This window comes from Octopus sinensis, linkage group LG1, assembly GCF_006345805.1.
Source record: "Octopus sinensis linkage group LG1, ASM634580v1, whole genome shotgun sequence".
In the NCBI taxonomy this organism is placed as follows: Eukaryota; Metazoa; Mollusca; class Cephalopoda; order Octopoda; family Octopodidae; genus Octopus; species Octopus sinensis.
The window spans coordinates 207,869,670-207,941,758 of NC_042997.1; the positions used below are offsets into that span (position 1 = coordinate 207,869,670).

Here is a 72,089-nt window from a genome sequence, read left to right on the forward strand (position 1 = left end):
GAGCAGACCCAAAGTGCTGATACTGCAACAATGATATAGAAATAGTGGACCACCTACTCTCTGGATGTAAGGTTTTAGCACCTGTATAGTATAAATCAAGGTATTGCAGATAATGTGTTGGCATTATAAAATGAAAAGTGCTGACAAATGGTACAAGCACCACCCTGAGGCTGTTAGAGAGGGGAAAATGTAACGATTCTTTGGGACTTCCCAGTATGTACAGATGTGACCATCAAGGCAAATAAACCAGAGTAATTGTTGTGAAAGACCAAAACAATAAAGTCTGTTTATTGATTGATGTGAGTGTATTTTGTGTCTATGATGTCTCGGCAAAACAATTTGATAAACTCAGAAAATATAAAGATCTGCTGATTGAAATCGAAAAGATGTGGCATCTCAAGATGGTTACAATACCAGTGACTGTAGGAGCACTTGGAATGATCAAAAAAGGAACTGAAAATTATTTATGAATGATCCCTGGATTACCATCCAGGCAGGAAGTGCTAAAGATTGTCTTAACTGGTAACTGGTCACACGTATTGAGAAGAGCATCGTTGCTGTGAATTTTCTTTCCTTTTTCCCTTTTATTTTCTTTGTTTACTTTTCGTATTTTTTTACTTTTTCTCTGTCATATGACTTTGTAAATGAATGAGTTAGCGTGTATATTTTAATTGCCTACCGATGTATACTGTGTGTTTCTCTGCCCTAGGTGTCAGGAAGGCACTCGGCAAGAAATGGAAACAGAACTGAAAGATGATGATGGAAATAACAACAACAACAATAAAATTGATAATAATCAGAGTGTTTAACACAGACATGACAAAGCACAATGATATTCATATTAATGAACAAATTGTTTACCTTTTGAATGAAATCCTTCATTTTTCTCTCTATTTAGATATTCAGTAAATAGCTGTGAAAAAAAAAATAACAATCAATCATTTTTATGTTTAATTTTTTTGTCATTTTATAAAGAGAAGAAAAGAGAAAAAGCAAAATCAAAGGAAGGTTAATGGGGAAGATAGTTTTTGTGTGTGGCAAATGCTCAGGGGCATTAAACACTGAAAAATGTACAGAAAACAGCTTCTGTCACATTTCGTTAACTAGGTGACCAAGTTAGTAGCAGTGGTGGATGCTCTGAGGGCATAGCTGCTAGAATAGGAATAACCTGGGCAAGTTCTTATCTCTACTGGTAACAAAGGGCCTCTCACTCAGAGTGAAAGGTAGATTGTATGATACATGTGGGTGAACAGCCATGCTACATGGCAGTGAAACATGAGCCATGACTGCTGAGGACATGCATAAGCTTGCAAGAAATGAAGCCAGTATGCTCCGATGGATGTGTAATGTCAGTGTGCATACACAACAGAGTGTAAGCGCCCTGAGAGAAAAGTTGGATTTAAGAAGCATAAGATGTGATGTGCAAGAGACGACAGCACTGGTATGGCCATGTGTTGCGAATTGTTGAGGAGAGCTGTGTGAAGAAGTGTCACACCCTAGCAGTTGAAGGAACCTGTTGAAGATGTAGACCCAGGAAGACCTGAGATGAGGTGGTGAAGCATAACCTTTGAACAATGGGCCCCACAGAGGCAATGATGAGCAACGGAGACCTTTGGAGATATGCTGTGCTTGAGAAAACTCAGTAAGCCAAGTGAGACCATAACCATGGCCTGTGCCAGTGTAGAATAACCAGCCCATTTAAGAGTACCCTTCAATCATTAGCCAATAAACTGCACTTGAGGAGACCTGCTGAGACAAGTGAAGTCGTTGTCATGGCCAATGATAGTACCACCTGATTGGCACCCGTGCTGGTGGATTGTAAAAAACTCCATTCAAGCTTGGTCAGTGTCAGTACTGTCTAACTGATCCCGTGCCGGTGATACATAAAAAGAAAACATTCGAGTAGAATCATTACTTGTGCCGCCTGACTTGTCCCATGCTGGTGGCATGTAAAAAGCACCATTCAAGCGTGGCTGATGCCAGTATCGCTCGACTTGCCCTCGTGCAGGTGGCACATAAAAAGCACCCACAACACTCTCAGAGTGGTTGGCATTAGCAAGAGCATCCGGCTGTATAAACATTACCAGATCAGATTGGAGCCTGGTGCAGCCATCTGGTTCGCCAGACCTCAGTCAAATCGTCCAACCCATGACAGCATGTAAAGTGGACGTTAAACGATGATGATAATAATTTTTTAAACAGAAAAGATTTAATTTAACAAAAGACAAACAAAATATTTAAAATATTTAATGATTTATTTCTAATCAGTAATAAGTAAATGAGGAAAATTACTTTTATCACTCAGATCAAAGATATTCCATCCATGGCCTTCCAGTCTACTGGGAGACATGGTATTATAGTGGATGTGGCAGAGAGACCTCTCACATGGCCACTGATGTGGTGTTAGTGAAGTTAAACATGTGGCCATGGTGTCTTCATGTAGCTGAAGTTGTATTGTTTCTTCTCTCCACTCACCATTCTGATTAAAACTGCTGAGTCTTGTGTTTGCTGTTGAAATGTCTATCAAGAATGTTGAAGTTGAGGTTCTTTGGTGCATCTTGTGTCCCCAAGAATATTTGCAGCACAAAAGCAGAGTACAAGGTTATTATTTTCATATTGTAAGCAAGAAGGAGGAGGTGGAGGAGGTCCAACAATTAGGGTCATGGTCATTCATAAGAGAGATGACAAAGGAAAAGAGAAAAGATTCAAAAAGAAAGAACTTCACAAACAGTTCTACAGTGGACAGGAATTTCCCCTATTTCTTCATTACAGCGTATGGACATAAAGAAAGCCAGTAGATAAGAATTGTGTAGGTTGTCCACATTTCCATATAGTCAGCTGCACAGACTACAAATTTGTAACTTGTACACTTGACTCAGGTAAGACAAATAGGCCAGGTCTCGGTTAGTGGAAGCTGACTGCGTCATTCACAGCACGCCAGGCTTACAGGGACTAGATTAGCACATTAGTTAAGAGGGCATCGATGGGTGCCATTATCAACAACAGATGGTAGTATGCTCTAAAGAAAGCAATTAAAAAGCTGAATCGGTTAGGTACAGTAAGGCCCTAGCATTAGACCAAAATAGAATAGAGGGAGACCTAGTTAAGAATTTAGAAGAGGCACTTAGAACTGGCATTGTGTCCAATGTACTGGGAGCGAGGTTGGCCCTCGACCAACACCTAAATGCCAAACACAAAGAACACATTGACCAGAGCTAGGATGCATGCTCTGAGGAAGGAGTTGGAGCCACCCGAAAGGCCTAAGTGGCAGAGGCGCAACGAGGCAACAGAGCCACCATTAGGTCACTTACAAATGAACAGGAGTGCGAATTACTCGAGCCTGAATGAATGTGTGAAGCCTTTCAACAACACTTTGCCTGACTGTTTGGGACAACTGGTGGGTCAGAATGCAGAGTGGACTTTAGTGCCTACCTGCTTGCCCTGCCACGAGTCTCAGCAAGAGAGGCAGAGTGTTGTGAAAGACCCATCACAGCCGTGGACATATGGGATGCGATGGCAGGCTGCACGAGAGACAAGTCACCAGGCGTGGATGGTCTGCCCTACGAACTTTATTGTCATATGCCAGACTTGTTTAAAGGCATCTTGGCAGCAGTCTACTGCAACTGGCAGCAAAACGGAAGTATCCCCATCTTTGTAAAGTGAGGAGCAGTGAAACTGCTAAAGAAAGATTCAAACAAGGGAGACGACATAGATTACTTCAGGCCCATCACTCTGCTCAACGCAGATTTGAAAATAGTCGACAAGATGCAATATGCACCATGCCAGGTCGGAGTATCCATGACAACCTCCATCTGATGCGCTACATCATAGACAGGGTAGTTAAGGATCCTGGCATGGGTGGGGCGCTGATCAATTTGGATCAATCAAAACCCTTCGATAGGGTAGATCATCACTACTTGGAGGCTGTCCTTAAAGCAGCTGGTTTTGGTCCCACCTTCTGTAATTGGATCACTGCCTTATACAGCGGCATCAGCCTGGTAGTTCGCGTAAATGGTCATCTATCCAAACCATTTAACATCATGCATTTGGTTCATCAAGGATGCCCCCTCTCGTAGCTCTTGAGTCACTACTGCGGAAGCTGGTGATGCTGAGGGGCATCCCATGAGAGCTGGGATGCAGGAGAAGTGTGTCTGCATATGCGGACAACATCACCATCATAGTGTCGAGCCACAAGCACATCGATCTGGTCGGCAAGACACTAAAACAATACAAAGTGGTAACGGGAGCAAAAATTTACTGGGAAAAGTCAGTGGGTTTGCAGCTTGGCACCTGGAGAAGCAAGCCCATGCCGTCCAACAGCGTCTCCATCATGGGACACTGGACCGATTAAATTGCTCATTGTCTGGTTCAGTCCGGACCTCCAAATGGAGAAGAACTGGGGTGAAAGAATGACTAGGGTGACCACTCTCACCCAGCAATGGGCTGAGAGGAAGCTATCCCTAAAAGATCAGGTGGAGGTGGCGAATGCATACATCACATCCATCATCGAGTACCGTCTGACCATTGTACCTTGTCTCGACCCTACCATCACCAAACTGGAATGCATATTCTTCCACTTCCTGTGAAAGGGAAGCGTTCTAATGGTTAGGCGATCCATTTGCTGTCAACACCTGCTAAATAAAGGGCAAAGCATGCTGTGGTTGATGATTTGTAGACATGCACTGAGACTGTGACATCTCTGGCACTTCATAGATGACCGTGAACAGGTGTGGTCGCCGTTTGTGCGGCACACTTTTCCACAGCTCATCTCCTTGGCCGAACTACAGTCGTGGATCAAACAGAGACCGAGGCTAGACGAATGGCACCACAAGTGTCGCTTTGCTCTAAAGCAACTCTGCTGTGCGACTTCATTACAAAAAAGGTGTTCTATAGAGGATTAGTGAAGGAGAGGTGCGACAACGTTTTTAGGCAGAATCTGGGCATCGACAAGGAACATCTGACCCACCTATTCAGGACAACTTTCAGGCTGGGACCTATGGACAATCACCAAAGATTGCTGACTGGCAGTGCTATTGAGAAGCATAACCTGTTCGGGATAAGCTCTACAGGCACGGTTCGAGATACACCAGGCCAACTTGCCCAGATGCGGTCAGAGCAATGAAAGCATTCTGCACACACTAGTGCAGTGTCCAACCGTTTTGGACCTGTGGGCTTATACTGAACGGCTGCTGTCACATGTGGGACGAGTTCACCTGTCAGCTAAGTCTATCGTGACAATTGCTCTTCCACCTTCCCTCAACTGGGGAGGCAAGGCAATCTTCATCGTACTGGTGGCCATGGTGAAAGAATGTGTGTGGTGGACTCAAGCAAAAGGATTAGAGACAAACACTTACCTCTCTGGCCAATCGCTCATCAACTTTTACAAGTGCCACTTGAAAAGGAAGGTGAGAATGGAAAGGCGGGTTTTGTCTCGTGAAACTTTCAAAAAAAGGTGGGAGAATGTTTCAGTCATTGTTACTTGTTTCAGTCATTAGACTACAGCCTTGCTGGAGCAATACCTTGAAGAATTTTTACATGAACTAATTGATCTTTTAAGACAGATGCTTGTTTTAACATGTCATTTGCCAGACATCTAAGTTATGGGGACTTAAACAAACCAACATGGGTTCTTGAGTGGTGTATTCTGGGACTGACACAGCCACAAAGACACACATACACACTTGTGTATATGTATGATGATGATTATCATGATCATGATGATCATCATGTTTAAACGTCCACTTTCCCTGCTGGCATGGTTTGACTGAGGGCTGGAGAGCCAGAAGGCTGCACCAGGCTCCAATCTGACCTGGCAATGTTTCTACAGCTGGATGCGCTTCCTAACGCCAACCACTCCGAGAGTGATATGTGGATGCATTTTACGTGCCACAGGCACAGAAGCTGGTCAAGCGGTCCTGGCATCCATCACGTTCAGATAGTGCTTTTTATGTGCTACTGGCACAGGAGCCAGTCAGAAGGTACTGGTATCAGTCACATTGGGGTGATGCATTTTATGTGCCACTGGAATGGAAACCAGTCATGGGGCACTGGCCACAGCTGTGATTTTTGGTTTTACCTGACTCAACAGGCCTTCTCTAGGACATCATATTGCGTGACGCATCAGGTGTACTCTCAACAGGGTCAGACATGCAACACTGGCATCGGCCATGGATACGATTTCACTTTAGTTGCCAGGTCTTCTCAGTTGCACAACATATCTCCAAAGGTCACTTGCCATTGCCTCAGTGAGGCCCAATGTTCAAAGTTCATGCTTCACCACCTCATCTCATGTCTTCCTGGGTCTACCTCTTCCATAGCTTCCGTCTACAAGTAGGGAGTGGCACTTCCTCACACAGCTGTCCTCATCCATACTTAACCCATGACCATACCAGCGCAGTCATCTCTCTTGCTCACCACATTTGATGCTTCTTCTGCACAACTTTTCTCTCAGGGTGCTTACACTCTGTTGTGTATGCACACTGACATTACACATCCAGTGGAGCATACTAGCTTCATTTCTTTCAAGCCTACGCATATCCTCAGCAGTCATGGCCCATGTTTTACTGCCGTGTAACATGGCAGTTTGCATCATACAGTCTACCTTTCATCCTGAGCGAGAGGCCTTTAGTTGCCAGGAGGGGTAGGATCTCCCTGAACTTTGCCCAGGCTATTCTTTTTCTAGTGGTAACACTCTCTGAGCATCCACCCCAACTACTACCTTGCCCACCTAGGTAGCAGAAGCTAACAACTACTTCTAGTTTTTTCCCTTGTCATGTGATAGAATATGTTTTCTGTATATCTTCAGTGCTTATTGCCCCTGTGCATTGGCCACACACAAAAACTATTTTCCTGGTTAACCTTCCTTTGATTTTGCTAAACCTTTTATGTGTCCATAGCTTACACTGGGTGCATTGTAAGGAGCTTCTACCCATGCCTTTTCTACTGCTCGGTTCACAAATGGCCTTTACAAACTCTTTACATGAACACCACCCTGTACATAACTTCATGTCCCCCTACATGGCCTTGCTTTTTGCTTTTTGAGCCAAAAAACTAACCAACTAACTAACTAACTACAGATCAAGCAGGATCATCTACCTGAAGGGGTTTGTGATTTGTCAACTTTCCTATTTACTAAGACTTTCGTTTTTGCTAGGTTAACCCTAATCCCCTTTGATTCTAGACCTTGCTTTCACACCTTAAATTTCGTCTCCTGTTCTGACAGTGACTCAGCTATTAGAGCAAGGTCATCAGCATAGAGGAGCTCCCAAGGGCAGCCTGTCTTGAATCTCTCTGTTATTGCCTGGAGGACTATAATGAACAAGACCGGCTGATGACTGATCCCTGGTGAACCACTTCTAACCAGAATTCTTCACTATACTCGTGGCCAACCCCCACCTTACTAACAGCATCCCTGTGCAGGGTTTGTACAGCTCTTAACAACCACTCTTACGAATCCCCAGTCTCCACGTTGACCACCAGAGAAGGGATCAGGGGACCTGTCAAAGGCTTTTTTCATGTCAATGAAAGCCAAGTATAGAAGTTTATCTTTGGCTAGATATTTCTCCTGCAGCTGTCTTACCAGAAATATAGCATCAGTGGTGCTTCTGCCTGGCACAAAACCAAACTGCATCTTATCTAGGCTAACTCTCTCCCTAATTAGTTGGACTATGACCCTCTCTGTAACTGTCATCACCTGATCCAATAATTTGATACCTCTGTAGTTATTTCTATCTAAAGCATCACCTTTCGCCCTTGTGACAGTTTGAATATGGTGCTGCAACACCAGTCATTGGGTATGACTCCTTCATGAACTACATGATGGTGGGTGACAAGACCCTAATCCACACCACCCGATATTTTAAGCATCCCTGCAGTGTCTTCATATCCTTAATTGCTTTATCTACAGGGTCCCTCAATTGGGTCAATCTTTGGAAGATTCTCCTCCTCCCAATTCATTCTCCACATTCAGCAGTCTTTCATAATGCCATCTCCAAGCCTCTTTCTTTGCAGAATCATTAAACACAAGGGCACCATCTTCCATGCAAACACATTTCTCTCCTATAGCATCACAGTTTTCTCTCACACACTGTGGAAACTAGGGATAGATGAATGGTTAGTGAAAGCTGTGCAAGCCATGTAAAAGGATGCTGTCAGTAAGGTGAGGGTTGACAATGAGTACAGTGATGAATTCTGGATAGGGGTAGGGATCCACCAAGGATCAGTGCTCAGCCCCCTCCTATTCACCACAGTCCCCAGGCAATAACAGAGGAATTCAGGAGAGGATATCCCAGGGGAGCTCCTCTATGCTGATGACCTTGCTCTAATTGCTGAGTCACTATCAGAACTAGAGGAGAAATTTCGGGTGTGGAAGCAAAGATTAGAATCGAGGGCCTTAGAGTCAACCTAGTTAAAACCAAAGTCCTAGTAAGTAGGAAGTCAGACAAATCGCAAATTCCTTCAGGTAGATAGCCCTACTCGATCTGTAGAAAAGGTGTAGGTAGAAACTCCGTAAGATGTACCCAGTGTAAGCTATGGATGCATAAGAGGTGCAGCAATATCAAAGGAAGGCTAACTGGAAAGATAGTTTTTGTATGTGGCAGATGCTCAGGAGCAATAAACACAGAAAATGTGCAGAGAACAGCTTCTGTCACATTCCTAGGGAGAAAAACTAGAAGTAGTTGATAGCTTCTCTTACCTAGGTGACCAAGTCAGTAGCAGGGGTTGATATTCTAAGAGTGTAGCTGCTAGAATAAGAATAGCCTGGGCAAAGTTCAGAGAGCTCTTACCTCTGCTGGTGACCAAAGGCCTCTCGTTCAGAGTAAAAAGTAGACTGTATGACATATGTGTGCAATAAGCAATGCTACATGGCAGTGAAACATGGGCCATGACTGCTGAGGACATGCGTAATCTTGCAAGGAATGAAACCAGTATGCTCCGCTGGATGTGCAATGTCAGTGTGCATGCACAACAGAGTGTAAGCACCCCGAGAGAAAAGTTGGACTTAAGAAGCATCAGATGTGATGTGCAAGAGAGATGACAGCACTTGTATGGCCATGTGTTGTGTATGGATGAGGACAGCTGTACAGCTGTGTGAAAAAGTGTCACACCCTAGCAGCAGAGAGAACCTAGCAGTAGAGGGAAGACCTGGGATGAGGTGATGAAGCACGACCTTCGAACATTGGGTTATACCGAGGCAATGATAAGTGACCGAGACCTTTGGCGATATGCTGTGCTTGAGAAGACTCAGCAAGCCAAGTGAGACTGTAACCATGACATATGCCAGTGTAGCTTAACCAGCCCGTTTAAGAGTACCCTTCAATCATTGGCCAATAAACTGCACTTGCAAAGACCTGTTGAGACAAGTGAAGTCATTGTCACGGCCAATAACAGTACTTCCTGATTGGCTCCTCTGCCAGTGGTACATTAAAAGCACCGTTCAAGCGTGATCTTTGCCAGTGCCACCTGACTGGTTCCTCTGCCAGTGGCATGTAAAAAGCATCATTTGAGCATGGTCGATGCCAGTGCCAGCTGACTGGTCCTGTCCTGATGGCATGTAAAAAAAACCAGTCGAGTGTGATCATTGCCAGTACCACCTGACTGGCCCTTGTGCTGGTGGCATTTGAAAAGCACCCACTACACTCTCAGAGTGTTTGGCGTTAGGAAGGGCATCCAGCTCTAGTAAGTTTGCCAGATTGGAATGAAGCCTGGTGCAGCCTTCTGGCTTGCCAGCCCTCAATCAAACCGTCCAACCCATGCCAGTTTGGAAAGCGGATGTTAAATGATGATGATGTTGAACATAAAACAACAAACAACAAATACATCAACCAACCTTTGCTATTTCTGTGTCTTGAGGATAAACCACAAAGTTTACAACTTTGATCTGGCTTGAATTTAGATCTGAGTAGTTTTTCACTGCTTCATACATTGTTCTGGGTAGGTTTTCAATGGGGTACTTCAATGTTCCAGCCCCTAATATAGGAAATGCAAGGCTTTTTGCTCCCAATCCCTCAGCCTTTTCCAGACAAGTGGTTATTATTTGAGTCAAGTTTGCCAGAATCTATAAAAAATAAGTGTTTAGCAATTGATAATGAACATTTTATTAAATATTTTCTTATAACAGAAGAAACCATTTAGTTGTAATAAATATATTCTCCTCTCACAATTCCTCTCACTCCTACCACTTCTAAACACAACTGTCATTCCTATCACTCTTTAGTCCTGCAAGGGACAAGGCAACCTCACTCATGTTGCTGCTACAATAAAACAGACCCAATCCACCGTATAAAATGATTGGTGAATGAAGAGAGACAATGCAGACTCAAGAGGAGTCTTTAGTGTTGTGAGGACATGACAACCTCTCTAGTGCTCGTGCCATGACAGAGAAAAACTCACCAATACAGACAGTAAAACAGAGAAATATGTTTTAATATAGTCTTATTTATCAGTCACATAACTGCTGTTAGGCCATGAGGCTTTTTCCCTTCTATTTATATATAAAAGTGTCCTGTTCATCGATATCTTCTGCTTCCTTCCAATGATAACTTGGAAGAACAAATATTAAACAGGATGCTGACATTTGCTTTATGATTCTCACACAACATGCATAAGGTTCTCTTCAAACATTAACTGTTTCAATAAATCAATATCATATTATTGATACTTACTGAATCAGGGGAATTTTCATCCCAGGGAGGTAATACCAGATGAAATACATTCTTACAGTTGAGGTTATATCCTTTAGTGACGGCTATTTTAGATGTAGAAATACCTTGAGGATATCTCTGGTTACATTCGTTTTGTATCTCAGGACCAGCAGCAAGGAGAATAAATTTGGAGATAGAACCATTGTTAAGCTCAAGGTTTTTATTGGTGCTGTTAACGATGACATCAAGCTGAAAAAGTAATTAATGGTAAACAACTAAGGAACATTCCATGGAGAGAAGAGAGATACATTGTTGCAGTTGATATTGTTGTTAAGAAAGGCTCTACAGAATGGCTGTAGTAAGTTTGAGGTTGTTAAAGTTAGCAAAAGATATACTCAAGATATCAGATGTGAAGGAAATAGAATGTTTGAGTTTGAGAAAATGTTTTAATTAACTTTAATGATTCCTCATTTGGAAATGAAATAACAATTAAATATAAATAAGTTACATGAATCTATTTACTCACAGATACATTAGAAATTGAATCAATCATTAGGTTTATTTCAATGCCATCATATTCTTTGGATGTCTCATTAGTTCTGGGTGTCATAGAGGATGGTTCCTGTTGTGAGCCAGGAAGGGATGCATTTGACGATGCAGTGTCTGGAAATAAACAAAATTCTTTATTTGCTTTGTTTTGTTTCTAATTTTTAATCAAACATTCTTCTCTGTATTTAAAGAACTACTTTATTCCATATCGGTTGGAAATTTTGGCACAGGGCCATCAATTTCAAGAGGCACCAAAAGTTGATTTTTTTGACTCCAGTTTTCAACTGGTTCTCATTTTATAGACCCTGAAACGATGCAACTCAGACTGATGAAATGCAGCTAAACATTTCACCCAATTTGCTGATGATCGTACCTTACAATAATAATAATAATGATAATAATAATAATAAAAATTTAGAATGGAATTTGGATTCAAGAGTATGATGTAATCTACCTAAAAAGATGCAAGGCACACTCCCTGACAGAAACAGAATTACTGAATATAGACTCGTTTGAGCAAATTGAAATGGAAGAACACAAATATCTTTGTGTACTAGAGTTCAATGAGATAATGGAAAAGGAAATGAAAGAGCAACTGAGGATGGAGTATTTCTGAAGACTGAGGTTGGTGCTGCACTCAAAATTGACTGGATGGAATAAAGTCCTGGCAGTTAATACGTTGGTGATAGCATTACTTCGGTATGGAGTGGGAATTATAAAATGGAAAAAAAAAGAGAGAGAAGTGAAGAAAAAGATACCAAGACCAGAAAAATGTTGACAGTACACAGAACCTTCCACCCTAAGAGTGACGCCAATAGGTTGTACTTGTCCAGAAGAAAGAGTTGGGGAGGTTTGATCAGTTGCCTGGATGATATCAAAGGAGAGAGAAACAGCTTAGGGTGATATATAAAAAATTCTGTGGAGCCAGTGTTGAAGGCTGGCATCATCAAAACTGAGAATTGAGTAACTAAAGAAAAATTTAAACAAGAAATGAACAAATAAAAAGGCAAAAAAACATGGAAGGAAAAAAATGTGTGGTGAGTTTGCAAGAGATGTGAATGCCAAGACAAATGCAAAAGACCAGTATCTGTGGATGAGGTGGAATGACCTGAAGATAGAGATAAAAGCACTCATATGTGCAGCTCAGGAACAAGCATTAAGGACCAATTATATGAAATGCAGAATTGACAACACTACCTATAGCGACAAATGCAGAATGTGTGGTGAGAGGGGTGAAACAGTATGGCACATCATTAGTGAATGCCCGAAATTGGCACAACATGAATACAAATGCCATCATGATAATGTAGAATGAATGATCCATTGGAAGCTCTGTGGAAATCATGGCCGACAAAGAGCAGAGACATGATATGAGCAAACCCCAGAAGAAGTCACCAAAAATGAAAACTGTATGTAATGATCCAGTGCAATCACCTAACCAGACATAGGAAACCAGACATTGTTGTGGTGAATAAAAAAGAAAGAACATGTGTGAGTATCAACATAGCATGCCCCGGTGACAAGCGGATCAATGGGAAAGAAGAGAAAATAGGCAACTATGATGATTTAAAGGAATATAAAGGCTGTGCTTAGTGAGGAGAGTAGATGTAAGACCAATAGTAATTGGTGCACTTGGAATTATCAGCACTCATCTACTAACATGGCTGAAAAAGATCGGTACAAGTGTGAAGGAAGAACACCTACAAAAATCAACATTGCTTGGATGTGCAAGAATTCTTTGTAGGGTTCTTGAAGCATGACCAGTAAACAAGTGTCACCTTAGTCTGCTGGCTGTGGACAGCTGACATTTTCCATCATACCCAGCAAAATAAACTGGGTTTTCATATAATAATAATGATAATAATAATAATAATAACAATAACAATAATAATAATAATAACAATAACAATAATAATAATAATAACAATAATAATAATAATAATAATAACAATAACAACAATAATAATAATAATAATACTCAATACCACAGATTTGCTATTCTGCTCAATACCACAGATTTGCTTTGTTTTGTCTTGGTATAAAAGATGGCTACAGCAAATATTCTGCTCAATACCACAGATTTGCTAAATGCCCTGATGCAGTACCAGGCAGCTGCTCTCATAGCTTCTGATCTTAACTGATTGGAAGTGTTATCATGTACATTGTTTTGTCTTGGTATAAAAGATGGGCTACAGCAATATTCTGCTCAATACCACAGATTTGCTAAATGCCCTGATGCAGTACCAGGCAGCTGCTCTCATAGCTTCTGATCTTAACTGATTGGAAGTGTTATCATGTACATTGTTTAGTCTTGGTATAAAAGATGGGCTACAGCAAATATTCTGCTCAATACTGCAGATTTGCTTGTCAGTTGTTTGACCATAACCAGTTGAGCATGTCCCTTAGTGGCTGACGATATGTGCATCTCTGATCACGAGCAGAAGTAGTGGGGGAGCATCATGGACATGTGTTCAGAGGGATTCTTTGGGGTTTGAATAATTCACCTCTGGAAACATGGGTGGTTCTTTCAACATCCTTAACAACCCTTATTCAGGGACCTTTTGAGCGGGATGGGCTGCTCAACTTGAAGGAAATTCTAACTGGGCCCCACCTACAAGGTCATGTGATGTTTATCTTGATATGAGATCACCATGTTGCGCACATATGGTTGTGATGCATGTGCCTGGTGTACCCTTATCAGACGGATAGTCATGTTGGGTATATTGGGCTTCGTATATTTTACCCCAGTGTCACTTTGATGGCATGCACTGCTCTCTCACACAATAATATAACAATAACAATAATAATAATAATAATAATAACAATAACAATATAATAATAATAACAATAATAATAATAATAATAATAATAACAATAACAACAATAATAATAATAATAATACTCAATACCACAGATTTGCTATTCTGCTCAATACCACAGATTTGCTTTGTTTTGTCTTGGTATAAAAGATGGCTACAGCAAATATTCTGCTCAATACCACAGATTTGCTAAATGCCCTGATGCAGTACCAGGCAGCTGCTCTCATAGCTTCTGATCTTAACTGATTGGAAGTGTTATCATGTACATTGTTTTGTCTTGGTATAAAAGATGGGCTACAGCAAATATTCTGCTCAATACCACAGATTTGCTAAATGCCCTGATGCAGTACCAGGCAGCTGCTCTCATAGCTTCTGATCTTAACTGATTGGAAGTGTTATCATGTACATTGTTTAGTCTTGGTATAAAAGATGGGCTACAGCAAATATTCTGCTCAATACTGCAGATTTGCTTGTCAGTTGTTTGACCATAACCAGTTGAGCATGTCCCTTAGTGGCTGACGATATGTGCATCTCTGATCACGAGCAGAAGTAGTGGGGGAGCATCATGGACATGTGTTCAGAGGGATTCTTTGGGGTTTGAATAATTCACCTCTGGAAACATGGGTGGTTCTTTCAACATCCTTAAACAACCCTTATTCAGGGACCTTTTGAGCGGGATGGGCTGCTCAACTTGAAGGAAATTCTAACTGGGCCCCACCTACAAGGTCATGTGATGTTTATCTTGATATGAGATCACCATGTTGCGCACATATGGTTGTGATGCATGTGCCTGGTGTACCCTTATCAGACGGATAGTCATGTTGGGTATATTGGGCTTCGTATATTTTACCCCAGTGTCACTTTGATGGCATGCACTGCTCTCTCACACAATAATAATAACAATAATAATATAATAATAATAATATAATAACAATAATAATAACAAAAACATAATAATAATAATAATAATAACAATAACAATAACAATAATAATAATAATAATAACAATAATAATAATAATAATAATAATAACAATAATAATAATAATAATAATAATAACAATAATAATAATAATAACAATAACAAAATAATAATAATAACAATAACAAAAAATAATAATAATAATAATAATAATAACAATAATAATAATAATAACAATAACAATAACAATAATAATAAATAATAACAATAACAACAATAATAATAATAAAATAATAATAATAACAATAATAATAATATAATAATAATAACAATAATAATAATAATAATAATAATAACAATAATAATAATAATAACAATAACAATAACAATAATAATAATAATAACAATAACAACAATAATAATAATAATAATAATAATAATAACAAAGCATTTACTGCAGTAATATTGCAAAGATTGAACAAGCACCTGGACAAAAACAACCTGTTCCCAGAAGAGCAGAAAGGATGCCGCAAGGGCTCATATGGCTGTAAAGATCAACTAATGATCAATAAAGCCATAACTGAAGACAAACACAGAAAGAAGAAAGGCCTCAGTATGGCCTGGATCGACTACAAAAAGGCGTTAGATAGCATTCTCCACACATGCATCCTCGAAACACTAGCCATTAACAAAGTTGCACCAACAATTATAAAACACATAGGACACACTGTGAATAAATGGCAAACAGTGCTACAGCTCCAAACAAAAGAGGGACTCGTGAAAACCAAAGCCATCCCCATTAGAAGAGGTATATTCCAGGGAGACACTCTCTCTCTCCACTCCTTTTCAACTTGGCACTGACACCTCTATCTGATATGCTACATAGAACTGGATGCGGATATAAATGTTACAGCAAAACAATCAGCCACCTTTTATATGTGGATGACCTAAAACTATACACTACAAATGACAAACAGCTGGAAACACTACTAAAGACAGTTCATGGATTCACCAAAGAAAGAGATATGAAATTTTGATTAGAGAAATGCACCAAAGTAACCCTGAAAAGAGGAAAACTAGGTAAGAGTAGCAACATCACACTAGATAAATCAAATGAAATAAAAGAATTAGACCAAAGCCAAACTTACAAATACTTAGGAATCAATGAGCTAGATACGATACAACATACACAATGAAAGAGAAAATAAAAAAAGAATATCATAGACGAGTTAGATCAATACTGAAAACAGAGCTCAATGCTAAAAACAAGATAACAGGTATTAACACTTTAGCCATCCTAGTTATAAGTTACAGCTACAATATCGTTAACTGGACACTAAATGAACTGACCAAAATAGATAGGAAAACAAGAAAAATAATGACGGGAACTAGGATGCATCACCCAAAATCTGACATAGAAAGGCTATATATACAATGTATAGGAGGTGGTAGAGGCTTATACAGCTGGAAAACTATTATAAAATAGCCACCATAGGACTGCAAAAATACCTACTTCAGAAGCAAGGAAAACTGATACAAATAGCGGAAAAAACACGAGCAAAACAAAAAACTGTTCTCAGTATTTAAGGAAGCTGACAAATACAAACAAGAAATCATACCATCTAACAAATATGAAGAAGAAGAAGAAACAACAAAAGCTATAAAGCAAATGAAATCAAAACTAAAACTAGAACAGCAACGGACCATGATAAAACGATGGCAAGAAAAGCCTCTTCATGGCAAATACTGGACTAAACTAAATGCAAAAGAAATAGACAAAGAAAAATCCCAACAATGGTTGAGAAGCTCAGGAATCAAAGCAGAGACAGAGGGATTTTTAATTGCAGCACAAGACCAAAGCCTCCCCACCAGAAATTACCAAAAACATGTAATGAAAAGAAATATAACAAGTAACTGCAGAATATGTGGAGACGGACAAGAAACAATAAATCATATTATCTCTGGCTGCCCAGTCCTGGCTGAGAAGAATATATTCACAGACATGACAGAGTTGGAACCTACATACACTGGAAGCTATGCCAACATTATGGAATAACAACAGAAAAAAGATGGTATAGGCACCTGTCAGAAAAGGTCACAGAAAACGAGAAAGCAACCATACTCTGGGATTTGCCAATACACACAGATAGAGAAATTAAGGCCAACAGACCAGATATAGTTGTCAGAGATCATGAAGAAAAAAAATGTTTTCTAATTGATGTATCAATACCAGCAGATGACAACGTGTCTCTAAAAGAAATGGAGAAACTTTCAAAATACAAAGATCTGGAAATAGAGGTAACCAGAATGTGGAATCTAAAAGCAGAAACAATTCCTATCATAGTAGGTGCATTAGGCATGATAAAAAAATATTCAGACAAATACATAACAAAAACACTAGGACTTACAAACACATATAACATACAGAAAATTGCACTACTAGGCACTGCACACATCCTATGCAAAACACTTTCAATACAATAACCATCAGAGTATCACAACAATTCACAGCACATACCCAAGGCACACAGAGCTGCGCTCGGTAGTGAAGTGAAAGCACGATATAAAAAATATACTACTGAATAATAATAATAATAATAATAATAATAATAATAATAATAATAATAATTATAATTATAATAATAGTAATAAACATGAAAGACCGAAAAAACTTCACTCTATTCTCAACGAGAACAAAAAATTTGCCACTGATCTCTTAGATACCCACCAGATTGACCAAGTTGCAGGAAATGTGCCAACTGCTGCTGCAAAGAAAATAAGATTAATTGCAAAGACAAAAGTACATGAAAAATTAGCTAGCAGGTGGGAACAGAAACCTCTCCATGGCAAGTATGTGGCCCATAGCAAACAAGCTGATGTCAACCAGAAACAGATGCAACAATGGCTATGAAATTCAGGGCTAAAAGAAGAGAGTGAAGGTTTCATATTAGCTGCTCAAGACCAAAGCTTATTAACCCGGAACTATCAAGCCAATGTGATAAAAAATGGAGCTGACCCAAAATGCCGATTCTGTAATGATGAGATTGAAACAATAGACCACCTAATCTCAGGGTGTAGAGTCTTGGCACCTGTAGAATATAAAGCAAGACATTACAGAGTCGGCCAGTATTTACATTGGACAATATGTCGGTATTATAAAATCAAAACCGCTGACAAATGGTATAAACATCATCCTGAAGCTGTGACTGAGGGAGAAAATATGTCGATTCTATGGGACTTCCCCGTACAGATTGACAAAACGATAAAAGCTAATAAACTGGATATTATTATAAAAGATCAGACAAAAAAGATGTGTTTATTAATTGACATGAGTATTCCTTGCGATCACAATATAGCGGCGAAAGAATTTGACAAGATTAGTAAATATAAAGACCTGCTAATAGAAATTGAAAAATGTGGCATCTCAAGGCGACTACAGTACCAGTGATTGTAGGATCTCTAGGAATGATAAAAAAAGGTACTGAAACCTATTTGAAAATGATACCAGGCTTACCATCCCTACAGGAAGTGCAAAAAATTGTATTAACTGGAACAGCTCATGTACTGAGAAGAGCATCATTGCTGTGAAAATAACATCCATCCATGAATTTATTTCATCATCATTCATTTAACGTCCGCTTTCCATGCTAGCATGGGTTATTTATTAATTTTTAAATACATATCTTATCTGTGAATTTGCATGTGCAATCTGGGCGTCTATGTTTAGTTAGTGTGTGTGTGGGGGGGGATGCCTGTAATATTTGTATCTTCTGTTTATATACGTTCATGTAATTTGGTTTTTTTTTTTTCATTTTTTTCATGTTTACATCCACTTATTATTATTATCATTATTATTATTATTATTACGTATGCTTGTATGTATGTATGTATAACAACAATACTAGTAATAACAATAATAATAATAATAATAAAACATTAAAAAAAAAATTTTTAATTAAAAAATTTTTTAAATCTTTTAAATTAAAAAAAAACCTATATAGCTATTTATTTCTATTTGTTCATTTATCTGTGTATTTTATTTATTATGTTTTCGGTTTTGTTTATACTGTAACCAGTTTATGGGGATCCTTTTCTGTCATATGTTGTGGTGTGTGCTAGTGTTCCATTCCAGTTTCCTATTCAGGCTAGGTTTATCTTCTGTTATGTGTGTAGCTTCTGTAATTTGTCTGATTGTTGCATCTGTTCTATTGTGGACAAGATTTTAACCTCTATTGTTGTTGATTGATCTCCTGTGTTTCTGCTCAGTGTGTTGGTAAATGTACATTTACCCACTCTCCTATGCTTCGTGCTGTTTCCCCTACGTATGTTGTTGTCTTGTTACTGCATCGTCCCTCTATACATCTTATACTATAGACTACATTTCTGGCTTTACAGTTTGTTTGTGGGCTAAATCTACACACAGTACAGTATCTATCCGTACAGGGGGTTCTACTAAAAGGGGATCAATCAACAACAATAGAGGTTAAAATCTTGTCCACAAATAGAACGGATGCAACAATCAGACAAATTACAGAAGCTACACACATAACAGAAGATAAACCTAGCCTGAATAGGAAACTGGAATGGAACACTAGCACACACCACAACATATGACAGAAAAGGATCCCCATAAACTGGTTACAGTATAAACAAAACCGAAAACATAATAAATAAAATACACAGATAAATGAACAAATAGAAATAAATAACTATATAGGTTTTTTTTAAATTTAAAAGATTTAAAAAATTTTTTAAATTTATTATTTTTTTTAAATGTTTTAATATTATTATTATTGTTATTACTAGTATTGTTGTTATACATACATACATACAAGCATACGTAATAATAATATAATAATGATAATAATAATAAGTGATGTAAACATGAACAAAATGAAAAAAAAAACAAATTACATGAACGTATATAAACAGAAGATACAAATATTACAGGCATCCCCCCCCACACACTAAATAAACATAAACGCACATAGAGATATAAGCATGCGCAAATGAAGACATACAATAGAAATACAAAATGGCTGATGGTTAGTAAGGAGAGACACAAATAAGAAAGAAGAAAGCAAAGGACCACTGATGCGGTCACAGGAGTGTGACGAAAGAACTCTGGCCGAAATAAGATTAAGATTAATGTAAAAAATAAATAACACTGAAGCAAAGTAACACCAAATATATAGTGTGTGTGTTTTTATAGGCTAAACTGGCAAAATGACCATTCCTAAATATAACAATAATATAATCAGTGATGTTTAATAGAGAAGACACCATAATATTCATATCAATAAACAAATTGTTTACCTTTTGAATGAAATTCTTCACTTTCCTGTTTACTTAGGAGATATTCATCAAATTTCTGTAAAAATCAAAACCATGATTATCATTTTTGTTTAAGTTTTTGATTTTTTTTAAAGAGAAGAGATTTAATTTAACAAAAGACAAACAAAATATTTAAAATATTTAATGATTTATTTCTAATCAGTAATAAGTAAATGAGGAAAATTACTTTTATCACTCAGATCAAAGATATTCCATCCATGGCCTTCCAGTCTACTGGGAGACATGGTATTATAGTGGATGTGGCAGAAAGACCTCTCACATGGCCACTGATGTGGTGTAGTGAAGTTAAACATGTGGCCATGGTGTATTCATGTAGCTGAAGTTGTATTGTTTCTTCTCTCCACTCACCATTCTGATTAAAACTGCTGAGTCTTGTGTTTGCTGTTGAAATGTCTATCAAGAATGTTGAAGTTGAGGTTCTTTGGTGCATCTTGTGTCCCAAGAATATTTGCGGCACAAAAGCAGAGTACAAGGTTATTATTTTCATATTGTAAGCAAGAAGGAGGAGGTGGAGGAGGTCCAACATCTCTCTTATGGTCATTCATAAGAGAGATGACAAAGGAAAAGAGAAAAGATTCAAAAAGAATGAACTTCACAAACAGTTCTACAGTGGACAGGAATTTCCCCTATTTCTTTATTACAGCATATGGACATAAAGAATGCCTTTTGGTATTAACACTGCTTCTGTTGCTATTAATTATCTTTAATAAGCCTTCAGGCTATTTGTGACATCAGTGTCTATATATCGTTGACACAGAGATTTGACTGTTATGTTGCTACAGGGCGTCTGTCACTGATGAACCTGAGCAGAGCGAAAATACGTGATCTGGCAGTTTTGGTGCCTGTAGCAGATGACTGACATCTACCAACAATATAAATATGAGTGCTTTTATGGACCGTGTGTCCATATGAGAGGGCCTCTCAAGGTAAATAAGGCAGTATTTGGTGTTCTAACACAACATCCACATTTAGTTGGACATAAGATTGCTTCTTGTTACTAATGCTGCTTCTGTTGCTATTACTTTTATTTCCTTGATTTAGGTTCAGTCCATCTGTCCGTCCATCAATCCATCGATCCATCCATCCATCAATCTGATTGGCTATTGTTTGCATCGTCTCACATAAGTTCATATATTTATGTATTTATGCATATATGTATATATTTTTGCCAGAAAGGTGCCTAACAACATCTGCTTGCTATGAGTGAAGCTTGCTTGAAAATTAGCCCATTAAGGGTGAATTTTCATATTGCAAAATCTTATCTCATAAACATTTTCATCTGTCTGGGAAACATACATGGACAGTGCAGCTAACACTATCAGCGTTCCTGTGTTCCAGTTAGAAGTGGAATTTCTACCATACCGACCACTTTGAAGAAAAAAGAAAACATTGATGCACTCACACACACACACACACACATATGAACAACAATACGCATAGTGACACAAGCTTTCCTTCCAAACAAATGGGAAGGGAAGGCAAAGAGATGAACGGTGCAACCACCTCTATTATCTCTCCTTTTACTACCACTGTTACAAAAACCACTACCACCAGCAACACTACAGTTGACAGACCGAATAACTTTGCAGCTATTTTAAGACAAAAAAAGACAGTGAATGTCCTTCTCACAGAAGAACTACTACAATGCAAAAAGTTATTAAACAAAGAAAATAGGAGTATAAACCTCAACACCCCAGAAAGCATTTTGCAGGACAAAATCTAAAATAAACAATAATATATAAAACCCTAAACATAAAGATTAAAAAACTAGAACAAGCCACTCAACAAACAGTAAAGAACTGTCTACGGCCCGTATGGGCTTATGAAACATATATCACAAGGGGCAAAAGATTTACCACCATCCAGGTAGGATTTGACATGGAGGAGCGCATGAAAGGTTTCTCAGGGAAATTCCTCAAATGAGAGGACTTGATAATGATTCCCACTTACCTTGGTTGTCGGGTGATGAAGGTGAGACACAAAGATGTCCCCTCTGAGATACAAATAAGATGGCTGGTGTCAGCTGTCAGTTATGATTTTGAAGAAAATTTAAACATATTTAAAATTGCTGTCCTGGAACAGCAAAACTGGGTTGGATGAGGGGTGGAGCTTGTAATCCAAACAAATAAGGAGACAATTGAAATTCTCCCAGATTTAATAAAGCTACCAGATGGCATGAACCTAAATGTCACCTTTGAGGGCAGAAGGCCACGTTGCTACCTTTGTGGTAGCAAACACCATTTAAAAATTGACTACAAATTGGCAAAACAACAACAACAACAAGACCAGAGTACCAAGAGCAAACCAGCACAATTACCCACATGACCATCAACACAAAAAATGAAACAGCTCTTTATTTATCTATACCTTTATCTATATGAAACAGCTCCACAAACAGATGAAAGAACTCCACAAAACAACCCACCGACTTAACCAACCTAAGCAGTCAATGCCGCCTCTCTACCCCAATGCAGAAGAGAGATTTCAAAAATATCTCCCGGAAAAACTATATAAAAACCTCCTGACAGAAACGTCTAAGGAGGAAAGCAACCAACTTTCAAACAGTAAGTGACTCTCTCTCTCTCTCCCTCCTTTTTCTTTTTGTCCCTGAGTGTAAAACACAAGTTTCGTTAATGTCATGTTCAAAATAGGTAGTGCAAATGTGCATAGCTTGGTATCCCTTTGGAAACAAGGTTACCTGTTAAATGAGATCAAATCACAAAATGTAGATATCATAGCTATTGGCGAGACCAGACTCCACAACCCATGGGCCCTCGACCCCATGTTTGCCAGACAATTTGACGTTTATTTTTCTCTGTGTCTGCCAAGAATGGGCAGCGGTGGTACTATGGTGCCTTTTCAAAAGAGTCTGAATCTGAAAGTAAGGGCAATATTCCCTGACCCAGAGGGTAGGCTGGTTGTCTTGGATGCCCATAGCAGTTATGGGTGTGCTTTTCGACTGGTGGCAGTATATGCACCGTCCTTATCAGGTTGGCCAGATTTCTTTCAATGTCTACAGGTTTTCCTGAGTATGTCTCAACTTTTACTTTTAGTGGGGGATTGGAACACTATCTTGGATATGTGTCAAAGACCTTCTCAGATGTTTCCAACTGTCTGACAGGTACCGACAGGTTGGCCCTCAACTAACACTTCAATGTCAAACACAAAGGGTGCGTTGGCAGGGCTAGGATGTGTGCTCTAAGAAACGAAGGTGTTGGAGCTGTGCAAGAGGCCCAGGTGGCAGAGGGCAACAGGGCAACAAAGCCACCATTCGGTCTCTGATGGATGAACATGGGTGCAAATTACTCGAGCCCAGTAAAATGTGTGATGCCTTTCAGCAGTACTTTACCTGACTGTTTGGGATATGTGGTGAGTCATAACACAGTATAGACTTTAGTGCCTATCTGCATGTCCTGCCACAACTCTCGGAAAGAGAAGCAGAGTGTTGTGAAGGTTTCATCACAGCTGCTGATGTACAGAATTTGATGGCAGGCTGCGTGAGAGACATGTTGGTGGGCTTGGGTGGTCTGCCCTACATGCTTGTAGCATGGCTCGGTGATATCCTCACTGTTTGAGAGAGATCATAGAAATGATGTCGTGTTAGATAGCAGCCAGCCTACGGCTACATGGAACTGGTTGTGTCCACTGCCCTGATTGGTTGGTTTTGATGCAGTCTTATTTCGTGCCAGTGTGTAAACCAACCAATCACGGCCTTTGGATAGGGTCCCATGACACAGTCTTTTGGGTTTTCACTCTTGCTTTAAAAGACGTCATCAATTCACTATATCTCGTCTTTGGTCTTCAACCACTGACCACAACCAGACCAGCCAGTTCCCACGACTCAACCAGTTCCAGCGACTTCAGCCACGTTCTTGTGATGACACCAACATGCAGTATCTCAGGAGGTTTTCCACCACCGTCGCCTTTAAGGTGACCGTGCATCATTTAAAAAGAGACATTTCTGTCACCATCTCCTTTACGTATGGTTGTCACTACATTCTTTATTGTCATATGCCAGACTTGTTTGGGGATCTCTACTGCAATTGGCAGCAAAATGGGAGTACCCTGAGTTTTGTGAACTGAGGAGCAGTGACACTGCTAAAGAAAGACCCAAACAAGGGGGATGTTATACATAATTTCAGGTCCATCACTCTGTTCAATGCAGATTTGAAAATTTTGGCCAAAGTGCAAGCCAAGAGGTTGGCATTTGTCATGGAGAAACTGGTCAACAAGGCACAAACATGCACCATGCCAGGCAAAAGCATCCATGATAACCTCCACTCGTGCGCTACATCACAGACAGGGTAGTTATGGAAACTGGCATGGGTGGGGCACTGATCAATTTGGATCAATCAAAAGTTTTCAATAGGCTCAGCCATTGATACTTGGTGGCTGTTCTCAAGGCAGCTGGTTTCAGTTCTGTCATCCGTGGTTAGATTGCTGCTTTATACAGCGGCATCCACTCAGTAGTTCAAGTGAATGGCCATCTGTCCAAACCCTTTGACATTATGTTTTCGGTTTATCAGGGATGTCCCCTCTTGTCACTTCTGTATGTATTGACTCTTGAGCCACTACTGTGGAAGCTGGTGATACTGAAGGGCATCCCACGAGAACTGGGATGCAGGATGAGTATGTTTGCATATGTAGATGATGTCACTGTCAATACTGTCAAGCCTTAGACCTATTGACTTGGTTGGCGAGACACTAAGGGAGTACGAATCAGTAATAGGAGATACAATTAACCAGGTTAAGTCAGTGGGTTTGGGTCTCAGCACCTGGAGAAGCAAACCATTGCCATCCAGCAGTGTCTTCACCATGAGACGCTTGACTGATGAACCAGTTAAATTGCTTGGTGTTTGGTTTGGTCCTGAACTTCAAATGGAGAACTGGGATGAGATAATGAGAAGAGTGGTCACTCTCACCCAGCTATGGGCTGAGAGGAAGCTATCTCTAAAAGGTCGGGCTGAGGAGGAAAATGTGTACATCACATCAGTCATCTACTGCTGTCTGACCATCTTACCTTGTCCTGATGCTACCATCATGAAAATGGAATGCATACTCTTCCACTTTTTGTGGAAGGGAAATATTCCTATGGTCAGATGATCCATTTGCTGTCAGCACCTGCTAAATGGAGAGCTGGGTATGCCATGGTTAATAATGTACAGACATGTGCTGAAACTGCAACATTTCCAGTGTTTAATTGACGATGGTGACCAGGTGTGGTCACCATTTGTGAGACATACCTTCCTGCAGCTCGTCTCTTTCATCATCGGAGACTGAGACTGGGCAAATGGCATCATGGGTGTTGCCTAGCTCCGGAACAGCTTTGCAGTCCAGGTATAAATAACTTCAAATCCACTCAGGTGGTCTTTAGAGGACTAGTGGAGGGGAGGTACTATGCTTGGGGAGAATCTGGACATCGACAGGGAACACCTGACCTGCCTCTTCAGGACCACTTTCAGGCCAGGACCTATGGACAATTTCCAGAGATCCTTGGCCTGGCAGTGCTACCGGGAAGCATTGCCTGTTTGAGAGAAGGTCTACAGACATGGTTCAAGAAACACTGAACCGACCTGCCTGAGATGCAGTCAGAATGATGAAACTGTTCTGAACACACTCATACAGTGTCCACATATTTGTCAGCTGAGTCTATCCTGAATATTGCCCTGTCACCTTCCATTTTACTGGGTGGGCAAGGCAGTTTTCGTCGTATTGGTGGCTATTGTGTGAAAGAATGTGTGTGGTGGACTCGTTTGAAAGGTTTAGAAACAAATACTTCCTCTCTGACCAATCTCTCATCAACTGTTTCAGGTATTACTTGAAAAAAAGGAAAGTAAGAGCAGAGAGGGAATTTGTCTAATGAAAGATTTAATAAAAGGTGGGTGAATGTAGCAAAAAGGTATGCATGAATGACGGAACCAATTTGAGCCTTAACTTGTAAAACAAGAGAGAGAGGGCAATTTGCTCTCATAGAAATTTTCCTTTTGCTGAGGTTACCATGGTTATTTTTCATAGGATTTTCTTTCCATGGATAACTCTAGTCAGTGTTATATTTCTCCTCCTGTTGGGAATTCAAATTGTTAAGAAAAGATGCCACTTGTTATCTATTTCTGCACACGCCCCCCAAATGTGTTCTTTTTTCAATCTCTTTTGATCAATTTTGCAAAAGAAAAAAATCTACATTGTATTGTTTCCTCTGTGTTAAGTCCTGTTTGACTAAATAAATCTATCTATCTATGTCTGTCTGTCTGTCTGTCTATCTATCTATCTATCTACCTACCTACATACCTATCTATCTATCTACCTACCTATCTATCTATCTATCTATCAATCTATCAATCTATCTGTCTTTCTGTCTGTCCGTCTTTTCGTCCGTCCATCCATCCATTCATCCATCTATGTGTTGTTGTATCAGCTTTTAAGGTTGTAGCGTAGCTCAGTGATATCCTCACTGTTTGAGAGAAATCATAGAATGCTTGGGACCGGTTGTGTCTGCTGCCCTGATTGGTTGGTTTTGGTGCAGTTTCATTTTGCGCCTGTGTGTAAGCCAACCAATTAGAGCAGCGGACACACACAGTCCCAAGCAGCCATTGGCTGGCTGCTATCTAACACGACATCATTTCTATGATTTCTCTCAAACAGTGAGGATATCACTGAGTTATGCTACAAGGTAATCGCTTTTTCTACCGTTTATTGAATAAGTTTTGTTACATTTTCGTACGAGATGTGTAAGGCACCCAGCTTTCATCTGGGTGCATTCCAAGGGGGAATTTGCCCCTAGGGGCAATTTCAGCCCTATTTTAATATCTAATTTGCTTTCTCAAGTTTTATAAATGTCGAGAAATCTATCTGTCATCTGACATTTTCGTGTCATCGGCATTTTTCATTGAACAAGCTTTGTCTACATTATTGCATTGGAGGTGTGTGAAGCACCAGCTTTTCATTTGGGTAATTTTAAGGGTAGAATTGCCCCTAGGCGCAGTTTCAGAACTACTTTAGTATCCAGTCTCTTTCTCAATTTTATGGAGCGCTGGTTGGCATCCTTCATGAATGAAACATTTCCTAGCCTGGGAATGATGGAAGAAATAAAGAATGAATCTTTCACACACACACACACACACACACACACGCTAAAGTAAGCACTGTTACAGCAACAAATGTAAAAGATGGAAAAGAAATTGCTGTCAACACCATGAATACTAATTCCACAATCGTTAACAGCCCTGTCATCACCACCACCACCAAGACTACCACGTCTACCACTGCCACCACCACAACAACCCTTAATAACAACAGCAACAACAACAACACTATCGCTACAATTGTGCCTATTGATTCCCATAAACTGATTATCTCACCTATTACTGGTGAAGATCTTAATACTATTAATAAAAATATACCATCCACTGTTTCTACTATCACCACTACAAACATTACCACCACCAACAACAACAAAAAGAGCACCATGGTTGCTAAACCAATTGCTCCAAGCAATGCCTGTACACCATCAACTAAAACTATTGACGCCAATTTTGCTGCAACAATCGCCAACACCATCACCAACAACAATACAAAGAAAAATTCAATAAATTTTGTAGATATGTTAAAGCATCATCATCATCATCATCATCATTTAGCGTCCGCTTTCCATGCTAGCATGGGTTGGACGGTTTAACTGGGGTCTGTGAAGCCGGAAGGCTTCATTAGGCCCAGTTAGATTTTGCAGTGTTTCTACGGTGGATGCCCTTCCTAACGCCAACCACTTCGCGAGTGTAGTGGGTGTTTTTACGTGCCACCTGCACAGGTGCCAGACAGAGCTGGCACAACGGCCACAAAAGGATGGTGCTTTTACGTGTCACCGGCACGGGGCCAGGCGATGCTGGCAACGGACACGAACGGATGGTGCTTTTACGTGCCACCAAAAGGGGCCAGACAGAGCTGGCAAACGGCCACGAGCGAATGGTGCTTTTACGTATCACCGACACGGGTGCCAGACGAGGCTGGCAGCGGACACGGATATATGATTTGATTTTGATTGTTCTCACTGGTCTTGCCGGGTCTTCTCACGCACAGCATACTTCCACAGGTCTCGGTCTCTGGTCATTTCCTTGGTGAGACCTAGAGTTCGAAGGTCGTGCTGAAGGAAATTGTACATTCACAAATGAAGAATTACTTGAGACCAGGTCACTCTTCACAACATCTGGACAAAACTTAATCTTATACACACCACAACACATTAGAGAGGACGTTGAAAAAAGGACAATTATGTACAAAATAATTAAAAGAAACCCCAAATCAACAGAACAAGTTGCACAAACAGCTATAGAAAAATGTGCTAAACTCATAATGAAAATCAAAGAATATATAAACTGGGGTCCCCATATAATATCGTGCAGGTCCACTTCCACAATCAGGAAGAGGTAAAACAGCATTCTACACAACCATTACAAAATGATGAACTTGTCATGGTCTCATACTACATGGGACAAAGAGTCAGCAGGATAAAAATAAAGAATGTCCCACCCGAAATTGAATCAAAATGGATCATGTCAGCGATATGTTTTCATTTGAAAACAATAAACCTTATAGAAATCGCTGTTTCTCATAATGAAAATTGGACCGGCAGATCAATTGAAATCACAATTCAAATGGACCAAGATTCAATCGAAAAATTGTTAAATGTGATCCAACTTGATGGAAGGGAAAAAACTGCGTTGCTATTACTACTGCTGCTATCAGAATTTACTGCTGCTGCTACTACCGCTGTCTGAATTATACCGGTGGCACCAATGAAAAATCCCTTTCTTTCTCTGCGTTGGGAGAAAAGAGAATTTACAGTAAAAACAAACCCTCAGCCCTCCCTCCACGTCAAATGATATTTAACTGTGTGGAATCTCCCTAACAAGTGTGTGCATTATAAACACACCAACCATTGACTCCTTACATCTCTTGATTACACATATAATTGCATCTTGTATACACACATACAATGGGGAAAGTGAAAACAGTTAACAGCAATAACAACAACAAATAATATCTTATTTATCTCCCTAACAAGTGCTATATCTTCAGTTTTTTCTTTCTTTCTTTCTTTCTTTCTTTACCTTTTGTACTACGGTACGGATGGGCAGACAGAACAAAACTGTCACGTTGTCATCCGTGGATGAGCCATGCGACAAAACTGGTCGCTGTCCCAATATAGAGCGTTGCCCAACAAATCACATCTGTCATCTATGCACAGGACTCGAAAATTCCTTCCGAAATAGATGGTTGAATGCAGTAAATGTCGTGTTTCGATCTGCTTTCAATGAGCCACAAACTTTCAAAAGATCCCAGCTGTTAAAAAAAGGACACCATACTTCTATGATGGATAAACTCTGGGAAATGGTCAGCTACCAAACTGGTCATTTCAGTGCCTAACTTGTGTCCCCTGCCACCGTTGCTGCTGAACAGCAACAACAAAACCCGACAACCGTGTCTTCCTCTGCCATTGCTGCTGAACAGCAACTAAAACCGACTACTATGTCTCCTAATACCATTTCTGTTGATAAAGAACAACAGCAAAAACTAAAGCCGCCCGTGTCTTCCTCCCCTGTCACTCTTCAACAGCAGCAACAAAAATCGGCCATTCATGTTGAAGAACAACAAAAACAGAAACTTGAACCCCTTATGTCTTCCTCCCCTATTGCTCTTCGACAACAAAAATTGATCATTCCAGCTGAAGTACATCAGCAGGAACAAAAACCAACCATGCCCTCCTCCCCTGATGCTTCCTAACTAAAACAGAGATTGACCATCAGCACAGAAGTTGCAGAAAATAGACAAATGATTTCTGCTTTGAGTCGTGAAGTAGCAGGACTCAGAACCAGTGTCTGTCCGAAAACTCGCAGCGAAGGGTCATATCGGAGTGCCCTGCTCAGCAACTTACCTGTAGCTCGTACAGAACCTCAACGCATCGAGGGAGTTGCTGAACCAGCCACTCATGAATTAATAGCCATTGGAGTGCCAGAAGATGTGGCAGATCTGCAGGCATTCATTGGAATCACAGCTAGGGATCTCAGCTGTGTCCCTCCAAAAAGTGCTTCCCACCTTGGCCGACCGGGATCCAAACCCAGGCTGATCAGGCTGTTGTTTACGGGCTTTACTGAGGCGCGGACATTCCATCTGGCTGCTGACAGAGCTCGGCGTGACAACATTATCAACTTTAGAACACGTCCTGGCCTACCACCCGATGTACGCCCAAAGCTAAGATCTGTGGCTTCCCTAAATCGCAACTCTGTGCCACGGGAGAGTTTTAGCCTCCGCGATGATGGGCAGATCTGGAAATTTGTCAAGTCTGGTGAATCGTGGATAAGGGATGCCAGTTGGACTGAGCAGACTACACCCACAACAACAACTGGTAATACAAAAATCTCGGGAAACTAACCAAGAACAATCAGCCATCCCCTGTATATCATCATCTGAAATTCAGATATAAACTGCTGTCCTTGAATGCCCGTAGTTTATGCAACAAGGTGCATCTTTTTGTCTCCTACGTCAAAAGTATCAACCCAGATTTCATCACAGTCACGGAAACATGGGCACACTCTGCACTCTGTGATGGAGTTTTCAGCATAGCCGGCTACAACCTGTTCCGCAAAGATCGCATTCATCGCCGTGGAGGGGGTGTGATGATTTATGTTCGATCAAGTCTATCGGCAATCTCCTGTGATGATTTGAACCAATCTCAGCAGGAGGTATTTTTCTGCAATATACACATGACCATGTCAACACTTCTGCTCGGAGTTGTTTACCGTCCTCCAAATTATCATCAAGACGCACAGCTTTTCGATATCCTCAGAGCTGCTGCCATGAAAACAGCCACATATGTGTATATTGCGGGGGACTTCAATTTCCCTGAGATTGACTGGGAGGCCTTCCGTTGGCCGCAAAGTGCAGACGATTTCCTTGAACTGGTGCTGAATTCAAATTGGTCCTAAGTTGTTACCTCCCCCACAAGGGGTAACAACACTTTGGATCTGCTACTTACCGCTTCTCCTGAAACAATCATTAGTGTCACTACCGAAGAACCTTTAGGTGACTCTGATCATTCCATGATCATGGCCGACTTGTCTCTGATTGGTTGTAACAAAAATCACAACCATCTTCAAACTGCCCGCTTTAACTGGAATAAAGCAGACTGGAGCTCTTATTGTACTGAGCTGCAACGACCAAACTGGCTCGAATTTTATGCCTCTGGAGATGTGGACACTATACTCCAGAACACTAAACTGAATTCAATATGGGCAGCATGTGCAGCATCAGTACCACGCAAGCACAAAAAACCACCAAATAGTGCAATTTGGGAGACTGCAGCAGTCCGACTTGCCAGGAAAGAACGCCGTAATGCTGAACGGGAATACAAATTGCACAAATCAGAGAGCAACAGAAAAAAGCGCAATAGGTCAGCCAACCACCTCAAGCAGGTGACAAAAAAGGCAGTGCTTGAATTTGAACAACGCATTGCAGCTAACCTGACAGCAAAGTGTTCTGGAAGTATGTGCACTCAAAGCAGAGACCCCACTCTCCAGTTGGTCCCCTTCGCAATCCCCACACAGGACAGATTACTGGCAATCCCGAAGAATGTGCAGAAATCATTGCTGGATGCTATGCCGGCATCTTTACTGTCGAAGACCAAAATGTTCCATCATCATCACCACTGACATCGGACTCTATATCTACTATGCAATTTACACCAGCAATGCTGCAACGCCACCTTAAGAATAAACGCAATTATGCCTCTCCTGGTCTCGATGGTGTTACATACCTACTTCTCAAATGCGGTGGGTACTTTCTGCTAAGCCAAGTTTCTCTATTCTTCCAATTCTGTCAGGACAATGGTGTTACTCCAGAACAGTGGAAACCTGCCAGTGTCATCCCTCTGTTCAAAAAAGGCGACCGCACATCACCTGTCAACTATTGCCCCGTCAGTCTTACTAGCTGCATCGCCAAACTGATGGAATCCTGTATCAGAGAAACCCTCTGGAACTTCTGGAAGTCTCACAGCCTCATCCAGCCGTCACAATTCGGATTTATTCCTAACTCCAGCTGCTGTAATCAACTCATCGAGTTTCTTGAGGATGTTACCCAAATCACTGATCGCGGATCCTGGGTGGATGTTGTTTACCTGGACTTTGCTAAGGCTTTTAACTCTGTGCCACACAAAAGACTTATGGTGAAGCTCTCTGCATTGGGCGTAAGAGACAAACTCTATAACTGGTTGAAGTCCTTTATTTTCAGCCGAAAAGAGGTTGTCACAGTTCTAGGACAGCACTCTTCACCCTATGAGATGACATCTGGTGTACCACAGGGATCTGTTCTTGGCCCCCTTTTATTTGTTGCATATGTTAATGACATAGATGCCAACTTAAAGAATGCCAAAGTGCTGAAATATGCAGATGACATCAAGCTGTACCTCCAAATAAAGAGGTCAAATCCTGTACACTATAGATCTCTATTGCAAGCAGACCTGGACACAATGCAGCAGTGGATCATGGACTGGCAACTCAAGCTGGCTGTGGACAAATGTACCACCATGCATTTTGGGAGGAGAAACCCAGCGTCCACCTACTCCCTCCACAACACTAGTCTAAAAAAGTCTTCATGTGAACGTGACCTGGGTGTTATTGTCGACAGTGATTTGCGTTGGACAAAACACATCGCTAAAATTGTCAGCAACAACAACAACATCAAAATTATCACAAAGCTGTCCACCATGACCTCTACCAAAGACATTACTGCCAACAACAACACTACTACTGCAACTTCTACTGCTACAACTACAACCTCTGCTACCACCACCACCACCACCACCATCAATGACAACAACAACAACAAAACAAATTTCGCTGAAGTTCTACAGCAAAAGAAAACAATTGTCACATTCACTGCCCAGCAAATTAATGAAGCAAAAGCACTTCTTAGTAAAGAAGGATCAAATTTATGTCTACGCATTCCTAAGAACATTATAGAACACACACAAAAAAGAACAATTATTTACAAAGTAATAAGCACAAAAACAAGAAGACCAGAAAATGCACCACAACAGACAATTGAAAAATGCCTTCGCCCTATATGGGCATGCAAAGAATATGTGAACTGGTGGCACAAATATGGTACAGTTCAAGTCCAATTTCAAACTGAAGATCTGCCCAAATGGTTCTCAACACTAACTCTCCACACAGATGAGTTAGTGATGATAACGACATATCTCCACCAAAGAGTGACAAAAGTCACAATAAAATAATGTGCCTCCAGAAATAGATACACAATAGCAAATATCTGCCATCTGTTTTGAAATGGAGGAGAGCAACATACTGGAAATTGCTGTAATGGATGGGTAAGGCGATCGAAATCCTGCTACAAATCGATCAGGAATCTATCAACAAAATTCCAAATTCCACTGAACTAACAGACGACCACAAACTATATATAGTGGCAGAAGGCAGGAGGCGATGCTGTTATCTGTGTAACAGTGAAATGCATTTAAAAGTAAGTGTCCAACTGCCACAAAACAAGAACAACAATCACCACCACAACATGAAAAATTTGAAAAAAGGTCTACAACCCACACCACCATCAACACAAAAGATAAACAACAAAGGGAGTACAACAAAAGAAACACACCAACCAAACCCACCACCAATTGAGAAATCAACAGCACCAGGAAAAACATCACCAACAACAGCAAGAACTACAGAAACAGAAAAGCAAAGAGAAAATAGAAAAACTGATTCCCCTTCCCCTATATCACATACACCACACACAAACAATCAACAACCAGCAGCAATGAAAACAATAACACAACCACTTACACAAACATGCATAGATGCATACACAATATGCCCTTACTCTCTTCCAATTCCTCAGAAATTTTGTCAGAACACCAAAGCAGTGAGGAATGGCAAAGAGCCAGAAAAAGAAGGAGGAGGAGGAGCAAGAAAAGAACAAAACCAAACGCAAATAAAACTGGCAGGTATACAACTCCCGAAAACATTTTGAACACTAGCTCAAACACCACCAACACCACAAAAACATATGCAGCAACGATGCTCACAGCCATCAACATGAGAAATACAGAGTTGATGGAATACATTAATACAAAAGCAAACTTGACACACAAAGACATCAAAACAAGCAATCACCCAAACACAACATCACCAGAACACATTAAAATATTGCATATCACACCAACCCTGCACCACAGACTAATTACTATTACTATTGTAATCTCCTTGAGGAAAAACCTAAGGAGGAGACACAAAAACTTTCGAATGGTAAGTAAGTCTCTATTCCTTTCATTTGTGTTTTAAAACACACACACACACTTCATTAGTATTATGATCAAGATTGGTTGTGTAAATGCTTGAGATTCCCTTGGAAACAAGGGTACCTCTTAAATGACATAAAGTCTCATGATTTAGATATCATAGCCACAAGTGAGACCAGACTCCATAATCACGGGCCCTAAAGTCCATATTTAGCGGACAGTTAAACATTTATTTTTCTCCCTCTCTACCTAGAATAGGCAGTAGTGGCATGATGGTACTTTTGCGCAAGAGTCTGGATCTCGAAATAAATACAATATTTGTAGAGCTGGAGGGTAGACTGGTTGTCCTGGATGTTGGCAGCATCAGTGGGTGTGCTTTTCAACTCATATCAGTCTATGAAGTGCCTTTAACAGGTCAGCTGGATTTCTTTTGACGTCAAGAAGTATTTCTAGGAACATCTCATCCTTTACTTTTAGTGCACGATTAGAATGCTACCTTGGACATGCATCTAGACTATGTAGGGACTGATAGGAATAGATGGGGATGCAAAAGCCTGAGTGACCTGCTCAGACACTTCCGACTATTGGACAGGTACTGACTCGACCACCTGAATGCACCAATGTGAACATGGAGCAACCGCATTGAGTCGTCCAGATTGTATCTAGATAGAATACTGTGTAGGACAGTCGATAGAGATAGTGTAGGGTGTCCACAACTCCACATAGTCAGCTACACAGATCACAAACTTGTGACGTGCACACTAGACTCAGATAAGGCACATAGGCAGGGTCCTGGTTACTGGAAACTGAATGCGTCTTTCCTGTCAAGACAGGTTTATAGAGACTGGATTAGCATGCTAATGAAGAGGGCTTTGATGGGAGCCATCATCAACAACAAATGATGGTTTGTCCTCAAGAGATCAATAAAAGCCAAATCAATTAGGTATAGCAAAGCGCTAGTGATAGATAGAAACAAAATAGAGGGTGACCTAGTTAAGAAACTAGAAGAGGTGATTAGAAGTGATTAGCTCTGACAAATTGCCAAACACGAAGGATGCAGACTAGGATGCATGCTCTAAGAAACAAAGGTGTTGGAGCCACGTGAGAGGCCCAGATCGTGGAGGCGCAACAGGCTAACAAAGCCATCATTTGATCTCTGATGGATGAACAAGGGCATGAATTATTCGAGGCTAGTAAAATGTGTGAGGCCTTTCAGCAGCACCTTGCTCGTCTGTTTGAGACAAGTAGCGAGCTAGAACACAGAGTGAACTTCAGTTCCTACCTGTACAGCTTGCCAGGGCCCTCAGCAAGAGAGGCAGAATGTTGTGAAGGTGCCATCACAGCAGCAGATGTGTGGGATATGATGGCAGAGTGCTTGAGGGACAAATTGCTGAGTTTGGATGGTCTGCCCTATGAGCTTTACAGTTGTATGCCAGACTTGTTTGGAGGCATATTGGGAGCATCCCCAGTTTTGTGAGCCAAGCAGCCATAACACTGCTAAAGAAAGACCCAAACAAGGGGGACGTAATAGATAACTTTAGGCTCATCACTCTGCTTAATGCAGATTTGAAGATTTTGGCCAAGGTGCTAACCAAGAGGTAGGTACTTGTCATTGAGAAACTGGTTGACAAGACGCAAACATGCACCATGCCGGACCAGAGCACCCATGACAACCTCCACCTCATGCGCTACATAGACAGGTTAGTTAAGAACCTGGCATGGGTGGGGCACCAATCTCAAATCATTCCAATACCCAAAAAGGCGATTTATCCCTCATCACCAACTACAGGGGTATATCTCTAATGTCAATTGCTGCAAAACTGTACAACAAACTGATCCTAAATCGTCTTGTCCTTTTTGTTGAACCTTTGCTCCGAAAGAACCAAAATGGATTCAGACATGGGCGCTCAACGCTGAGCCAGATACTATGCCTACGCAGACTTATTGAAGAATCAAAAGCATTTAATCGCGATCTTGCAATGGTATTTGTAGACTTTTCTAAAGCGTTCAATTCTGTAGATAGGTACAAGATGTTTGAAATCCTTAAGCTCTATGGGATACCAGACAAAATCATTTCTGCCATCAAGGTCCTCTACACAGATACGTCTTCAACCATCTTAACCCCTGACGGAGAAACATCATCTTTCTCAATCAAAGCCGGAATACTGCAGGGAGACACACTCGCCCCATTTCTTTTCATCATTGTTGTTGATTATGTGCTACGTATGTCAGTTGATACCATCTCTGGCAAGGGCTTTGAAATAAAACCAAGAAGAAGTTCCAGACACCCAGCTGAGTACTTGACAGACACTGACTTTGCTGACGACATCGCTCTTATCAGTGATTCTCTCTCCAATGACCAGTCTCTTTTACAATCTCTCGAACAAGCCTCAAATTGTGTAGGTCTTTACCTCAATGAGGCCAAAACTGAATATATAAACAAGTGCCTGTCCAACAGTGATTGCATCATCCACACTCTCAACAATGCACCCTTAAATATGGTTTCTGATTACAAATATCTTGGGTCATACATATCATCATCTGGAAAATATTTTCTAACTAGAAAGGGTATGGCCTGGTCAGCCTGTAATGACATGCATAAGATCTGGTCATCAAATCTAAGTAGAGACTTCAAACTTGAAATATTCAAAGCCACAGTCGAACCAATTCTACTATATGGCTCAGAAACCTGGACGTTATCAAAGAAGCTTGAGAGGCGGTTGGATGGAACCTACACTCGCCTCCTTATGAGAGCTCAAAATCTCTCGTGGAAGTGCCATCCAACCAAAATGCAAATATATGAGAAACTACCACCTGTATCATCTCTTGTGAAAGGTAGGAGAGTCCAGTTTGCTGGACATTGTTGTAGAGCTGAAAAAGAAGTAATTTCTACTCTTCTCCTCTGGAAGCCATCTACTCGCAATACCAGAGGGCGCACACTCTCCTACCCTGATGTAATCTCCAGGGATACAGGCATCCAGCAACAGGACCTCCATAATGCTATGATGGACCGTGAAGTCTGGCGTAACATAGTAAATTCCATTGTCTCGACCACGGTCGAACAATGATAATGATGATGGGTGGGGCACTGATCAATTTAGATCACTCCAAGGCTTTCAATAGGGTAGACCATCGATACTTGGAGGCTGTCCTCATAGTGGCTGGTTTCGGTCCCGTCTTCTGCAAATGGATCACTGCCTTATACAAAGGCATCCATTCACTAATTTGTATGAATGGGCATCTATCAAGACCATTCAACACTGCATGTTCAGTCCATCAGAGATGCCTTCTCTCTTCGCTTCTGTACGTATTGACCCCCGAGCCACAACTGCAGAAACTGGTGATACTGAGGGGCATCCCAAGAGAATTGGGATGCAGGATGAGCATGTACACATACACGGATGATGTCACCATCATAGTGTCTAGCCATGACCACATCGAGCTGGTTGGCGAGACACTGAAAGACTACAAATGGTAACAGGAGTGAAGATTAACCGGGAAAATTCAGTGGGCTTGCAGCTTGGCACCTGATGAAGCAAGCCCATGCTGTCATGGGATGCTGTACTGACAGTCCAGTCAAATTGCTCAGGGTCTGGTTGGTCCAGACCTCCAAACAGAGAACTGGGACGAGATAACAAGTAAGGTGGTCACTCTCACCTAGCAATGGGCCGAGAGGAAGCTGTCCCTAGAAGGTTGGGTGGAGGTGGCGAACACGTACATCGCGTCCGTCATCTACTACCCCTGACCATCGTGCCTTGTCCCGACCCTACCATCACCAAACTAGAATGAATCGTTAATGATGCACAGTCTCGTGCTGAGACTGCGACATCTCCAGCTCTATGTAGATGATAGTGAATAGGCGTGGTCACCATTTGTGAAGCGCACTTTCCCACACCTCATCTCCATGACCGAACTGCAACCATGGATAAAGAAGAGACTGAGGAAGGGCAAATGGCACCGTGAGTGTTGTGTTGCTCCCAAGCAACTCTGTCAGTCTGTCTATCTATCTATCTTTCTTTATCTATCTATCTATTACTGTTTCTATCTCAAGCTCTCTCCAATACACAACTAAACTTGACACTTACAGGCACTGTCCAACTTGGATTCCTTCATTGACTCATTTCAGTAATACAGTTCAATTCTTTTATCTTTTTCTTGTTTCAGTCATTAGACTACAGCCTTGCTGAAGCAATACCTTGAAGAATTTTTACATGAACTAATTGATCTTTTAAGACAGATGCTTGTTTTAACATGTCATTTGCCAGACAGCAAAGTTATGGGGACTTAAACAAACCAACATGGGTTCTTGAGTGGTGTATTCTGGGACTGACACAGCCACAAAGACACACATACACACTTGTGTATATGTATGATGATGATTATCATGATCATGATGATCATCATTGTTTAAACGTCCACTTTCCTGCTGGCATGGTTTGACTGAGGGCTGGAGAGCCAGAAGGCTGCACCAGGCTCCAATCTGACCTGGCAATGTTTCTACAGCTGGATGCGCTTCCTAACGCCAACCACTCCGAGAGTGATATGTGGATGCATTTTACGTGCCACAGGCACAGAAGCTGGTCAAGCGGTCCTGGCATCCATCACGTTCAGATAGTGCTTTTTATGTGCTACTGGCACAGGAGCCAGTCAGAAGGTACTGGTATCAGTCACATTGGGGTGATGCATTTTATGTGCCACTGGAATGGAAACCAGTCATGGGGCACTGGCCACAGCTGTGATTTTTGGTTTTACCTGACTCAACAGGCCTTCTCTAGGACATCATATTGTGTGATGCATCAGGTGTACTCTCAACAGGGTCAGACATGCAACACTGGCATCGGCCATGGATACGATTTCACTTTAGTTGCCAGGTCTTCTCAGTTGCACAACATATCTCCAAAGGTCACTTGCCATTGCCTCAGTGAGGCCCAATGTTCAAAGTTCATGCTTCACCACCTCATCTCATGTCTTCCTGGGTCTACCTCTTCCATAGCTTCCGTCTACAAGTAGGGAGTGGCACTTCCTCACACAGCTGTCCTCATCCATACTTAACCCATGACCATACCAGCGCAGTCATCTCTCTTGCTCACCACATTTGATGCTTCTTCTGCACAACTTTTCTCTCAGGGCGCTTACACTCTGTTGTGTATGCACACTGACATTACACATCCAGTGGAGCATACTAGCTTCATTTCTTTCAAGCCTACGCATATCCTCAGCAGTCATGGCCCATGTTTTACTGCCGTGTAACATGGCAGTTTGCATCATACAGTCTACCTTTCATCCTGAGCGAGAGGCCTTTAGTTGCCAGGAGGGGTAGGATCTCCCTGAACTTTGCCCAGGCTATTCTTATTCTAGTGGTAACACTCTCTGAGCATCCACCCCAACTACTACCTTGCCCACCTAGGTAGCAGAAGCTAACAACTACTTCTAGTTTTTTCCCTTGTCATGTGATAGAATATGTTTTCTGTATATCTTCAGTGCTTATTGCCCCTGTGCATTGGCCACACACAAAAACTATTTTCCTGGTTACCTTCCTTTGATTTTGCTAAACCTTTTATGTGTCCATAGCTTACACTGGGTGCATTGTAAGGAGCTTCTACCCATGCCTTTCTACCTCTACGCTGGTTCAAATGGCCTTTACAAACTCTTTACATGAACACCACCCTGTACATAACTCGATGTCCCCCTACATGGCCTTGCTTTTTGATTTTGAGCCAAAAAACTAACCAACTAACTAACTAACTAACTACAGATCAAGCAGGATCATCTACCTGAAGGGGTTTGTGATTTGTCAACTTTCCTATTTACTAAGACTTTCGTTTTTGCTAGGTTAACCCTAATCCCCTTTGATTCTAGACCTTGCTTTCACACCTTAAATTTCGTCTCCTGTTCTGACAGTGACTCAGCTATTAGAGCAAGATCATCAGCATAGAAGACCTCCCAAGGGCAGCCTGTCTTGAATCTCTCTGTTATTGCCTGGAGGACTATAATGAACAAGACCGGCTGATGACTGATCCCTGGTGAACCACTTCTAACCAGAATTCTTCACTATACTCGTTGCCAACCCCCACCTTACTAACAGCATCCCTGTGCAGGGTTTGTACAGCTCTTAACAACCACTCCTACCAATCCCCAGTCTCCATGTTGACCACCAGAGAAGGGATCAGGGGACCCTGTCAAGGGCTTTTTTCGTGTCAATGAAAGCCAAGTATAGAAGTTTATCTTTGGCTAGATATTTCTCCTGCAGCTGTCTTACCAGAAATATAGCATCAGTGGTGCTTCTGCCTGGCACAAAACCAAACTGCATCTTATCTAGGCTAACTCTCTCCCTAATTAGTTGGACTATGACCCTCTCTGTAACTGTCATCACCTGATCCAATAATTTGATACCTCTGTAGTTATTTCTATCTAAAGCATCACCTTTCGCCCTTGTGACAGTTTGAATATGGTGCTGCAACACCAGTCATTGGGTATGACTCCTTCATGAACTACATGATGGTGGGTGACAAGACCCTAATCCACACCACCCGATATTTTAAGCATCCCTGCAGTGTCTTCATATCCTTAATTGCTTTATCTACAGGGTCCCTCAATTGGGTCAATCTTTGGAAGATTCTCCTCCTCCCAATTCATTCTCCACATTCAGCAGTCTTTCATAATGCCATCTCCAAGCCTCTTTCTTTGCAGAATCATTAAACACAAGGGCACCATCTTCCATGCAAACACATTTCTCTCCTATAGCATCACAGTTTTCTCTCACACACTGTGGAAACTAGGGATAGATGAATGGTTAGTGAAAGCTGTGCAAGCCATGTAAAAGGATGCTGTCAGTAAGGTGAGGGTTGACAATGAGTACAGTGATGAATTCTGGATAGGGGTAGGGATCCACCAAGGATCAGTGCTCAGCCCCCTCCTATTCACCACAGTCCCCAGGCAATAACAGAGGAATTCAGGAGAGGATATCCCAGGGGAGCTCCTCTATGCTGATGACCTTGCTCTAATTGCTGAGTCACTATCAGAACTAGAGGAGAAATTTCGGGTGTGGAAGCAAAGATTAGAATCGAAGGGCCTTAGAGTCAACCTAGTTAAAACCAAAGTCCTAGTAAGTAGGAAGTCAGACAAATCGCAAATTCCTTCAGGTAGATAGCCCTACTCGATCTGTAGAAAAGGTGTAGGTAGAAACTCCGTAAGATGTACCCAGTGTAAGCTATGGATGCATAAGAGGTGCAGCAATATCAAAGGAAGGCTAACTGGAAAGATAGTTTTTGTATGTGGCAGATGCTCAGGAGCAATAACACAGAAAATGTGCAGAGAACAGCTTCTGCCACATTCCTAGGGAGAAAAACTAGAAGTAGTTGATAGCTTCTCTTACCTAGGTGACCAAGTCAGTGGCAGGGGTTGATATTCTAAGAGTGTAGCTGCTAGAATAAGAATAGCCTGGGCAAAGTTCAGAGAGCTCTTACCTCTGCTGGTGACCAAAGGCCTCTCGCTCAGAGTAAAAAGTAGACTGTATGACATATGTGTGCAATAAGCAATGCTACATGGCAGTGAAACATGGGCCATGACTGCTGAGGACATGCGTAATCTTGCAAGGAATGAAACCAGTATGCTCCGCTGGATGTGCAATGTCAGTGTGCATGCACAACAGAGTGTAAGCACCCCGAGAGAAAAGTTGGACTTAAGAAGCATCAGATGTGATGTGCAAGAGAGATGACAGCACTGTATGGCCATGTGTTGTGTATGGATGAGGACAGCTGTACAGCTGTGTGAAAAAGTGTCACACCCTAGCAGCAGAGAGAACCTAGCAGTAGGGGGAAGACCTGGGATGAGGTGATGAAGCACGACCTTCGAACATTGGGTTATACCGAGGCAATGATAAGTGACCGAGACCTTTGGAGATATGCTGTGCTTGAGAAGACTCAGCAAGCCAAGTGAGACTGTAACCATGACATATGCCAGTGTAGCTTAACCAGCCCGTTTAAGAGTACCCTTCAATCATTGGCCAATAAACTGCACTTGCAAAGACCTGTTGAGACAAGTGAAGTCATTGTCACAGCCAATAACAGTACTTCTTGATTGGCTCCTCTGCCAGTGGTACATTAAAAGCACCGTTCAAGTGTGATCTTTGCCAGTGCCACCTGACTGGTTCCTCTGCCAGTGACATGTAAAAAGTATCATTTGAGCATGGTCGATGCCAGTGCCAGCTGACTGGTCCTGTCCTGATGGCATGTAAAAAAACCAGTCGAGTGTGATCATTGCCAGTACCACCTGACTGGCCCTTGTGCTGGTGGCATTTGAAAATCACCCACTACACTCTCAGAGTGTTTGGCGTTAGGAAGGGCATCCAGCTCTAGTAAGTTTGCCAGATTGGATTGAAGCCTGGTGCAGCCTTCTGGCTTGCCAGCCCTCAATCAAACCGTCCAACCCATGCCAGTTTGGAAAGCGGATGTTAAATGATGATGATGTTGAACATAAAACAACAAACAACAAATACATCAACCAACCTTTGCTATTTCTGTGTCTTGAGGATAAACCACAAAGTTTACAACTTTGATCTGGCTTGAATTTAGATCTGAGTAGTTTTTCACTGCTTCATACATTGTTCTGGGTAGGTTTTCAATGGGGTACTTCAATGTTCCAGCCCCTAATATAGGAAATGCAAGGCTTTTTGCACCCATTCTCTCAGCCTTTTCCAGACAAGTGGTTATTATTTGAGTCAAGTTTGCCAGATCTAAAAAAATAAGTGTTTAGCAATTGATAATGAACATTTTATTAAATTATTTTCTTATTACAGGAAGAAACCATTTAGTTGTAATAAATATATTCTCCTCTCACAACTGTCATTCCTATCACTCTTTAGTCCTGCAAGGGACAAGGCAACCTCACTCATGTTGCTGCTACAATAAAACAGACCCAATCCACCGTGTAAAATGGTTGTTGAATGAAGAGAGACAATGCAGACCCAAGCGGAGTCTTTAGTGTTGCGGAAGACATGACAACCTCTCTAGTGCTCGTGCCATGACAGAGAAAAACTCACCAATACAGAGAGTAAAACAGAGAAATATGTTTTAATATAGTCTTATTTATCAGTCACATAACTGTTGTTAGGCCATGAGGCTTTTTCCTTTCTATTTATATATAAAAGTGTCCTGTTCATCGATATCTTCTGCTTCCTTCCAATGATAACTTGGAAGAACAAATATAAAAAACAGGATGCTGACATTTGCTTTATGATTCTCACACAACATGCATAAGGTTCTCTTCAAACATTAACTGTTTCAATAAATCAATATCATATTATTGATACTTACTGAATCAGGGGAATTTTCATCCCAGGGAGGTAATGCCAGATGAAATACATTCTTACAGTTGAGGTTATATCCTTTAGTGATGGCTATTTTAGATGTAGAAATACCTTGAGGATATCTCTGGTTACATTCGTTTTGTATCTCAGGACCAGCAGCAAGGAGAATAAATTTGGAGATAGAACCATTGCTAAGCTCAAGGTTTTTATTGGTGCTGTTAACGATGACATCAAGCTGAAAAAGTAATTAATGGTAAACAACTAAGGACATTCCATGGAGAGAAGAGAGATACATTTGTGCAGTTGATATTGTTGTTAAGAAAGGCTCTACAGAATGGCTGTAGTAAGTTTGAGGTTGTTAAAGTTAGCAAAAGATGTACTCAAGATATCAGATGTGAAGGAAATAAAATGTTTGAGTTTGATTGAGAAAATGTTTTAATTAACTTTAATGATTCCTCATTTGGAATGAAATAACAATTAATATAAATAAGTTACATGAATCTATTTACTCACAGATGCATTAGAAATTGAATCAATCATTAGGTTTATTTCAATGCCATCATATTCTTTGGATGTCTCATTAGTTCTGGGTGTCATAGAGGATGGTTCCTGTTGTGAGCCAGGAAGGGATGCATTTGACGATGCAGTGTCTGGAAATAAACAAAATTCTTTATTTGCTTTGTTTTGTTTCTATTTTTAATCAAACATTCTTCTCTGTATTTAAAGAACTACTTTATTCCATATCGGTTGGAAATTTTGGCACAGGGCCATCAATTTCAAGAGGCACCAAAAGTTGATTTTTTTGACTCCAGTTTTCAACTGGTTCTCATTTTATTGACCCTGAAACGATGCAACTCAGACTGATGAAATGCAGCTAAACATTTCACCCAATTTGCTGATGATTGTACCAGCTCACCACCTCACAACAGCAGCAGCAGCAGTAGTAGTAGTAATAATAAGTGCAATGTATACAAACAGCCTGCATGGATGGAAAGATAAAGTAAATAATCCCACTAAGAGCAGATGTATTTTTTCTACTTGAAGCAAGCAAAGGGGAAACTAATAAACCCAACCAACTAATAAGAATAATTGCTAAACATGACCTTTACAAGAAAACAAAGGATACACAGATTGAAATCCTCAAAATAAAAACTACAATTAAAAACCAAATGACAAAAAATGCTTATCATTCCATAGACAAAACATTCTATTCAAGTAGAACACAAATATTCTACAGGGAACTGGAGAAAAATACCATTATAGTGAAAACATCTCTTTCCCAGCAGCAAACTGAAGATGTTAGAAAAACATTTGAAGTAATCCAAAGGAGTTTTATCAGAAAGCACATTAGGTCAGGGTCATAGAAGAGGCCAATGCCCACTGCAAATATCAAGAATGGCAGGATATAACAATTGTAGAAGTGAAAGTGGTGCTCGCCAAATCAAAGAAATGGAAATGTCCAGGTATAGATAAAATTCCAAATTTTTGGCTAAATTCTTTAACGAGCACCCACTACAACTTAGCCCTAGCATTCAATGAAGTCATGTTGAACCCTGCAAAAACCAGGGATTACATATCTCTTACCAAAAACAGAAAAAACTACTAACCCTGCAAAATACCAACCCATACCACGCCTCACCACCATATATAAACTGTTAATATCTATGATAGTGAATATAGCATATGAATTCTTTGAAGTTACTCCCAGTGGCACAACAAAAGGGATGTAAAAGGAGTTCATATGGATGTAAGGACCATCATCATCATCGTTTAGCGTCCGTTTTCCATGCTAGCATGGGTTGGACGGTTCTACTGGGGTCTGTGAAGCCAGAAGGCTTCATCAGGCCCAGTCAAATCTGGCAGTGTTTCTACGGCTGGATGCCCTTCCTAACGCCAACCACTCCAAGAGTGTAGTGGGTGCTTTTTACGTGCCACCCGCACAGGTGCCAGACAGAGCTGGCAAACGGCCACGAACGGATGGTGCTTTTTATGTGCCACTGGCACGAGGGCCAGGCGAGGCTGGCAACGGACACGAAACGGGGCGGTGCTGGCAACGGTCGCGAAACGGAAGGTTCTCTTACATGCCACCGGCACTGGTAACACATCTGCAATTTCCATTGATCGAGATAAAATGGTCATTGAAAATTGCAAATCCAAATGCAGAAACCTTAGCACTGCTTGGATAGATTCCAGGAAGGCTTTTGACAGTGTCCCCCATGCATTAGGAAGGGCATACAGCTGTAGAAACTTTGCCAGATCAGATTGGAGCCTAGTGCAGCCTTCTAGCTCGCCAGTCGTCAGTCAAACCATCCAACCCATGCCAACTTGGAATGCAGGCATTAAACAATGATGATGATGAATTTGTGGAGAACAACTGTCATTTTAAACCATACACAAGGATATACCACCTCACCAACATCTATATCACCTTTCAACGACTCATTATCACCATTACTCTTTTGTTCCCTTTATCCACGCAACTGAATAATGTTAGAGATGGTATATATGCATGATCTAAAACTGTTTGCCAAAAACAACAAAGAGCTCCTGAATATTGTCAAGGAATTCAGCTCTGATATAGGCATGGAATTCAGACTTGATAAATGTGCCAAGGCTACTTTCAAGGCAGGAAGTTCATAAGGGCAGAAAACATAGAACTTGAGATTACCAGTGCTATTTGAAACCTAGACCAAACTGAAGTATACAAATATCTGGGAACCAACGAAGGTGATGGTATCCAGCACTCTAAAATAAAAGAGAAATCTGCAAGGAATACTACCAATGGGTAAGATGGTCCTAAACTCAGAATTAAATGCTGCTAAAGGAATTAATGCAATCAATTCTTTGGCCCTACCAGTAACCACATATAGCTTTGATATCGTTAAGTGGAATCTCACTGACATACAGAATATGGATGGAAAGACCAGTAAAATCATTACAAGGTACCGAATACACCATCCAAAATCAGGTGTAGACAGGATTTATCTCCCAAGAAAAATAGGCAGAAGAGGCCTGATACAGCTTGAGCTATCCTTCAAATCAGCAATAATAGGCCTTGAAACGAACCTTAATATAACAAGTGATGTGCTCTTACGAACTTCACTGAAGCATGAAGATTCCAAGCAAGCTTCGGTCATGAAGCTTAGTCAAGAATTTAAAAAGTCTCTTGACCTACAAGTTAACAATAAGAATGACCAAAGACACCCAAATACTGACAGACCTACCACTGCTTCCCCTGATTTAGAAATTAACAATCAGAAAGAGCAAAGACATCATCCAAATGGTGACAAACCTATCACTGATGCAAAAGACATCAAACAAAAAGCAAAGAAGGCTTGCATGAATAATATGGAAGGCAACTGGAAGGGTAAACTCCTGCCTGGAAAATCTAACACGCCAATGGCTGCAAGGGACAGGTCTGAAAGGATGAAACAGAAGTTTTGCTATTACAGAGCAAGATTAGAGCTTACCTACCAAGCAAATGTCCTTAAAGATGGATCTGACCCCTTATGCAGAATTTGGAGGAAAATTCACAGAGACAATTGATCATGCTGTTTCTGGCTGCTCATCCTCGGTGAAAAGGAGAACCTGATAAACATGACAAACTAGGTCAGTACATGCACCGGAATGCTTCTAAAATACCTACAAAATTAAATCCCATGATAAGTTGTACAAGCACCATCCAGAGGATGTAGTTAATGGCAAAGGCATCACCATTCTCTGGAACTTCCCTATACAAACAGACAGAAAAATTGACTCCAATCGACCAGACATTGTGATCAAGGACAACAACAGAGGAACATGTCTGTTAATAGATATGTCTGTCCCACAAGATCAAAATGTCTCAAGAAGAGAATACGAAAAGCTTTCTCACTGTAAAGATCTGCCAATTGAAATCACAGAAATGTGGAAGCTTAGCTCTACGATAATACCAGTAGTATTTGGTGCATTGGGAATGATAAAGAAGGGAACCAAGAAATATATTAAGCAACTCCTGGTAACTCCAATCTCCTTGAACTATAGAAGATAACCTTGATGGGTACAGCCCTTATACAACAGAAAGCACTTTCTGTCAAAAATGGAATATATGTGGTGATTAGTTTAGTATGCCTAACAAAACAAAAGTGCCCTTACTAATCTTGGCCTCCACTCGTAGCTCATGTTTCACAGTTGTGTAGCATGGTTGCTTACACACATGCGTCATACAGTCTACCTTTTACTCTGAGCGAGAGGCCCTTTGTTACCAGCAGAGGTAGGAGCTTTCTGAATTTTGCCCAGGCTATTCTTATTCTATCAGCCAAACTCTCTAAGCATCCACCCCCAATACTGACTTGGTCACCTAGGTAGCGGAACCTATCAATTACTTCTAGTTTCTACCCCTAGAGTGTGAGGGAATCTGTTTTCTGAATGGTGTTTATTGCCCCTGTGCATCTGATACACACAAAAACTATCTTCCCAGTTAAACTTCCTTTGATGTTGCTGCACCTCTAAAGTGTGTCCATAGCTTACACTGGGTACATCTTATGGAGTTTCTACCTAAACTTTTTCTACAGGGCCATCTACATGAAGGGATTTGTGATTTGTCTACCTTCCTACTTATTAAAACTTTGGTTTTTGCTAGATTGACACTAAGGCCCTTCGATTCTAGACCTTGCTTCCACACCTTAAACTTTGTCTCCAGTTTTGGCAGTGAGTTGGCTTGTAGAGCAAGGTCATCAGCATAGAAGAACTCCCAGGGGCAACTTGCCTTGAATTCCTCGTTATTGCCTGGAGGACTATAATGAATAAGAGAGGGCTGAGGACTGATGCTTGGTGAATCCTGACTTCTACTTGGAATTCTTCTATATACTCATTGCTAACCCTCAAATTACTGACAGCATCCCTGTACAACTCTTACCAACCATTCATTTATCCCCAGTTTCTGTATTGACCACTAGATAAGGGATCGGGGAACCCTATCAAAAGCTTTTGTCAAATCAACAGAGGTTTATCTTTGGCTAGGTATTTCTCCTGCAGCTGTCTTACCAGAAATATAACATCAGTGGTGCTTCTACCTGGCACAAAACCAAACTGTATCTTGTCTAAACTGACTCTCTCCATAATTAGTTGGACTATGACCCTCTCTGTAACTTTCATCAACCGATCCAATAATTTGATACCTCTGTAGTTATTTCTATCTAAAGCATCGCCTTTACTTTTGTAGCAGTTGACTATGATGCTGCTACGCCAGTCAATGGGTATGACATCTTCATGAACTACCTGATTTACAATATGGGTGACTAAACCATAACCTACACCACCAGATATTAGAAGCATCTCAGCAGTGATTCCTGATGAGCCAGGTGCTTTTCCTGTCTTCATATCCTTAATTGCTTTATCTACCAGGGTACTGTTGATTTGGGTAGAAGGTCCCTCAACTGGGTCAACATTTGGCAGGCTCTCCTCCTCTCATTCATTCTCCACATTCAGTAGTCTTTCATGATGGCATCTCCAAGCCTTTTTTTTTGTTGCAGAATCATTAAATGCAAGGGCACCATCATCCATGCAGACACATTCTCTCCTATATGTATGTATACACATATATGTGTGCATGCGTGCGTGTGTGTTGAATAAAATGATAAGACAAAGCCAAGGCAGTGTGATATTTGTAGGACATTTATAAAGAGAAAGGGAGTCTTACAGCTGTTTCAGGGATTTGAAAATATCCCATCATCAGAGACATTATGAAAGTGTTTCAATAGAAGGAAATTGTAGAGTTTATTATATATATTGGATGTTAAGTTGGTGTTCCATTATCCAAGGAATGTGCTTTGTAGAACGGGTAAAGGGGCTTCTTGTCTATGGTATGTAAATTCCAATAGCAGTTCATATTTTGTCATCACAAATGGAAAATGTACAGATATTAATTCCATGTGCAGTTCATTCAAAAGGATTTCATATATATATATATATATAATTATATATATATATATATTACTTTATTTTAAGCAGCAGAAAATTCAACAAAATCTGTTACTCTGAGTTTCTCGTTGCCGTTCATCAGACAGTTTTTGCTAGAATGGAACCGATATATCAATTCAATCTAGACTCTTACAAACGCTACACCTTTAAAAAGAAATGGACTTGTTTGATTGGCCCTTTAGAAAAAAACGGTCAATCTTCGAGCGATAAACAAAAAGGTCAAAAAATATATGTATATATATATAAAAAAACACTTATAAAAAAATTATAAAATCCGAGGAAAAAACCTTACATTGAATAAAATACATATTGACGTTAATGAAGAAAGTATAAATTAATTCATAGAAATTAAACCTGTTATAAATATTACACTGCAATACATATTTTTATTAAAATGTGCATATATATATCAACATACACAAAAGGATGCGCGCAAACGCCATACATATACAGACGTATGAATATAAATCTAAATATACACATAAATGCATGTGTACATATATTCACGCAAACCATCTCGCACGCAAGTTTTAAAATGATCTATGTAGCGATTCTCATATACTGAGTAAGGGGGGGGGACGAAAGAAAGGAAGAGAGAGAAAAAGGAACGAAGGGGGGTGGGGGAAAAAAACGAAATAAGAAAAAATTATGTATACAAGCTGTGTAACGGCATTATTGGCATATATGGAGACAAGTATAAACACAAGTTCGAATGGATACATACACATACAGTCGTGTATATGTGTGCTTAAGCACAAACATACTCTCACTTACACATACACAGATACGCATGCTTACAAATACATATCCTCGGCTATACACATACTTACATCAACATTCTAATTTTGACAACATGCTTTTTTTTAAAAAAACATTGCTTTTTTTAAAAGAATGGGTGCATTAATAAAAATATATACGAAAGACATATAAAATAAAATATAACACCCTATTTTGGATCATTTATAAATAATCAAGGTAATATAAATAATCAAGGTAATCCTATACAATACAATAACATGAAAACAAAGTTGAAGGTTTTTCCTGATGTATATGTAGAAACATAAGACTTTGCTATACGGATTAAGATGGAAACAAAATCCATCGTAGCGCTCATCGTTCAAGAGTCAAAATCAAAATTTCAAAAATCAAAAATACAAAATATATACCCTATCCATATGGTATATTTATATTCGACATTTTAAATTTAGCCGCGTGCCTACATAAGTTCATTAGCTCACTTCTTTGATTCAAAGAATTATTGTCTTTGAATAAGATGTACATTTTTTCTAATAGACAAAGTTTGCACTTGAAATTATTTTTGTATGCTCCATGCTATGTATGGTGCCCCCTGTCCAGAATGCTCCATGTCACGTTGAAAGGTGGGGCTTCCTTTTCTTTTAGTTCCCAGAATATTTGCTAGGCTGGTCCTCTTCCTATTCTCTGGGTATTTAAATGAATTTTTATGAGAATAAAATCTTGTTTTAATGAATTTTCTGAAGCCCCTGTGTATGTCTTGTATTCTGATGAGCCTCCACTTGCACCTTGGCTCTATAAACTACTCCTTTCACTAGACATTTCCTTCTAACGGACAGGAGCTTCGTTTTGCAAATTGCATTTCTTAATGGGCTCGGCACCATGTCTAATCTCAATTAGCTTCCTATTATGTTGGCTAATGTAAGAGGCGAAATTTCTGCAACAAGAATAGCTAACCTTCAGGGTTCTTCTATTAAATATCCTATAGAATTATGACCCTGCTTAAAATGCTTAGAGACTAATCTCAAAAATTCCTTACCTATATTAGTCTTTACGGCCAAATTGAAAGCCGGGTGAACCACAAAACTTTCTGGTCCTAGTTCTTCGTGCAGCATTATTATCAGCATTAAGCTGGTTGAACTGGATCTTCTCAGAGAATCCACTATTCTTTAATGCGCTATCGTAGTAAGGTGCAGCATTATGGAATGCTGCCTCGTCCGAAGAAATTGAAGATATTCTTCTACCTACATTGCTGACTAAGTTCCTAAGGATAACTGGTGGATGGTTCGAATCTTTGCTAATATACGATAGCTTTTCATTGGGCTTACGGAAAGTTTTAAATCTATCCGATCTTACATTAAAATTTACGTCTAAAAAATCTACACTATTCAGGTTAGCATCTATCGTAACCCGTAAGCCCATCCTTTGAAAGAAAGCTATGAGGTCCTTCTAAGTCTATCTGATTCATGGCCGTTTAGATTATGCGTGGCTATAAGGCCGTCATCCCTATATAAACCTGCATCTATAAAAGGGAATTCTATTTTTAGATTATGGAGAATAAAGGCTCCTATGAGCATACATAACTCAGCCCCGTCGTATATATATATATATATATATATATATATATTATATATATATATATATATAGATATATATATAATATATATATTATATATATATATATAAAATATTATTTTGCAGCAAAACGTCTGATGAACGGCAACGAGAAACTCAGAGTAACAGATTTTGTTGAATTTTCTGCTGCTTAAAATAAAGTATATATATATATTATATATATATATATATATATATATATATATATATATATATATAGATAGATAGATAGATATATAGATAGATAGATAGATATATTATATAGATAAATAGATAGAGAGAGAGAGCAAGAGAGAGAGAGAGAGAGAGATGTGTGTACACATTTAGTGCATTTTAAAACCTTGCTTATAATTTGTCTTTCGTGTATATATCACTCATATGGCAGTGTTGTCTGCTACACACAATGTACATGCTTACCACATCACATGACTCAGGCTGATGGTCATGTGATAAGTAATTTCTAAGAGGGGAACCTGTTCAAGGAAAGAAACTTGGTTGTTCAGTTGAAGAAGGCTTCCAGAGCTAAATGGCCTCTCGTAAATACTTTAGAGTCAGGCAACTCTATAACTCTTGGTTCAACATTATTGGACATAAAAAAATAAAACACTTATTTCAAGAAATTTCTCTCTAAAGAATGATTAGTAGAAAATGTAAATCATCATCATCATCGTCATTTAACATCCACTTTCCATGCTGGTACAAACCCAAACTGCATCTCGTCTAAACTAACTCTCTCCCTAATTAGTTGGGCTATGACCCTCTCCATGACTTTCATCACCTGATCCAACAATTTGATCACTCTCCAATGTCTATTTTTTTGTTTTGGACAATTTATAACTTCGTATTAATTAGAATATGAACAATAGTCATGTTTACAATGTATCAGATAAATAATTATAATTATCCTTCGTTATTTATACAAGACAGGATTCACAGAGTGAGACAAGAGTATTTATCAAACGCAATAAATCAAACATCATCATCATCCTTGTTTCACATCCATTGTTCCCTGCTTGCATGGTCAGATTAGTTATTGAGGCAGACTTTCTATAGCTGGAGCTCTTCCTGATGCTGACCCTCACCTGTTTCCAAGCAAGGTAATATTTCCCCCTGGCCAGACATGGTTTCCACAGAAGACAGGAAACAAACAACCTCACTTGTATGCTGGGGATGCTTGTTTACAGCCATCACATGATGTCAAGACAAGAGTACAAACACACACAGTACATATATGAGGGGCCCTTGTATCAGTTTCCATCTCCCAAACCAGTTGACAAGGCTTTGGTCGGCTCAGGGCCATACTAGAAGATATTTGCTTGAGTTGCCTTACATTGGGAATCAACATGGTTAGAAATGAATCTTTTTAACCACAAATCCATGGCTGTGCCCATAACCAATAATAGGAATCAGATAAAAGTTGACTGAAGGAGGAGGAAAAAATCTTAATTAACACCTGAAATAAATCATTTAATTTTCCACTAAAATATCAAACAATAACAAGTCCTACCTCTGCTTCACTGATTCCAAACACCATTTCTAGATGAAGCTTAAAAGCTCTGATTACTTCCTTCTGTACATCAATCAAACAAATATGCTTTATTTTGGAATTTGTCTGAGTATCAAGATAATTCTTTATCGTCCTTACTGTACATTTGGTTCCTTCTTCTATGGGTATACCTAAAATACCTGTTATAAATGAAATATACAACATATTTAACCCAACAAATGTTCTTACTCAAAATATATATAATTAACCTGTGATATTATTGCAGTAATTTATCAGCTGCAATACCAAGAAACAATACAATTCCATCATTTAGAAGAAGATTCTTTAATAGACAGAGGGGAACTTTCTAGATGCAATACCATGGCCATTGATGACCGAGGGGGGTCTTTACCTCCATTAATATACAATGGTATTTAATAAGAACTAAGTTTGTTTCTCTCCCTCTCTTGTTGAACACATTTCTTTTCTTTGTTGTTTGTTCAGTTAAATAATAATAATAATAATAATAATAATCTTTTCCATGCTTCAGGTGGAATTGGTTGAGGCAAATCTTCTATGTCTAGTTGACATTCCTATCACCCACCCCCACACCAAGGAAGCTAATATTGCCCCATGGCCAGACATGTTTTCATTGTAGACTTGAAATGGATGACACTACTTGTATGATGGTGATCCTTGTTTACAAATATCATGTGATTAAAAGACAAACAGATACTAACACAGTCACACACGCACACATAGACACACACACACATATATATGGACATATGTATGTATACACACACACACACATATGAACATATACATATGTACACACATATAAACATATATATATGTATTTATGTACGTACAAAGAGATACATACACACACACATACACAGGGTTTAGTTTACTGATGACCTAAACCGTTAGGTATGCTGTATAAGTGCTATAATTGGTCATCCGTTAGGTTCCAAGCTCACGATTGAGGCTGGAACTAGGGATCACTAGGAGGTTTCTGAGTCAGCAGGTGTATATCAAAGGAAAATGGACCACAAAACAAAACCAAGGTAGGACAAGTATCTCGGGGCATTTAAGAATATTTAATTAAGGTGAATCAAAAATGAAGAAGTATCAGTAATTAATGTCTTACAGCTGTTTCTGGGCTATATGCCAGGTGATGGGTTAACATTCCCATACACTGGGTATGCCATCATCAGAGACATGGTGTGTTTGTAGAAAAGTTCCCCACAGAGAATTCACAGTGTATAGAAGATTAAAGATAGAATAATAGGAATAAAGTTCACAGTTAATCTTGTTCCAAAGGGTATGGGGTTAACCTGTATTTCCGTGAAGGTATAACCCCTAAAGTATAATCCCAGGTAAATTCAAGAACTGTTTAGAATGTTGCTTTCCTATTGAAGGAATCGATCAAGTAGCAAATTAGAAAGGAAAATGGTTCGCATGCAAATATAATGTGAGAGAAACAGATGTCATGATGGATGGATCAGAGAGAGGGAGGGAAAGAGTGAGAGAGAGAAATAGAGAGAGAAAGAGAGAGGGAGAGAGAAAAAGAGAGGGAGAGAGAGAGGTAGATGAGAGTGAGTGAAAAGAAGAAAGAAAAGAAAGAGAGAATAGTAGAAATGAAGATAAATATAAGAATGGAGAAATTGTAAAGAGACTGTAGAAGGAAACAAAAGGAAGGATGAAATAAAAAGTATCATTGGGGGGTGAGAGGTCAGAAGTTAAGGTTTTGTTAAAGTGGCAGAGGGCATTTATGGCTATTAAAGGATAATTAAATAGATAGATGAATTCTAGGTTCACCTTGGTCACAGTGGTTGGTAGTAAAGGGAGTTAAGATACTAGAAATAGATGCCTAACTTAAGGAGAGGGAATATATTTAAAGTTAAAAGTAAAAATTAAGATGAAAGACTAAAAATTAACAATTAAAAGATTATTGCAGCTAGATGGATATGTTGAGTTAATAGGTATTAATAAATGAAGGAAATGCATGTGTATATTGTTATGACTGTGAATGTAGAGGTGGAGGTGTCATGAGAGTTGATTTTGCTTGCATTTGGATCTGTGGAAGAACCTGAAGGTATGATAGAACTTGTGTTTGTATGAAGAGAATGCTTCATGCTATCTGCTAAGGAATTGTGGTGACTCGTTAATTAATATTTGAAGGGCTTCTTTAAGGCAAAAGCCATATGTAGAGCAGTCCTTGGTATGTAACACCAGAATCTATTGTGGCCCAGGTTATACTATATAGTAATTTCTAACATTTTAAGTGATGCATATGGTTAGTTAGAGACGTGGATTTGCTATGCTCCACATATTTAAAAGAATTTAGATGTGCAGAGTATCTCTGCTTAAAATTAATTGTAGACCTGATGTAATGACTAGTAAAATTGTGTAGTATGTTGAGTACAGTGCATTTATACACATTGTTAAACCTTCTGCAATGGGCATTCACTCTAGATTGGTAGTTGCAGCTGGATCTATCTGTCCTATGTGGGTTAGCTGTGGATAGTCATGATGTAGTACTAATTGTGGGAAGGTGGAAATCTAGGGTAGTATTTACGGTTTGGCTCGTATTATTATCATTATTAATATTAATATAAAACACTATCACTATTACTATCAGAATCATTATTACCATTATTTTTATTCCTATCACCACTATTATTACTGTTACTATTATCATCATCATCATCATTATAATTCATATACACTCAAAAGATTAGACTGTTGAAAAGAAAAATTCCTAACATCAAGCTACAACAGAGTAACCTTAGATGCCAAGAACCCTCCTAAGCATCCAAGCTGTCCATAATAACACTGTTTTCTGGAGCTGTACTAAATTATGTGTTATGCCTATTTCCTCTATCCATCTGTTCGAATCTTTAGCGATAGTTCCCAATGCACCTATAACTACTGGAATAGATTTTACCCGCACTTTCCATAGTCTCTGTAATTCAGTGGTTGGGTCCTGGTACTTTGCTGTTTTTTTCTAAACCATTTATATTGACTTTCTCATCATTTGGGACTGTAAAGTCAATTATCTGGCACTTTCTATTCTCTTTACCTACTGCTACTAAACCAGGCCTTCTAGCTTCTATTACTCTGCCAGTCTGAATGTTAAACTCCCACAACATCTTTTATTTCTTACTTTCTAGTACCTTTACTAGGTTCATGTTCATATTATTAGTATAGTCAAATCTTAGCTTTCTACATACCTCCCTGTGGATTACTCTCCCTAGGTTATCATGTCTTTTCTTCTATTCTTTCTTTGCCATCATGTTACATTCACTTACTATATGAGTAACATTTTTCGCTTTTGATTTGCATAATCTACACTGGGAATCTACTTGGTTATTATGTATCTTGGCCTTTATCCAATTAGTCCTTAATGCATGGTCTTATGCAGCTACTAACAATTTGCTGAAATTATCTTTGGAAAATACCATGCAAAGCCTTTTCCTGCCAGTTCTTTTTTCTGGTTTTTAACTTTGTTTGGGTTTTTGCTTTCCTTATGTCTTGCTGTGACTCTAGCAACTTTTAATAAACTTCCTTCACTATTACCTACATAAGAGTCTATACCTATTCTAGAAAAATCCATGCAGTCTTCTACTGATATTAAGCTTCTTCCATCTTCTTTTCTAGGTAAGTATAATCTTGCTACTCCTGCACTTGGGTAGAATCCTCAATTCATATTGAATGCCTTCGTTTTATTATCATTATTATCATCATCATCATTATTGTTATTATCTTCCCAGGTTTTGTTGGAGCTCCTAGAGTTTTGCATGCATAGAGAACTTGCTGCCTACAGCCTATGGTACCATGCTATTCTTTTCAGTTCTCTAATACTTCCCTGATTATCCTGGCTGTGCCAAGGAGACAACTCTTTTGTAACATATCTATTGGGCACTCTATTCCAATTTCCTTGATATTCCTCTTGATGCCTTCTGATATTGTCCACAAGGAGGCAGCAATAATTGGCACTATCTTCACCTTCTTCATTTTCCATAGCCAAGTTATTTCATACTTAAGATGGTTATATCTATCTTTTCACCTTCCTTCTTGGCTATTCATAGGTCAAAGGGGCATGCACTGTCAACTGTATAGCACATGGGGTGTATCTTGTTGACCACCATTGGGTCTGGTCCATTATGCTCTGACACCTGATCTGTTTGGATTGGGAAATCCCAGAGGATTTTGCTAGTCTCTGACTCCACCACTCTTTCTGGTTTGTGCTCATACCACATCTTGTCTCTTTCTCTAGCCTCCACTTTGTGCACAGTTTCCAATACAGCATTTTTACAACCTGGTTGTGTCACCACAACTTGTAATGGTTTGGGGCAAGTCTAAGGCATTCATTCATGATACGGGCAATGGTTTGAGCCAACTCTATTGCAGATGTGGCACTGTGGACATGCTTGCTCATTCCTAAGGTTGACCCTCCAGTTCGTGACCAAAGCCTGGTCCTGCGCTGCCACTATAGTGCTCTCAGTCTTTTTCTTTTAGGGTTCCTTTCATCAGCCAATCCCACCAATTTTTTTCAGCAACTTCTGTTTTAGCTGCATGGAATTAATTATGTAGTCCCTTCTTGGGTAATTCTTCGTCATGTCCTTTTTGTACTTCTTCCTTTGTTTTCCCTTTTTCTCTCTGCTTTCGATACTCTCTCATTCCTAACTGTGACTAGCAAGGTTTCCTTACTTTGGGTTACGTATCTCATTTAGCTCTGGAGTTTGGTACGTATGCAGTCTTCCACACTTATCAGTTCTCTTTCTCCATTTCCCTCTCTTCATGTATAGGCAATCAGTGTCTGTTTGTGGATGATGGGCTCCATGCATCGGTAAGAGCTTTCTTGATTTCTTGTCCATCTCCTTTAGTTCCTCCTCTGACCACTTCAGGATTCCAACACCATACCAGCCATTGAAGAATTGGAACCTAGAGATCTCCATTTCCAGCGACTTTGAGGGCCACCTCCCAGTGGTGTTGGGTGTCAAAGAAGAGCCCCCGACTACAACAAGATGACCAAAGTTTTTTTTTTTCCAAGGTCTGGGGTGTCCGGCCCCTAAGCCCTAGACCATCACCTAATCACCCTTACCTGTCTTGTTGCTTAACAACAACAACAGCACCATACCGAACTACTGCGACTGCGCACGAGTTTATTACCGAAATTATGTTTCTAGCATTCAGCTTTGAAGCCAGTACTTTTCTCACTCATTCGCTGCAGCTATTATCTTTTTGTCTTTCCCTCCATGTCGTTGTGTCTGATTCCATCTACCTCAAGTATTCCCTTGTAATCATAATTATCGGCAATGTCCCCCCCCCCACCACCACCAGATAAAATTAATTCCTAGAATTTCATTAAGTAAATTACTTGTTTCCCCACTGTTTAAATTCCACTTCTATTAGAATATCGTCCCAAAGCAAACTTGCTTGTTCACAGCGCTAAACTACCTTCCGGTTGCAGCTTACTGTTTAAAAACCCTTAGCTTCATTGTGCTCCCTCATTCCTTTACCAAATGATGTCCGAGATGTGAGCTAAGACTATTTCTTTCTTCTATCTCATTTTCCCATTCCTGACTTCATTTCGCCGTTAATACCTTAAATGTTTATTACCAATCAGCTTGTACTATTTAATTATCGGCAATGCCCCCCAGCCCAACAGATAAAATTAATTTCTAGAATTTCGTTAAGTAAATTACTTGTTCCCCCACTGCTTAAATTCCACTTCTATTAGAATATCGTCCCAAAGCAAACTTGCTTGTTTGCGGTGTGGCCGCCCTTGCCCACCCCCACCACCAGTACCGGATATCTCTATTGTGTTTGTCCCACCATCTCCACCGGATATCCTTTCTCCCACCACTGGAGACTTTAATGGGCATGTCGGGCAGGAAGCAGGTATCTTCACTGGGGTACACAGTGGCCATGGTATTGGCACTCGAAACCGTTGAGGGAACCAGGCTACTGGAGTTCTGTGATACATGTAACCTTCTAATCTGCAACACTAACTTCAGGAAGCCAAGACAGCCACCTGATAACCTATCAATCAGGGAACTCTTCTAGCCAGATTGATTTCATCCTCACCAGACAGCGGGACGCAGGGTTGCTCTTAAATGCAAAGACCCTCCCGGGTGAAGAATGTACCCCCCACCATAGGCTAGTCATTAGTGACTTTAAGCTTGAGGCCAGAAGGATACCAAGAAGCAAACCAATCCAAAAAAAGAAGGATTTGGAAGCTAAAGAATCCTTCTCATGGTCAGAGATTTAGGGACATCCTCATCAAGAAATTTGAGGAGAGGGAGGAGGAGCTACAGGCATCGGACATAGAAGGTAGTTGGAAATTCCTATGAGACAGCTTACTGAGCGCCACAGACCAAGTCTGTGGCTGGTGCAAAGTCCCTTCCAGACCTAGAGTTATGTGGTGGTGGAATAGTACAGTAGACAAGGCCATCAGGACAAAGAAACAGGCCTGGAAAGCCTGGAAGGATGGGGTAGCAGGGAACGGTACCAGGTAGCTAGACGGGAGACTAGGCGGCAGGTATACATAGCCAAGAGCGTAGCAGAAAAGAAGAAGTTTGCCAATGCCCAGAGACATAAGGACCAGAGAACTGAGGCATTTCGGATTGCAAGTCAGTGTGTGAGAGAAAATTGTGATGTCACAGTGGAGAAATGTGTTCAAATGGATGATGGGGCACTTGCTTTTAGGGATTCTGAAAAGAAAGAGGCTTGGAGAAGCCACCATGAAAGACTGCTGAATGTGGAGAATGAATGGGAGGAGGAGAGCCTTCCAAAAACATATTTAGTGTCCATATTAATCTGTCAAATGTAATGCTTAGTTGTTCACATTTTTGGGAAATGGAAACCATCTGCTACATACACTGGAATTGCAGTACACATACTGAGTTGCTTTTCAATTCCTGTCTACCAAATCCACAGAGAAGGCTTTGGCCAGCCCAGGTCTATAGTAGGAGATACTTGTCCCATGTTCCATACCATGGGATTAAACCACAAAACATGTGGTTGGAACATGAATTTCTTCATCATATAGCCATGTCTGGGTACTCCATTGGTTACAATGATGAGTGTTCCAGTCAATCTGATCAATGGAACAGTCTGCTTATGAAATTAACATGCAATTGGCTGAGCACTCTACAGACACACATACCCTTAAAATGATTTGGCGTGACACAGTGTGACAAGGCTGGTCCATTGAACTACAGGTACAACTCAGTTTTGTCAACTGAAAGGACTGGAACAATGTAAAAGAAAGAGTCTTGTTCAAGGACACAATGTTCCACTGGGAACCAAACTCGCTATCATAAGATCATAAGCTGAGTGTCCTAACCAATAAGCCATGTGCTTTCACCATACAGCCATACTCTCTATGCTCTGAATACTCTAGCTGCTATTAAATAAATTGAACAGAATAAAAATGGTAAATTCTTACCTGTACTGATGGCAGGAATTGCAATTGATGTATAAGACTTTTCTTCAAGAAATGCCAAACAATTTCGAACAGCTCTTGAAAGTTGGGAAACTTCATGGGTTTGTCCATTATTCCAAATGGGTCGAACAGCATGAATAATAGTCTTGCATTTGAGTCTACCAGCATTAGTTGACACTACTTCTCCAGTTTTCAGTTCACTCCTTCTTTCTTTCATAATTTTGTTAGATTCAGCTTGAATTTCAAACCCACCTGCAAAGATATTTGCCTTCTTATGTTCCTGCTTAATGCATGTTAATATATGTTAATATATGTAATGTATTAATATATATATGAGAGGGAGAGAGTCAGTTTAGATGAGATGCAGTTTGGTTTGTGCCAGGGAGAAGCATCACTGATGTTATATTTCTGGTAAGGCAACTGCAGGAGAGATACCTACCCAGAGATAAACCTCTGTAATTGACTTTCATTGACATGGAGAACTCTTTAACAGGGTCCCCTGGTCCCTTATCTGGTGGTCAATGTGGAAACTAGGGATAGACGAGTGGTTGATGAGAGCTGCACAAGCCATGTACAGGGATACTGTTAGTAAGGTGAGGGTTGACAACTAGAATAGTGAAAGATTCAAGGATGGGTTCACAGTTCCCACTTGTTCATCATAGTGATAACAGAGGAATTGAAGACAAGCTACTCCCAGTGCAGCAATATCAAAGGAAGGTTGACAGAGAAGATAGTTCACATGTGTAGAAGGTGCACAGGTCAATAAATACCAAAAATATACAGAAAATAGATTCCATCACATGCTGGGTGGGGGAAACCATAAGTAATCAATAGCTTCCATTCACTTGGTGACCAAGTCTGTAGTTGGGAGGGATGCTCTGAGCATAGCTGCTAGAATAAGAATAGTCTGGGCAAAGTTCAGAGAACTCCTAGCTCTGTGGTAACAAAAAACTTCTCACTCAGAGTGAAAGGTAGACTATATGATGCCTGTGTGCAAATAGCCATGCTATACGACAGTAAAACATAGGCTGTGATTGCTGAGGTCATGCGTAAGTATGCTCTGCTGGATGTGTAATGTCAGTGTGCATACACAACAAAGTGTAAGTGCCCCAAGAGAAGAGTTGGACATAAGAAGCATCAGATGAGGTGTGCAAGAGAGACAACTGCACTGGAAAGGTCATGTGCTACATATGGATGAGGACAGCTGTGTGATGAAGTGTCACACACTCTAACAGAGGAGGGAACCTGTGGAAGAGGTAGGTCCTGGAAGACATAGGATGAGGTGGTGAAGGATGACCTTTGAACATTAGGCCTTACAGAAGCAATGACAAGTGACCAAAACCATTGGAAATATGCCATGCTTGAGAAGACCCAACAAACCAAGTGAAATCGTACTTGTAGCCTATGCCTATGTCACATAACTGGCCCACTTAAAAGCACCCTTCAATCATCAAGCGATATGCTGTGCTTTGAAAACTTGATGAACCAAGAGAAATTGTAGTTGTAGCCTCACTGGCACCAGTCACATAAAAAGCACCATTCAAGCGTGGCCGATGCCAGTGACACTTGACTGGCACCAATGCCGGTGGCACATAAAAAGCATTGTTCAGGCATGACTGATGCCAGTACTGCCTAATTGGCATCCATGCTGGTTACACATCAAATGTACCATTTGAGTGTGACCAAAGATGTCTGACTGGCACCCATGCTGTGACTACATTCTCAGAGTAGTTGCCGTTAGGAAGGGCATCCAGCTGTAGAAACTTTGCCAAATCGGATTGGATCCTAGTGCAGCTTCCCAGCTTACTAGTTCTCAGTCAAACTGTCCAACACATGCCAACATGGAAAGTGGATGTTAAATGATAACGATGATGATATATATATAATATAATGTTGTGTTAGAAAGGTCCAACTTCAACAATAGCATACACTATATTGAATCAAATATAAAAAGATCTAGAAGATGCATACAGAGGAAAATCTTACTGTTTAACTCACCTTATAGCATGAATGTAGCTATTAACATAGCAAGAAAATTTTAAAAATCAACAGACAACCACTTTCCACATTCACACATATACCACAATATCTTCAACAGAAATACTGTTAAAGTTAGCTATACTTACCTCCCCAATATAGGGTCAGAGATACTCAATAGCACACCAGAAATACCCTTGAAAGACAATGCAAATGTAAATCTTCAAGCTGCATCCCTCTAAATAACAACTGTCTTGAGAAAGAACTCATACACAAAGCCATGATCATGGATCCTAATGGAGTAGCAAAGACATATATCAGAATGACGAGCAACTTATTTAAGGAAAGGTATACACAACACCTGGCATCATTCAAATACAAAACAAGAAACATACAACATCCTTATCAAATATGATATGGGCATTGAAAAGAAGGTGGAATAAGCAACCCCCAGATAAAATGGAATATTATTGTTAAAGCCAAAAAATACAGAGGATGGCGTACCAAATGTGAACTCTGTATTATGGAATAACTAAATATACAATCAACAAATAACATCCTAAATATTAGGGATAAAATCTTCTCTCCCTGCTTATAGAAGCAATATTTTACACTCAAATAATTCAAAGGAGAATGACTATCTGCGCCATTAATCTCACTTGGATAACTATTTTCCTCAATGTGAAATTTGAACACACATGGCACACAAATTCCACACTCAGAAGAAATATGTTCCAATGAACTATCTCAGCACATATGTATAAGAAAACCATGCCCAGAACTTGAAATAAAATAATGCAAACTAATTGACAACACAACTGCTTGTCCAAAAGCCAAATCCAAGCAAGACAAATATTCAAAAATACCACTCAAGTGTATTGTCCTTTGATTCATTGTTTTATTCACAAGAATCTCCAGGAATTTAATGAGTCTGTGTTTTCCAAAATGGAGCTGAACACCTCACCTCCATATGACTGGCTTCAAAACTTGTTAAGACACTAGAAAATTTTTCTACTTTTCTTAGCACGAAAACAATGGTAGCCTTAATTCACAAATATAGAAATTATATATCCATCAATCCAGTGTTGGGCACTCATTTTCATCATTTAACATCTCTGTATATACCTATATGTAAATACATGTGTGTGTGTGTTTATATATAATATATATAAATCTATGTGTGTTGTCATCATCATTATCGTTTAATGTCTGTTTTCCAGGCTGCCATGGGTTGGATGGTTTGACTGTGGACTGGCAAACAAGAAGGCTGCACCAGGCTCCAATCTGATCTGGCAGAATTGCAACAACTGGATGCCCTTCCTAATGCCAACCACTCCGAGAGTGTGGTGGGTTCTTTTACATGCCACTGGCATGAGGGCCAGTCAGGCAGTACTGGCATCAACTATGCTTGAATGGTGCTTTTTATGTGCCACTGGCACGGGAGCCAGTGTATGTGTGTATATATATATATAACTTAGAATAACTTAGAAAGGTTTTGGCCAGTATTGGCCCAGGCCATGTCTAACTTAATAGCACCACCTGGCAAAGTCTTTCAATTCAGGATTTGGGCACCAAGACCCATTCGAGCAGAGTGTTATTATTTGCGGAGACATATCCGGGTGTGGATGGTTTGTCCGGGACTGTTTGAAGAAATTTGTCCAAAGAGTCTTACCAGAAATATGGCATCAGTGGTGCTTTTCCCTGGCACGAAACTAAACTGCATCTCATCTAAACTGACTCTCTCCCTAATCAGTTGGGCTATGACCCTCTCCGTAACCTTCATTACCTGATCCAACAGCTTGATACCTCTGTAATTATTTGTATCTAAAGCATCACCTTTACCTTTGTAGCAGTTGACTATTATGCTGCTACACCAGTCATTGGGTATGACTCCTTCGTGTATCACCTGGTTAACTATACGGGTGACTAGGCTATAGCCGACACTGCCAGATATTTTGAGCATCTCTGCAGTGATGGCTGATGGGCTGGGGGCTTTCCCTGTCTTCATACTCTTAATTGCTTTATCTACCATGGTACTGTCAAGTCGGATAGCTGGTCCTTCTGTTGGGTCGACATTCAACAGACTCTCTTTCTCCCATTCATTTTCTTTATTGAGCAACCTTTCATCACAGAACTCCAGCAGTCTGGTTCCCTCCTCATTGTGGGAGCCAAAACTGTAGCCTCCGTGTATGCCATTGAAGCCCCTGGCATGTCCATTGAAGTCACCAGCCACAAAGCGAAGGTCCCTGTCATTCGTCAATGCGGTAGTGTGCAAGAGTATGTCATAGAATCGGTCTTTCTGTCCATCGGGTAGCCCTGGCTGAGGGGCATAGGCTGAGATAATGGTTGCTAATCCATGATGGAGCACTAATCTAATCTTAAGTGTTCTGTCGCATATTCTGACTACTTCAATTACCTTATCAACCTATTTCTCTGCTAGAAATATACCCACACCCCCAACCCCATCAGTGCTCCCTACCCAGAAAATCTTGTACCTGTGTTCTTTGCCTGTGAGGAACCTAGCAGAACCCCCTCTCCACCTTACTTCTTAGATGCAGCACATATCGACACATCTCTGTTCAAGCATCTTAACAATTTCACCAGACCTAACTTTCAGTGTGCCAACATTGAGGGTGCCGACATTGAGAGTACCAACCCTGAGGGTTTGGGAGGTATGGGTCCTTGAGACCCTGGGATGGTATATATATATATATATATATATATATATATATATATATATATATATACATAATACACACACACACACACACACATATATATACATGCATGTGTATGTGCACATTCATATCTATTATATCAAAGTCAATGCCTTTATGTGTTCGTGTATTACTTATACATTCGAAAACTGCTGCACCAATCATAATGAAATTTGGAACACAAAATCCAAGCCTAGGGAGAAGAGTAATGCTGTGTGTTTCATACGTCATGAACCAAAATTACTGAATGGATCCTTATGATATTTGAAACTTAGATTCAATGCATAAGGGCGGGTATAATGCAATATGTTTGGTTTGAATTTCAGATGGCTTAAAGGGGGCAGAACCCCTGTGAAGATTCATAAATTTTCGATGTTGTTGAAATTTCAACCATGGGTAATTGACACATAAAAAAGTATTCTCAAAGTTTCCACTTCTCATGAGGATTCTAAGACACCCTAATGGGGGCCTTAACTCCCAAATTTTAGTTATTTCTTTTATGATCCAAAACTAGGTCAAAAGTACTGAATGGATTTTATGAAATTTAGAAATTATATTCTATGCATAAGGGCCACAACCCCCATGACAATTCGTATATTTTGGCTGTTGGAGAAATTTTCTCTCTCTCACCCTAAATCTACACTATATCTCTCTCTCAGTTATGTCTCTTAATACCTACAATGATGTATTCCTTCTCCAAGAGATGAGATGTGCCCCTTCCATGGCTGCTAGTTTTCGTGGATCGTGACCACCCCCCTCTATCTCGCTGTTTTTCTCTATCTCTATCTCTTCACACTGACTGTCTCCCTATCTCTTTCGATTACCACTCGACTTGACAGGACTTCCTACTTCCCCTCCACCACCACCCTATATAAACTAGCGCACACATTATAGCTCCCCTATTTCGATATCAAAACTTTGGCTGTAAACTACGAACGCAAAAGATGAATCACAGATAAGCATTCCTTTAAATTCAACCCGTTAACTACCTAGTATTATTTCTGCGCAATTGATTAACCCAGTTAGTTTATTTCTATTCTGTTCCACTCTGTCTATTTCAGCTTCACGCCTCATGTTAAATATATAATTCTATAGTTCCTCTTACTTATCAATGTCTAAGATAAATTTAGCTCACGCATCTCCCCCAAATCTGCAAAATATCTCTCTCTCAATTATGTCTCTTAATACCTACAACGAAGTATTCCTTCTCCAAGAGATGAGATGCACCCCTTCATGGCTGGTAGTTTTCGCAGGGAACCCGCCCTCCCACCCCCTCCACCTTTACAGGAAGTCACAAATTTTGTCATCCTTGGTTGTTTCCCATCAACACTTTAAAGGCTTACGCCACCCCCACCCCCTGCTATATAAGGTAATGATCATACAGTGGCAAAATATGATAGTGTAGTGTACGCGGTTTGAACTTAAGTCTATTGTTTGTCTATGAATCCTGCCAAATGCGAGTTTTCTTTTCAGGTACATAAAGCTACTGTCCCCCGTCCCAAGGTCCCTAGGGCCCATACCTCCCACACCCTCAGGGTTGGCACCCTCAACGCTGGCACACTGAAAGGTAGGTTTGGCAGGATTGTTGAGTTGCTTGAACGGAGATGTGTTGATATGTGCTGCATCCAAGAAGTGAGGTGAAGAGGAAGTTCTGCTAGGTTCCTCACAGGCAAAGAACATAGGTACAAGGTTTTCTGGGCTGGGAACACTGACGGGGTCGGGGGCGTTGGTATACTTCTTGCTGAAAAATGGGTAGATAAGGTAATCGAGGTAGTCAGAGTATGTGACAGAATACTTAAGATTAGATTAGTGCTTCATCATGGGTTAGAAACCATTATCTCGGCCTATGCCCCTCATCCAGAGCTACCCGATGAGCAGAAAGACTGATTCTATGACACCCTACTGCAGACTATCTCGTTGATGAATGACAGGACCTTCTCTTTGTAGCTGGTGACTTCAATGGTCATGTTGGCTGACATGCTGGGGGCTTCCATGGTGTACATGGAGGCTACGGTTATGGTTCCCACAAAGAGGAGGGAACCAGGCTGCTGAAGTTCTGCAATGCAAATGATCTTATGGTTTGCAACACCAACTTCAGGAAACCCACCTCTCACCTAGTCACCTACCGATCAAGCCGGCATACCAGCCAAATTGACTACTTGTCAGGAAACAAGAAAGATGGCTGTTTATAAATGCCAAAACCATCTCAGGCAAAGAATGTACCCCACAACATAGACTGGTAGTTAGTGACTTTAGGATCAGGACTAAGAGGACGACCAGAAGATGACCAACATGGAGGAGAAGGATCTGGAAGCCTAAAGTTCCTATGAATGGACAGAGATTTAGAGACATATTACTTGAAGCCTTTAACGAAATAGAAGGAGATATAGCTTCACATGGTGTAGAAGATAACTGGAGGTTTCTAAGGGACAACCTGCTGAGAGCCACTGACCAGATCTGTGGATGGTGCAAAGTCTCCACTAGACCCAAAATAACGTCGTGGTGGAACAATGTTGTTGACAAGGCTATTAGACAAAAGAAACAGGCTTGGAAGGACTGGAAGACCGGTGGTAGCAGGGAATTGTATCAGACTGCCAGAAGGAAAGCTAGGAGGCAGGTGTATTTAGCCATAGGGGAAGCTGATAAGAAAAAAATTGCCAATGTTCTGCACCGTGAGGATGAAAGACTTGAGGTATTTCGTGTTGCAAGATAGTGTGTGAGAGAGAATCGTGATGTGGTAGGAGAGAAATGTGTTCGCATGGATGATGGTTCACTTGTGCTAAATGAGGATGCAAAGAGAGAGGTTTGGAGATGCCACTATGAAAGGTTGCTGAATAAAGAAAATGAATGGGATAAAGAGAGTCTACCAAATGTTGACCCAACAGAGGGACCAGCTATCCATGTTGACAGTTCCTTGGTAGTCAAGGCAATTAGAAGCATGAAGACAGGGAAAGCCCCAGGCCCATCAGGAATTACTGCAGAGATGCTCAAAATATCTGGTAGTGTCGGCTATACATGAAGGAGTCATACCCAATGACTGGTGTAGCAGCATAATAGTCAACTGCTACAAAGGTAAAGGTGACGCTTTAGATAGAAATAATTACAGAGGTATCAAGCTGTTGGATCAGGTAATGAAGGTCACAGAGAGGGTCATAGCCCAACTAATTAGGGAGAGAGTCAGTTTAGATGAGATGCAGTTTTGTTTTGTGCCAGGAAAAAGCACCACTGATGCTATATTCCTGGTAAGACAGCTGCAGGAGAAATACCTAGCCAAAGATAAGCCCCTGTACCTGGCTTTCATTGATATGGAGAAAGCCTTTGACAGGGTCCCCTGATCACTTATCTGATAGTCATTGAGGAAACTAGGGATAGATGAATGGTTAGTGAGAGCCGTGCAAGCCATGTACAGGGACGCTGTAAGGTGAGGGTTGGCAACAAGTACACTGATGAATTCCGGGTAGAGGTAGGGGTCCACCAAGGTTCAGTCCTCAGTCCCCTCCTATAGCACCACTGATGCTATATTCCTGGTAAGACAGCTGCAGGAGAAATACCTAGCCAAAGATAAGCCCCTGTACCTGGCTTTCATTGATATGGAGAAAGCCTTTGACAGGGTCCCCTGATCACTTATCTGATAGTCATTGAGGAAACTAGGGATAGATGAATGGTTAGTGAGAGCCGTGCAAGCCATGTACAGGGACGCTGTAAGGTGAGGGTTGGCAACAAGTACACTGATGAATTCCGGGTAGAGGTAGGGGTCCACCAAGGTTCAGTCCTCAGTCCCCTCCTATTTATCATAGTCCTCCAGCCAATAACGGAGGCGTTCAAGACAGGGTGCCCCTGGGAGCTCCTCTATGCTGATGACCTTGCTCTAATCGCTGAGTCGCTACCAGAACTAGAGGCGGAGTTTCAAGTGTGGAAACAAGGATTAGAATCGAAGGGCCTTAGAGTCAACCTAGCTTAAACCAAAGTCCTAATAAGTAGAAAGGCAGGCAAACCACAAATCCCTTCAGGTTTATGGCCCTGCTCGATCTGTAGTAGAGGTGTAGGTAGAAACTCTATGAGATGTACCCAGTGTAAGCTATGGACACATAAGAGGTGCAGTAATATCAAAGGAAGACTAACTGAGAGGATAGTTTTTGTATGTGGCAGATGCTCAGGAGCAATAAACACTGAGAATGTGCAGAGAACAATTCTGCCACATTCCAGGGAGAAAAACTAGAAGTAGTTGATAGCTTTCGTTATCTAGGTGACCAAGTCAGCAGCGGGGGCGGGTGTGCTGAAAGTGTAACTGCTAGAATAAGAATAGCTTAGGCGAAGTTCAGAGAGGTCTTACCTCTGCTGGTGACAAAAGGCCTCTCGCTCAGAGTAAAAGGTAGACTGTATGACGCATGTGTATGAACAGCCATGCTACACGGCAGTGAAACATGGGCTGTGACTGCTGAGGATATGCGTAAGCTCACAAGGAATGAAGCCAGTATGATCCGATGGATGTGTAATATCAATGTGCATACTCAACAAAGTGTAAGTACCTTGAGAGAAAAGTTGGACTTCAGAAGCATTAGATGTGGTGTGCAAGAGAGATGACTGCGCTGGTATGGCCATGTGGCGAAAATGGGTGAGGATAGCTGTGTGAAAAAGTGCCACACCTTAGCATTTGAGGGAACCTGTGGAAGAGGTAGACCCAGGAAGACCTGGGATGAAGTGGTGAAGCACGACCTTCAAATATTAGGCCTCAACAAGGAAATGACTAGCGACCGAGACCTTTGGAAATATGCTGTGCTCAAGAAGACCCAGCAAGCCAGATGAAACCATAACCCGTGGCCTATGCCAGGAGCATAACCAGACCACTTATGGGTAGCTTTTCCTTCTTTGGTCGCTAAACTTTGCTTGCGAAGACCTGTTGAGGCAAGTGAAATCAAATCAAAATCAAAATCACTTCGATGACTGGTATCCGTGCTAGCGGGGTGCAAAGAGCACCATACGTGTATGATCGTTGACAGAGTGGCTTTTCAAGTATGATCATTACCAGCATCGCCTTACTGGCACTCATGCCTGTGCTAGTAGGGTGCCAAGAGCACCATCCGAGTGTGATCGTTGCCAGAGCAGCCAACTGGCTTCCGTGCCAGTGGTACATAAAAGGGCACCATTCGAGCGTGATCGTTACCAACGTCGCTTCACTGGCACCTGTGTCAGTGGCACATGTAGGAAGATTCGAGCGAGGTCATTGCCAGTACTGCCTGACTGGCCCCCGTGATGGTGGCACATAAAAAGCACCCACTACACTCTCGGAGTGGTTGGTGTTAAGAAGGGCATCCAGCTGTAGAAACTGCCAGATCAAGACTGGAGCCTGGTGCAGCCATCTGGTTGCCAGCCCTTAGTCAAAACCGTCCAACCCATGCTAGCATGGAAAACGGACGTTAAATGATGATGATGATGATTAGATACAAATGAAGTAATATTTATAAAATTTCACCTTCTTAGAAATTAGAAAGACCCCTTCATGGGGACTTAACACCCACATTTTGTCATTTTATCTAAGCAAAGATGAATACAGTTGTACTCTTCGAAGATGTAGGGTTACCCGAGCGTAAAAGATGAGCATTATTTGTAATTCAATGGTACAACAGTGTAACAGTTTGCTTTGACATACACTTACAATGGGTTTTCTGCGATGTGCTGCATAAATTGTCAAGTAAATGAGAGGCAACTTTGCCTCCACTGATTCAGTTGCAAAGTGCTGAGTGAAGTTATTTGATTGCAGACCTCCTTTCACTCTTTTTATTATCACTGGGTCACACATAGTCCCCAGATGGTAACACTGATTTCAAGGCCTTCCCAGATGAGTGACTGGTTATTCAAAGACATTTATAGATTGTAAATTTATTCTGTCCAGTTACGTATCAGTATAGTGGTCATTTGCAAAATCCAGAGGTGACACTTTCATTTCTCCTTAGCTCTCACGTCAGACAGTTGTTAATGTTTATTTCAGTTGGGTCACACCCTTCCAATTGCTATAGATTCGTAATGCATCTTACAGCTGTGCCTGTCACCTGGATGGTGAGGAATCCTACATTGGGAGTGGTAATGACTAGGGTAGGGTAGCTGACTGCTTATTGTGATCATTCGTCTTTTGGTTTCCTGTAGCTTTGCTCTCTTTTACAAACCCAGTGAACATATATTTCCTATTTCAAAGAAATTCAAACAATAGATATAAGACCCA

General features: G+C 40.5%; 1 long non-coding RNA gene across 1 annotated transcript; it reads left to right on the top strand.

Moving 5' to 3' along the window:
- The first annotated feature begins 10,666 nt into the window (after nt 1-10,666).
- On the top strand, nt 10,667-27,040 carry LOC118765979. Its single transcript, XR_005001890.1, has 3 exons — nt 10,667-10,793; nt 11,933-11,934; nt 27,029-27,040. It is a non-coding gene; the product is annotated as an uncharacterized LOC118765979 (long non-coding RNA).
- The last annotated feature ends 45,049 nt before the right edge of the window (nt 27,041-72,089 follow it).